Source organism: Tiliqua scincoides, chromosome 7, assembly GCF_035046505.1.
Source record: "Tiliqua scincoides isolate rTilSci1 chromosome 7, rTilSci1.hap2, whole genome shotgun sequence".
Classification (NCBI taxonomy): domain Eukaryota; kingdom Metazoa; phylum Chordata; class Lepidosauria; order Squamata; family Scincidae; genus Tiliqua; species Tiliqua scincoides.
Window position 1 is genome coordinate 65885731 of NC_089827.1, and position 72089 is coordinate 65957819.

Here is a 72089-nt window from a genome sequence, read left to right on the forward strand (position 1 = left end):
TATTTTTTGACCTAACTTCAGACTTAAAGTCCTTGAATTTAGTGACAATGCTTCCGGCAAGTGGAAAAGCCTCAGGATTCAACAACAGCAATACCAGGCTCAACTTTTGATGAGAGCGCAGCTTACATGGAGCATAGCTTACAACGCTTCCTTCTATATTCCTCGGTACTCTTCTTGAATCCTTGCGCATCAGGGTGGAGTGCAGCATCAATGGCCCAATTTTATGGGCTGGTTGCACTGAAATAATGCCAGGTACACGCATCTAATGAGAGCCTTGCTTTTGGGATAGGTCATCCGCTGGTGGCTGTGCAGTAGTCACTAGTACAGCAGCTGTAAAGCTGACCCTGGCAGGGGCAGAGATTGGGATAGGATGAGGACAGGGAAGGACAGGGGCAGTCGCAGTTGAACATCTGCCTGATCCCAAACCCCCATCCAGGTTGGACATGCCTGCAACAGCCTCCGCAGAGCTATGTCAGGAAAAGAGTTGGTGTAGATTTGAGGAGTCTGGTTAGAGAGAATGCAGTAGCTGAGAAGGTATTTCTCCTCATAAGAACATAAGAACAGCCCCACTGGATCAGGCCTTAGGCCCATCTAGTCCAGCTTCCTGTATCTCACAGCGGCCCACCAAATGCCCCAGGGAGCACACCAGACAACAAGAAGACCTGCAAGGCCTCCTGGGAATTGTAGTTTAAGAACATAAGAACATTCCCACTGGATCAGGCCATAGGCCCATCTCGTCCAGCTTCCTGTATCTCACAGCGGCCCACCAAATGCCCCAGGGAGCACACCAGATAACAAGACCCTCTTACCCCTCTTGACTGGCCTCATCCCCAGATGGAATATAGAATTCAGTAGATGCTACACAGACAGTACGGTACCCTTCGCACCACCGCCAGATAGGGTTGGGCCATATGTAGAGTACAACAATTATTATTTATTATTAACTGAAATCACATCAAAATAGATAGAATTGAAGATTTTCTCTTGTTTTGTGACTTTCACAAGTTGGGTTCTCATTAATATGCACTGAATGAAGCTTTCAAACATACTAGATGGCAAAAGTAAAATAATCACCAAATGGACCCCAAGTAATGACATACACAGCAACAATGGGTGATCATTGCAATGCAATTTTTAATTGACTATTTCCATGACATCATCAGCTGATATGATGCCTTGATACAATTCACAGACTGATCAAATCAATGAGAAGTTGTTTGTACGATCAAAATGCCCTCCAAAGTGTCAGGCTGTTCCAGTGGTGTGGACTTGAACATGGTTGAACTGAAACGAGTCATGGAGTAATTGGATTTCTAATATCATAGGGCGCAATCCTAACCCCTTATGTCAGTGCTTTCCAGCACTGACATAAGAGCAATGCAGCTCTGAGGTAAGGGAACAAATATTCCCTTACTTTGAGGAGGCCTCCGTGAGTGACACCCAACTGCAGGGTGCAGCACATGTCCCATTGGCGCCGCTATGCCAGTGCTGGAAAGCACTGGCGTAAGGGGTTAGGATTGCACCCTTAGGTGTGTAAATATGTAGAATGGGTTTAATGATCTCAAAGAGAAATACCACAACTGGATTTCATATCACACATGCATACGCAGAGACACAAAATGTTCAGTGTTAGCCACAAAAATATACTTCTGCTCCTATTTGTGAATTATAACTGTACAAGACATCTCTGTTCCAAGTGGTAAGGGGACAATGAACTGAAGGAGTTCATTTATGATTGTGTGAATTTATGAGTGAATTTATGATAGAGGCTTCCTTCTCTGGTTCATCAAGAAATATGGTTGAACATCACCTTGGAAACTGTACAGCATAGAGCAGCGGTCTCCAAACCCCGGACCAGGGGCCAGATGTGGCCCACAGCGAGCTTCTATCCGGCCCGTGGCCAACCTCTTGTCCTCTGAAAGCCTCTGGCCCACTTGGCCAAACATGACTGGAACTATGCTCTGGTTGTGTCTGGAGGCTGTTCTAAGGGTCAGAAAGGTTGAATGACCATTCATTCATTTATTCACTCATCTAAGTTTCATCCCTAATTTATTTATTTAAATTTTATATTTAAATTTTTTTTTTTCCGGCGCCCAACACCATGCCAGATATTTGATGCAGCCCTCTGGCCAAAAAGTTTGGAGACCCCTGGCATAGAGGACAGGAGAAAGTGGCACTCTTTCCATTTTGAACTCCTTTCTTATTCATCCATGACATTGTTCCTCCACCTACTGGCAGGAAGCCATAACTCCTCCCTCCCAGTGACACACCCTAAGAGTTTTCATTTTTCCCACCTCAGTTCCCCAAGGATGATGAGGGTTAGTAGAAATTGGAGGAATTTGGAATACGTGTTACATCCTCATTTTTTTCTGGGGGAAAAAAAAGTTCCCATGAAGTAATGTAACTTTCACACACAACATAGTTATCTTCACTATTTGTGCAAGAAGTTTACTCTCGGATGTGAAAAGTCTGAACCAAAACTGGTAATGGAGGAGGTTCACACTGACCCCACTGCTTGACCCCTTTCTCCATCCAAATTCTCACTTCAAACATTTTCTAAACTGCTGACATAACAAGTGACCTGGATCCAAGTACCTGAAATTGCTAAGCAGCTATCACGGTGTCATTGAACCTAACAGTGATACCTCTGCATGGGATTAGAGAACCAGCAATCATGTGCAGACCATAAATACCTCATCTGGAAGCACTGCCTGGCATTGTTCTGAAAAGGTAGTACAAAGGGAGCTCCCTGTGGCTTGTAAGTTTGTACTAAATGGGAAAATGATTCTCATTAGGCTCTTGAAAGATTACTGTAAATGACAGACTTTCTTTTACACAATCCCCTTGATTACAACCCGATGTTGAATTGTTCTTCAGTCCTTCCTTTGAGGGAGAATGGGAAGGAATCTAATTCCTTTCAAGTTCTCTTGTGTTTGAATCGGGAAAATGAACTGGTGACCCTTCAAACATCAGTACTGATGAATCTCCCTATTTACACCTCTCCTAGAAAGTATTTGAGTTGCATTCGCACCTGGCTGAAGCCCGAGGGAAGAGAGAATGGTACAAGTTTAAACACAGTCACAAACCTACACATTTTGTACAGGAAAGGTAAGAGCAGAGGGAAGTTACAGGGGCTCAGATGGCAGCTGTAGCCTGATCTAATAGAGCAGGGGTGCCCAAATCCCGGCCCTCGGGTCACTTGCGGCCCTCAAGGCCTCTCAATGCGGCCCTCAGAGAGCTCCCAGTCTCCAAGGAGGCTCTGGCCCTCTGGTGATTTGTTGGAGCCCACACTGGCCGGATGCAACTGCTCTCAGTGTGAGGGCAACTGTTTGACCTCTCACGTGAGCTGTGGGATGAGGGCTCCCTCCACTGCTTGCTGTTTCACATCTGTGATGCAGTAGCGGCAGCAAAGGAAAGGCCAGCCTTGCTTTGTGCAAGATCTTTTATAGGCCTTGAGCTATTGCAAGACCTTCATTCATTCATATAAGTTCATCTTTAATATATTCATTTATGTAAACATATGTAAATTTATTCAAATTTGAAATATAAATGAATTCTTTCTCCCCCCCCCCCCGGCCCCTGACACAGTGTCAGAGAGATGATGTGGCCCTCCTGCCAAAAACTTTGGACACCCCTGTAATAGAGGTTTGCTCAAAATCGCACTGAGTTGATTGGACCTTACCCCAAAGTATGCATGTGCCTGTAGATGACTTAGCCAGAAATTATGTGTACTGATTCTATATTGTTTGCAAAATAATATTTATAGTATATAAAATTATGGACCACAAAAAGAGGAAAATGGGATATTATGTATGGGACCATTATATTTAACACTGGTCTGTTGTGTTAAAAAAATCCATTGCTTATCAAATACTGTAGTTCACAGGTTCTCAAACATTTAGCACCAAGAGGGACTCACTTTTTAGAATGAGAATCTGTCAGGACCCACAAGAAGTGATGTCATGACCGGAAGTGACATCATCAAATAGGAACATTTTAAACAATCCTAGGCTGCAATCCTATCCACACTTATCCAAGAGTAAGTTCCATTGACAATCATTGTTAAAAGCATATATAGTTTGTTAAAAGTACACCTCTGTAACTTTTTCCCCAATGCAGTCACATGCCATGGTAGCATCAAGTCTAATATATTAAAAATAAACTATTGAAATTAATGGGGACCCACCTGAAATTGGCTCGCGACTCACCTAGTGGGTCCTGACCCACAGTTTGAGAAACACTGCATATTCATTTCAGTTCTACCACTTCCACGTCCTTTTAAAACTGTCAGCATGACACATTTCAGAGCGGACCTTGAGCTCACCCAACAATGATACCAGACAGTGCTAAAGACTTCTCTGCTTCTTCAAAGTAGAAATGTCATGAATTATATACGTATGGAAAAGCTGATCCTTCGTTTAATTTATTCCTCCTATAGAGACAAGAGCTTTTGCAGAAAAGTCTGGCCCTAAGACCACTTGTTGTGAATTCTACTGCAAATCTGGATTTTTTTTTTATTAACTTGGAGAGATCACTTTGCTTCCATTTCCCTGGGTTTCATATATATATATATATTGCAAGGAATATATATATATATTGCAAGGAAAAAAAAAACTCCCGAGGCATTTTTCCCTCCCCCCCCCTTTTACTAAAGAAAGGAGTCAGAGCTGGAAAATCTCTTCTGACTAAATATGTGATTTCTGAAGAAATGATGGCAATAAAAAAATAATATGACATCAAGCAGCTGTGCTGTTCTGTGAAAGTGCTCAGGATCTTGAACACATGAGAAAGAAATAAGGCAAAAAGGGGAAAAAAGGGGGCTGATAAAGTTTCTGGCTACAATACAGGAGACATATCATTACCATATGATCGACTGTGGGTGTCAGCCTGGATTCTGTTCATTGAGGAAATCGTACTTTTTTAACCGGGCTATGGAACAGAAGCAGCAGGAGAGCCGTTCACCAAGTGACAGTCACTGAGTGGCAACCTACCCCTCCTCCTTTCCCACACCTGCACGGTCTTCTGCCTGGGTTGAAGATTTGACTTTAATTGCATCTCCACTCTGAGGGTGCCTGTCGCAAATCCCTGGATTAAAAGGTATGGCTTTCTATAATTACCCTGAACTCTGCAGCGGTACAGTGAGACTTCGGTAAAAACTAGAGGGAACAAGGAGTTGGAGAGAGAAGTCTTTAGCAAAAAGTTGCATCTGTATTCTTTGAGCATATTCTTGAGCACTGCGGACATCTCTCTTTACATTTGGAGCTGTTTGTTTTAGAAGCACTGGTACGTTCCTTGAGAGATTTCTCAGCTCTTTCTTGTAGTAAAAGTTGGGAGTATAAGATCTTGTAAGAGGAAACCTTGTAGGACCCTCACGTTTTAAGCTTTGTTGTTTGGAAATAGTTTTGGTTTTGCTTGTCAGGTTAAAAGGCAACATGACTCAATCGGCAGACGTACTTCTGAACATTGTGGAAGAGTACGTTACAGATGTAGACAGCGATTATATATTTAAGAAAGAGGCTTCTTGACTGGAAGAGCAGGCACAGCTCTAGTGTTGTAAAAGACTACTAATCACATAAGCAGACTTCCATGCGGTTTTAAAGTCTGAGCAAATGCACTTCCAAAACCTTGAAGGTGCCCTCCAACTCATCGGTTCTTCTTGATGCTTTAGAAGAGAGATTTTCCAGAAAAATAAATGCAAGCTATTCGTTGCTGCTGAAGTTTTTTAAAGGTGATTTGGAAATGAGATGGAGTCAGGTCTTTGTGGTCGTTCCCTGTCTCTCCTTTTCATTCTCTCCGTTTTCTTCAGGCAATATGAATCCTTGTACTCCACAAGCCAGTTCACCCAAACATTTACTGCAAGGATTCTGGCTCAACTGGTGTGTGGATCAGGCTGTTTGAAAATGTAATCTCCTGGATAGAAATACCATAATGTAAATTCAGTATGAAATTACACCTCCCTTTCCCTTACACTAAATGTAGTGTGAATGCAACCACCTCAACATTCAATGATTTTCTCCAGGTAGTTTAGAAGTTTTCCCCAGGTAGTTTAAGTGCTTTTCTTCTGGCTATCCTTTGTCAATGTACACACTTTTTCCTATTCTATGTGAGCCAATATGCCCTCCCCTCCCCCCAAAAGTCAATATAACTGCCCAACCTTTCTTGTTGTTACCCAGAAAAGCTCTGCTCAAACGAATCTAGGGCAGTTACTGCAAGATGTTGCAAGTCCTAAATGATACTGCAGTTCATGAAAGATAAGGCCCATTTATAGCTGGCAGTCACAGAGAGCTTTGCATTTAATAGGATGTCATCCACAGCACACACCTACCTGAAGTTCCTCTTAAATCAGTCACAGATGCCATTGTTCCCCAGGGTTTTATAACAGCACTTTTATAAATTCTGGGGACTAAGAAACATCAGTAACAACATTTTGATTAAAAATCAACTTGAACAGTTCAATCCTGGGCATCTCTACTTAGAAGTAAGTTTCACTGAATTCCATGGGCTTTACTCCCAGGTAAGCATGCACAAGATTGCAGCCTAAAACTTTTGACTACAAAAACAGTTTATATTATCCTACTCTTTATTGTGGGAACGGAAATCCTCTGTGGTAGACATCCTTTCACCAATGATGTTTCACAGGAGCCAGTTTTTCACAGGCAAAGTTAGGAACCTGATAGAGGTGTTTGAAAATTGGGCGATTTATTTATTTTATTGTACTCAGAAGTAAGCCCATTGTGTTCAGTAAGATGGAGAGCCCAATCCTATCCAACTTCCCCAGACTGATGCAGCTGTGCCAATGGGGCATGGGCTGCATCCTGTGGGAGGGGGAGAGAGGCAATCATAGAGGCCTCCTCAAGGTTACCTAGGGGCTGCATTGCAGCTGCATTGGTGCTGGAAAGTTGGATAGAATTGGGCCCTGAGGTTGTAGTCCTTTCTTACTCACTGGAAACAGACACTTTTATGGCTCCAGATGACAACTTATAGACAAGTTTTACATGTTTTATAAAATAAAATAAAAAATTCTACTTTGCACAGAACTCGGAACATAGCATCATAGCATTTTAAAAATACAGGGGAATAAAAGATCATAAAAACCATCCTTATACCATGAATTACTGACTTAATTGTCAGAAGAAATAATAAACAATGCAATCTGGGGTTTCAGTTTTCGATTCCCTGGAAGGCTTACTGATACAAATATCTGTCTGGATTAAAATATGTATGATCACCCATCATTTATTATTCCTAAAAGCATGTTACAGGCTCCGAGACATGTGAGGCCAATATCCAATGTGATGCAGTGGTGGACTTCAACCAAGGAGACCCTGGTTTCTAGCCCTTGCTCAGTGATGAAACTCGCTGGATGACCTTCAGTCTGTTACTCTCTCTAAGCCTTACCTTTGGTTATGAAGCAGATAGCGGAGAGAGTTTTATATATCCCCCAGAGCTTCTTGGAGGAAGCGTAGGATAAAGTAAAACAGTGCAATTGACGTTAAAGAGGAAGAGACCACTGCATTTACTTGGCCACAGTTTAGACTAGAGAAGTTAAATTAGAGAAGTGGATTTGTTTGTTTGTACGCGTCTGCTTTCCTCTCCCCCTGTTCAAGGCAAGTTGTACAGTAATATAGTATAGACCTGTACAATAGCTCATTATTCTGTTGGCAACCTTCAGTCTCGAAAGACTATGGTATCGCGCTCTGAATGGTGGTTCTGGAACAGCGTCTAGTGTGGCTGAAAAGGCCGATTCGGGAGTGACAATCCCTTCCACACTGGGAGCAAGTGCAGTCTGTCCCTGGTCTGTCTCCCTGGCTATGGGCGTCCCTTCTTTGCCTCTTTGCCTCAGTCTATTGGCCAAGTGTCTCTTCAAACTGGGAAAGGCCATGCTGCACAGCCTGCCTCCAAGCGGGCCGCTCAGAGGTCAAGGTTTCCCACCTGTTGAGGTCCACTCCTAAGGCCTTCAGATCCCTCTTGCAGATGTCCTTGTATCGCAGCTGTGGTCTACCTGTAGGGCGCTTTTTAAATAGCTCATTAGTGGTTTTGTCATCATAATGCTGATTTTCAAAGGTTCTGACATGCAGTGGCATCACTAGGGGGATGCAGGGGTGCGGGTTGCACTGAGTGATGTGCACAGGAGGGGTGAAAACCACTACTGGCCAAAAATTTTTAAAATCTTGGTATTTTCAAATAATACCATCATGTTATATATCAAACGATGTGTGATTTCATGCAGAACGCAATGAAACAAACCACGTTGAAATACCTCTATTCTATCAAAAGTTACAGCCAAAAAATCAGCAGAGATGGGGCAGTGGTACATGCCCATTGCGCAGGGCATTGCCCCACCCACTGCATAGAAGGAGGTCCATCGTAGAGATGATGCACTGGCCTCCCATGATGGATGACTCAAACCCTGGTGACATCACTGCTGACATGCTACATTCTGGGAAATACAGTAGCTAAACAATTATGCTGTATGGGAGGAGACTGAATGCAATATGCCAACATTTTTGAGACTTGCACACACAGTCCTTATAACGCTTTGCTTCCTGTAGAGTTGCAATAGTCTTCCAAGCGACACCTTACAATAGAGGCCTGCTGGGCTGATTCATACATTACCATTCAAAGTTGACGGCTGCTTCCATGTAACATACCGCAAATAGCATTTCTAAACACAAACCAACCGGACAATGTGGCTTTGTGCCATCCCAGTGCCACCCTGGCACAGCTAGCGTGGGAAAAAAAAATCCATGTCATCCATTCATACTGTTTAGTTTCCCTTGACAAATGTCACTGATGTAGGATGGGATCCAAACTTGAAGAAACAGCATCAGCACCACAGGGGTCACATTGAATTGACCCTAAGCGTACCAATATCGAGAAGTGAACACGTAAACATCTGTGAAGCCAGACGGTTGACTATAAGAAAGATACATTACAGTCAAAGAGGAATAATGGGTTTAAGGTTGAACTGTACCCATTTATAAAATAGCAGAGTTAGCCAAGTCTTTTTGTTAGCTAGTGCAAGTTAAGAAGCAGCATCACAGGAGTTTAATAGTTCTCAACCCGTGATTCAAGAGACAGGGCCTGGTGATGTCATAAGGCAGGGCCTAATGATGTCATATAGTTGCCTTCCATTGAATGATCAAAGAATCTGGTCATTCCTTTCCCCTCCCAAAGGAATGGAAAATAGAGAAAACGGCCGGAGGGATCTTGATTTCAGGGGAGAAATTTTTTTCAGTCGAAAAACTTTCGGTATTTTAAAGTTCAAACAGAACCAGGATGGTGTAGTGCAGTGGTACTCAAACTTTTCCAGCCAGTGGCTCCTTTGACCCCCGTGGCTGTTGGCCATGACTCCCCATCATGTTCCTGAGGGTTGGAAGTGACATCATTAAACAGGAAGTGGTCAGAAATATTAACTATATTAATATTAATTATATTAATCATATCATTAATTAAATGCAGATCTTAAAAATATATTATTCATACACAGCAATATACATGCTTTATAAATGATCAGCTGCTGATCACTGTTGGAGACAGGATGCCGGAGTAGGTAGATTTTGTCTGGTCCACGAAGACTCATTTTTTTAACTTTGTAAGCATACCAATAGAATTGTTTTATCAAATGAACTTTGTGAACAACTAGTCTGACCAACATTACACACACACACACCTCTGTGGGCCCCAATCCAACTAGTCATTTCTCCCATTCTCCTTGGATAGGATTGAACCCTTTATTAATTTAATGAAATTAAATTTTTCCAGCAGCTGGTGGGGAAAACAAAAATAGACCATGAAAATATATCAGAGCTGATAAGGGTTTGGTTAGGAAGCTGATTTGTCTCCTATACTAGGAGATGCACAGCCCAATCCTACGCATGCCTACTCAGAAGTAAGTCCCATTAGAGTCAATGGGGCTTACTGCCAGGAAAGTGTGGATAGGATTGGGCTGGCAATCACTTCAGCAATGGCTGATAAGTATTCCCTTCAAATAGCAAGATTCATCACTTTAAAAATACAGCCTTTCCTCTTCAGTCAAACAACAAGATTAATAAATCACTTTAAAAACAGTCCCCTTTTTCTGCTCCTGGCCAAGTAAAGTGTGTGCTTGTCTCTCTCCTCCCCCTTTGCCAACTGCATGGCAGCAACTTTAAGAGCCCTGGTGACTGGTAAAATAGGAAGCGCTTTATTTGGGGAGGGGGAGGAAAGCGGGAAGGTTTGGAGATCAAAAGGGGGGAGTGGAAGAGGGAGGGGTTGAAAAGAGAGATTTCACTTTGATGAGAAATGATCCCAGGCTGGGAACTAGGAACCAACGAGACAAGGATCAGCGAGGGTTAAGGACTGCAAGTTGAGAATGCTCGGTACTTGCCAAATGGGGGTTGGAGTCGAAGAGCTTTGGAAACAACATACAGCGAACACAGAAGGCGGCAGCCTCGGAGTGGAGGGAGAAGAGGGCGGGGCAGCAGCAGCCACTCTCGCAGCTGAGCAACTCCCGTTTCTTCTGCTTTAAAAAAAGTGCAGACGACGGGCAGAAGACGAGCTCGTATTCTGCCCAGGGGTGTGACTGTATTGCTGCAAGAGGACATCCCGCGCCTCCCCTTTGAGTTCCTGGCGCCTCCCTAAAGAGCCGCGCCGCACAGTTTGAATAACACTGGTGTAGTGGTTTGGGAGACGGATTTAGACCTGGAAGATCTGGGTTCAAATCCCTGCCCAGCCATGAAGCAACCTGTGTGACCTTGGGCCAGTCACTATCTCTCAGCCTCACCTACCTCACAGGGTTGTTGTGAGGAGGAAAGGATCTATGTACATTGTTCTTAGCTCGTTGGAGCAAAGGCGCTATATAAGCATGAAAAATAATAATAAAATAATTTTTTTTGTAATGAATTAATTTTCAGGGCAAAGTAGTAGTAGTAGTAACTTTATTGTCATTGTGCTACAGCACAACAAAATGTATGCACCTTTGAGATACAAGCATAAATATGTACTACAGTTCCAACAATCACACTCTACACACTCACCCACATATTCTATACAACATGCATCATAATATAAAAAAAGGATAACAGACCATGATGCCCAGGAGCATGGTAACAACTATATCACCTTATTCAACGTAATTATGGCTGTGGGATAACAACTATTCAGGAATCGTGTGGTGCTGCTCTAATAGTTCTGTATCATCTGTCCAAAGGTAACAGTTCAAAGAACTTATGAGCCTGATGGAAGGGTTCTCTCAGAATTCTATGTGACTTCTGCAGACAGCGAGATGTATAGATGCCCTCCAAAGCTGGTAGATGAAGGTTGATGATGTGCTGCACAATCTTAATAATTCTCTGCAGAGCTTTTTTGTCCCCTGCAGAGCAATTTCCGTACCACACCAAGATATCATAGGTTAGGACACTCTCAATGGTGCAACGATAGTAAGGCACAAGCAGCTGCTGTGGCAAATTTAACCTCCCAAGCTTCCTCAGAAAATATAACCGCTTTTGTGCCTTTTTTTATCAACATGCTGGTGTTAATAGTCCATGAGAGGTCCTCTGTGATGTAAATACAAAGTTTTAAAAGAACATTATTGCAACCAGTTAGACAGCTGTGAAACTCCTGCTGCCACATGCTCGACTTCCTTCTCATCTCTGTCCAGGCATGCACCAGCAGTGTACACAGTTTGGAATGAAAAGGGAAGAAGGAAGCAGTAGAGGTGGCCTCTAAAATCTGAACCTCTGGTTGTAGATCTGAGATCTGGCAACCCTACAGTGACTTGTACCCCAAGATCCACTTCCATCAATGGGTGGCACTTCTGTTCACACAAGGAGGAGTAATTTTCACAGATCTCCTCTTAACTTGCAGCTGTCTGCTCCCCATAGAGTTCTGTTGCAGGGGTCTCCCTGATCCCCTGGAGTGGATTTTCTGTGATTGCAGAAGCTGCTGTGTTAAGAAAGAGGCAGGGAGGTTCACCTCCTTGTGCTTTCTTCAGTGCGCTCTTTTGAGAATGCACCATGTGTAATTAATTAATTAGCAGTATTTATATACCGCTTTTCAACTAAAAGTTCACAAAGCGGTTTACAGAGAAAAATCAAATAACAACTCTTTGAAGAGTGTAGCAACTCTTCAGGCTGCTCCGATGTCACTTCCTGCTTCACCATAACCCTGGAGAGATCTAAAACTTCAGGTCAGTGTCAGATGTCTAATGTCTAATTCAGGGGTGTCAAACGTGTTCCATATGGCGGGCTGATTCATGGTACCTGCCAAGGGCCAGACGTGACATCATTAAGCAGGAGATGACATCATTAAGAAGGAAGTGACATCATTAAGTAGATGATGGTCAAAAATAAGCACTTTGTTCTCACATAGAAACTCATTAGCTGCAAATGACAGAAGAGAAAATGTGCAAATCTTGTTCATATTTTCAAGATATGGGAGAGCCCAATTATCAAGCTGGGGAAACCCAATTATAACAGGAGCTGAATAAATTGCTTCTGGGGGCTGCATTTGGCCTTCAGGCCTTATGTTTGACATCCCTGTTTAAAGGTCTAGAGCAGTGGTTCTCACACATTTAGCACAGGGACCCACTTTTTAGAATGAGAATCTGTCAGGGCCCACTGGATGTGATGTCATGACCGGAAGTGACATCATCAAGCAGGAACATTTTTAACAATCCTAGGCTGCAATCCTACCCACACTTAGCCAGGAGTAAGTCCCATTTACTATCATTGTTAAAAGCATAAACATAGCAGCTTGTTAAGAATACAGGTCTGTAACATTTCCCCAAATGCAATCACATCCCATGGTAGCATCAAGTCTAATATATTACAAATAAAATATTGAAATGAATGGTGACCCACCTGAAATTGGCTCGCGACCCACCTAGTGGGTCCTGACCCACAGTTTGAGAAACACTGGTCTAGAGAGTAAACTCTCAAGGCAACCAAGAATAACCACCCTGAAATGCAACATGTTTCTTTAAAATCTTTTATTACGTTTGCTTTAAGCAACTCAAATTTCCTTTTACTCAACTTTGCCAGCCTGGCAGTTTAGGAAAGAGGCCAGAATAAAAAGAAAATGGGGGGGGGGGGAGCCAAAACATCGCTGTCCTGAGTTTTAGAACCTCAGTTTAACTACCATAATGAAAAAATGTGCAAAGAGAATTCAGTCTAATTACTATGCTAAGAACTGCCAAATAAGAAATGCATTTGCTTCCCTGCTATGCAACATCCCCAACAGCTGCCTGTTATTAATAAATGCAAGTACAATCAAAATATCCAAGCAGATGTGCTTTCTCAGTTGTCTCCGTGTTCCTTCTTTTGGACGCCCTATGTGGCAATCCTTACTGGTCTTCTGAATACATGGGATGAGTGCAGTGCTTTTAGCTGTACATCATTCCCTCAACACCAGAGTGCTGAACCACTGGGAATGTCTTACTGTGCAAGAGATGTGAGCCCCAACACAATATAACCCATTTGCAAATCTTTTGACTTCCAGATTTACTGCTGCTCCCCCGAATAGATGAACTGAACCATGAAGGTGACCGTCTTCTTCCTTCTCCTCCTGCCACTTTGCTTGGCCAAACCATTCCACCAAAAAGGCTTGTTTGACTTTATGCTTGAAGATGAACCCGGTTCTGGGGACGAAGTCTTTCCCGATATTCCTATCGGCCCCATATGTCCATTCCGCTGTCAGTGCTATCTTCGGGTTGTTCAGTGTTCTGATTTAGGTAAGATGATAAAATGTTCCATCCTATAACATCTACTTATGCTGGTTTACAGTGAAAAACTGAGTTATTTTGGGGCATTAACATCGACATAACTACTATCCGCTGTCAAACTATAATTTCGTTGTTGCTGAGTATCACAGCGCCTGTATAATAATCATCCGAAACTTTTTGTTGACAAGAGAGAATTATACATGGGTCAAAAATAGGGCCTTTGTGGTGGTAGACCATGAAGGAAACAGTGACCATTTACCTCCATTTTATCCTGCCTTTCATTCACGACCACAGATGTTTCTCTTTTAGGAAAAGTCCGTTTCAGTGTTCTGTCAAGTTTATACAAACATGAACTGACTCTGGTGGAGATACACAGTCAGTTGGGTACTGAAAACCCCAGAGAAGTACTATAACAGGGGAATCAAACTCATTTCATACAGCTAGCCAAATAGCATTCATGGTGTCTGCTGAGGGCCAGAAGTGATGTCATTAGGCAGGAAGTGATGTCTTTATGCTACTCTGTGATGTATGATGCAACAACTTCCAGTTTGGTGAGGGAACTATGTTAGAAGAGTGTACTGTTATAGATATCTTGCTATTGCACATGTCTGAAGATGGTCCTTGAAGTTTTGTAAATTCAGCGTCTTACAGTCCAATCTTATGCATATCTGCTCAGAATTAATTCCCACTGTGTGGGAATTAATTCAATGAGATTTACTCCCAGGAAAGTGTAGCTCGGATTGCAGCCTTAATCTGGACTATTAAATTATGGTGTGGCCACAATATTTGTTCATATTTATTTTTTTAAAAGCTGTCTTTATATTCTTAAAAAAAAAAATAAGCAAGGTTCCTCAAGATCTTTGTTTCTGAAGTTTTGTGAGACCTCAAAAGAGCATTAGAGGCCTCTAAACCTTGGCCTTGCAGATCTCAGCATCTACATCATGAAGAGCTTTTGGGAGCTGGATACAGGCCACAGGCCTTAAGTTGCCACACCCTTGCTCTAAAATCTAAATACCAAATTCTGCTACTTGTGGGCTGCAATCCCATGTATCCTTTCCTGGGAGGAAGCCCTACGTTTGAGTAGAAATGCATAGGATTAGACTGATAATTACATCAAGTACTTGAGTAGCACATCATGGTGTTTCCTATCAATAGGTTGTATGAATCTTGTGGATTGGATGCTAAGTGTTTGTTGATACAGAGGGCATATGAGAGCTGCCATTTGCTGGCATTTGTTTTCATACTGACCTATTAGCACTGTGGTTAATGTTGACAATTTTTGGTTTGATTAAAATGTTGACAGTTTATTCTTCAGTGACAAACAAAAATATATCCGTTGCATAGTTGATCATTTTGAGATGTGAATATGAAGCAGGGCAAGGGGGAGACTTCTAGAAGATGTGGATTCCCAGTGAAGAAGATAAACTGTAGGAAAAAAGTCAAAAAATGGTTTATCATTGATGATTCAGAGATACACCAGGATCAAATGAGCTCTGCTAGTGGAGCTCGGCAGTGGCAGTCCTGGCCCCTGTGCCGCCCGAGGCCAGGACAATAAAATGCCTCCCCACTGGAGTAAATGATACCCCCACTGATCACATCTGAAGGCCTCCTAGGGCCTTAAAACGTCACTTCCTGTTTTTCCAATAAACAAGAAGTAACTTCTGGTAAGTAAGTTTGGTAAGTTTTCTGGTAAGTAAGTAAGTTTTTTGGGGGGGCCGGGAAACGAAGTGATGTTTTAAGGCCCTTCAGAAGCCTTAGAAGGTCTTATGATGGTTAGGGAGGCTATGTGTGGCCTCTCTGGCCCTCAGAAGGTCTTCAGATAGGGAGGCAGCAGGCTCAGAAGGCCCTTGCTGCCTGAGAGCACTTGCACCTGTGAACCCCCTCCCAGAACCACTGGAACTGGGTGCTGGTGCATCAGGAAGAAAGGAGGTAGGCCATCCTTGCCTGGCCTTAACTCAGGACCATTCTTTTCCTGCAAGAGGAAACAGCAGGAATGTAGAGTCAAGGGCTGGAGATGCTTGAAGCACTTTGTAATCGGCTATTCTACCCACTTCTAGATTATGATGCCAGGGTGTTCCTTGGTCCAAAAGACTGTATGTCTAAGAAACAGGACCAAGTCAGGATGCTTAGTAAACACAGCCTTGGAAACCTATTCAAGCAATGCGAATGCATTCCTTGATCAGTTAGGAATGTAGTTAGGTTTCCCAAACTGTAGGTCGTGACCCACTAATGGATTGCATGCCCACGTGCAATGGGTTGCAACCTGGGCCGTCCCACCCGCCCATGCTCAAGTTTGGCTCCAAATCAGAGCCATTTTGGAAGCCGAATTACTCACCAGGTGGTGGGGAGGCCAGTTCTGGGTCAAGCCAGGTCAGCGACCCACTCTGCTGGCCTCTGCAGGTGTCAGAACGTCCCACGGATGCCTCAGAAAGCCACTTTTAGTTTTTGAAACTTCCGGTTTGCTTCCAAAAAGTGGAAGTGGCTTTCTGAGGCTTCTGTGGCCCATTCTGAGGCTGAAGAGGGTGGCTCTGCACCCTCCTGTTCATTCCTACATCTTGACCCACCATGGAGGATGAGGTGGGTCATGGCACCGAGAAGATTGGGAACCACTGAGTTAGGACACGTGTAACCACCTTGGTTACAAGACTGAATCCTGGCTGTGGTGTAACCACAGAGGCAAGAGTGGTGGAAATGTACTCTGGTTCTTGAAAGAAAGAACCTTCTTTCAATTTGTAAAAATCCCTGCGTGGATTTAATAAGCCTGCCTATGTAAACCGCCTTGAATAAAGTCTTGAATAAAGACCAAGAAAGGCGGTATATAAATACTGTATATTATATTATTATTTTTAATTCTGAAGCCTCAGGTGCATCCAAGGAGCCAAACTTGGTCCAGGTACTCTGACAACTGGCGATTGGTCTTTTGAAATCATATAGGTAAACCAGTTTAGAAATATGAGTGTTCAGTCTAGTTTCTAAAAAGACAATGGTATTTCTTCTATAACCTAGCATCACATAACAGGAGGCTACCTGGTTAGTTAATGCATATATTCCTTTGCTCAAAATTATGCCGAAATTATCCTATCATGCCTCAGTTTTCCTACTGTATGGTATGTCTCTACAATTATACAGCCATGCTATATTTTCTGAGGAACAACCAGCCCAAACTAAAGGAAAAGCTGCTATGAATTTTCAGCTGAATGCATTGCAAATTTAGCACAATTTTAAGCTGTCAGAAAGCCACAACTTGCACATTTTAAAAGCATTTCTATTTGATAATACTCATTGTTATAAGGGCTGGAGGATCGTGGGGCCATATGTTATAGAGATCATTGGAGAACACAATGTTCTTTGAACATAGTGACACATTCCAGCCCACTGGGTGGAGGCCAGGCCACTGAGTGTTAAGGAAAGAGAATGCTTTACTTCACCCTATCAGTATGTTTAACAGCCCAATCCAGCACTCAAACGGGGAGGCCAGTTGGTCTGCCCCATATCCAATGTGAGGTTGGGGCTACCTGCAGCTCCCCCAAAGTGGCTACTTGAAAATCTGCGCCACCTCAGGAGGTGATGCAAATTCGAACAGCCTGGAGCTGCTCCGGGCTGACTAGGACTGGGGTTAAGATACGGCACAAGTGCCGGATCCTGGCCCTACCCCCTGGTCACCCGTGGCCCTTCCATGGGCCCGTCTGCTGCCTGCCCTCCCCCCCCACCCTGGAACAGCTCCTTTCTGCCTTCCCCAAGTTCCCATGCTGGCCTGCCTGCCTCAGCTGGCGTGGCCTTACCAGTCCTGCCGGTGCCACAATCCTGCCAGTGTCTCTGGAGGCCTGCACGCATCCCTGTGCCAGCCTCCTGCCTCACACGGTGATACAAAAGTGCCTTATGGCACTTTCGTGACACCTCTGGGCCAGTGTAAGGGACTGTGGCAGTCCATTCCCATTTTAGGGTTGTGCCCTAAGTGTAGTTCTTCCCTTTTTCTGCATAGTAATGTATTTTTTTTTTACTGTATTTATTTATTTTCACTTTTTTAAATACCACCCTTCTTCCAAGGAGCTAAGGGTGGTGTACAAGGTTCCTTCCCTCCATGTGGCTTAAAAACAACCCTGTGATGTAGGTGAGGCTGTGAGGTGATATTGTAGTAGGTGAGGCTGATAGTATCTCACCCAAGGTCACCCAGGAAGCTTCTTGGCTGAGTGGAGATTTGAACCCAGATCTTCTAGGTCTAACTCCCAAACCATTCCCCCACAGTTCCACAGAGTACAGATTTTGTAGCTGCTGTGACCCACATAACAATCAACAAGATCCACTGAAAGCCTGTCCCACCATTCAACTGAAATTAATAGCCTGTCTCTCTCTCATGGCCTGACTTCAGATGTAATGTCCGAAACAAGCTTTGTGACATAAACTTCTCTGGCATTTGTAAGTGCATCTTGAGGCCAATTCATACGTGATGGAGATGAAGATCAAATTTAGTCATTCCTTGAAGTTGATAGTCTCTCCAGTGTACTGCTGAATATCACAATGGCATGTTTTAACATTAACATCTGAACTCTGGTAAATGCTATATTTAATTGGTTAAAAGGGAGGTTGAAATCTGCACCTTTACAGGACATAGATGCTTGGCCCTGAGATGTGCCAGTAAATGTCAGGATTCCCCCCCCCCCCCCACACACACACATTTCTTGGTGGATCCTAACATCTTAGGAATGATCTGTGATCAGAATTCACTGATTTTTTAATCTATATGTCTTCTACATAAGCATTCTGGTTTGGCGCACAACATACTGTATGCAGACATGATAATCTCTGTGATAGTATCTGGATTAGACACACCCACAAGATAGTTTTCCTCGCAAAAATCAAAATATTTTAAAATATGCAGTGTGTTCCTGTTACTCCATTTGGACAAACTTTATGAAAACCAAATGATTGAAAACACAATAGACTAGTGGTTCTCAATCCTTTTACCGCTGTGACCTACTTTATCGGTTGTGGCAGCCACATCACATCCCAGAATGCCTTGCAGCTTCTGGGTAGTGCCAGCACGTGACTGACCAAAAATTGGGTTGTGACCTACTGAATGGTCATGACCCACACCTTGAGAACCGCTGCAATAGATCATTTCCCTCTTTTGAGTAAAGAGGCAGCTAGAAAATGACAGATGTCACATCTTTTTGTAATGCAGAAGGGGCAGGAGCATGAATGAAGACCAAATCTAGCTAAGCTCCCAAGACTTTCTCAAAACTCTACATATTTTGTACTCATCACATTACACAAATTATTGCTAGCTGCTGGAATGATGGATGAATGAACTCTGCTGCGTTATGACAACTTTTGTTGATTCTTATCCAGCCACCCTCTTCCCTTAGGTGCAAGGGTGGAACAAGATAACATTACTATATCCTTGCAACAAGCTTATTACTGCTTATATTTATGTTGAAACTGTCCCTGAATGGAATGATCAAATAATCTTGGTTCATTTGTTTGGCTGAGAATGAGTGCCTATGTTAACAGAGTAACTGCTTAAAAGCTTGTTACTCTGGGTGGATTTGGGTGGAGACTATTTTTCATTGTTGGGTTTTATAGCTGGATAATTGTTTCCACAAATTGTTCTTGCCCTGAAGTCACTTTTTATAATGTACACAACGCCAATTCCATCCACTAAAGAGCAAAATATCTCAAGCTACACTTTGGTATGCCCTGCTTATGAGTTTTGAGTCAAAAGTTCTGAACTGTAAGAACCAAGTCCTCATTTACTCAAGGTCACAATCATACAAACGTTGGTGTTGATTTGGCTTGAGGCAGGTCTGAAGAACAGCTCTAGGGTCAAGTAATGGGAATTTAAAAACACATCGCAAAATCAAACTCATCTAATTTTTTGTATAAAGGAAACTTTGTGCTACTTTACCAAATAGTTTACAACTCTCTCTTTCTCTCTCATTAATTGATCCAATAATGACCCTTGTCATTGGCCTTTAGATGAATATTTTCTTTTGATTAACTCTGTTCCAAGTTTATTTAGCTGAAGAACAGCTTTTAGGCACACTTTCTACCCTTTTGTCTTTGTGGATATCTCCTAGAACAGGGATGTCAAACTTCTTTCATACGGAGGGCCAAAGTTAGCATTCATGTTGCCTGTTAAGGGCCAGAAGTGATGTCATTAAGCAGAAAGTGACATCATTAAGCAGATGATAACCAGAAGCAAGCACTTGGATCTCATCAGCTGCAAATGACAGGAGAGAAAATGTGCAAATTTTGTTCTATTTATAAGAATTTTGTTCTCTTATAAGATATGAGAGCCCAAATATCCAGCTGGGAGATTCCAATTGTAACAGGGGGAGGGGATAAATTGCTTCTGGGGGCCTTATGTTTGACACCCCGGACCTAGAAAGATAATGCACCTAGAAAGATGATGCACATATGCACTAGAAAGATTTTGCTCTATTTCAATTTATTAGGAACATTATGTTCCTTTGTATCATTTGAAAGCTTCAGTTTAATGAACTCCCGGGGCAACTCACAGTTATAAATAAATAAATGAAAGGATTTATTTATATTACTTATAAAAATATTTCAAGGAACTATTTAAAAGAGGACCTAAAATATTTCTCTCCTGGACATTAAATGCCTCACATGAAATCTGGGAATATATTATTTTTTGCCCCCAACCAGTGTGGACAGGATTGCAACATTATTCTCTGTTTCATTTTCTCACAATGCAATGCACACTTGCTTGGGAGTGAGCCCCATTGAACGCAGTGAGGCTTACTTCTGAGTAAACCCGCATCGAGTTGCCTCGTCAGTCTGCGAAAAAGAATAAAGGGATGGTTCCATCAGAATTTAGAAAGCTTTCTAAGAACACAATAATAAATCCTTTGTTCAAATGTTTGAATTAAAAGCAAATGGTCGCGTTTACTTAATTTGCCTTGCCATGTTTCATGCCAACTTGGTGCTAACCAACCATAAGTTTCTGGCCACTCCCAATAGCTGAAATATTTGATTTGGTTTCAAGCGCTCCAGTTCCACTGACTTAGCAATATGCATTTTCTTTTTTGGACGCTGGAGCTTTGTTCCACGTACATCTGTTTTCAGAGGTTATAAACTCTATCTGGAGCAGGGCCTTTTTTCCATTGGTACAATTTCCTTTTGGCCTGTTCCCCCCAGAGAGTTTCACCAGACTAGTTCTCCTGAAGTTTTCAGGAAGTGATGTGTGAATGCCCTTTAGCTTGCCTCCAAATCTATTCTTTTATTAAAGCTTTCCGGGGAATATACTTGAAGAAAGGTTTGTGTTTTTTCCAAGAAAGCTCACAAAACCAAATGGGGAGAATCCTATTCTTTCTCCTCTTTCAGTCCTTCATCTATTCCCAAACACCCCACTCCCTTACTTTGGAAAGGAGAGAGGGCCAACTAGCAGGAATGAGCAACTCAAGTCCACATGTTTCCCAGACTCCTAAGTTTTGAAACCGGAAGTGACTCAGGGGATTCTCTCAGGAACAAGTGGTTTGTAAGGAACCGATCGCCATTTTCTGCCTTCTGCACTCACTGAAGAACAGCAGAGCTTTTATTTACAGATGGGATTGGGACATCAGGGTTTCTGATGTCATTAAATGTGAGGGTTCATAAAATGAGAACTCACACACACAGGCACACACTGCCACCAGCTTTGTTTTTTCTGCCGAGTCGCACCGGGCTCATTTATCAAAAAAATTCAGACTCAAGTCAAAGAGTCTCAAAAAGTCTTCATCAAACCAAGTCAGTGACTTCAGACTAGAAGTGGCCAAACTGTGGCCTGGGAGTCTTCCTTGGTTCTTGAGCATTTCAAGTATGTTTTCTCAGCGGTTCAAGAGATATTTCAAGACTAAGACTTGCAGTCCCTTTAACCTCACCTCTTTGCCCCATTTGGCTCAGAAGATAGATGGAAGAAATGCAAGGTAGAGCAGAAATGGATTCATTGAGGAGGATGCCAAAAACTGTCTGCTGAATAGGGGTGTTAGGGCCCAATCCTATGGTCTGCACCACGCCTCCGCAGAGCGGACCATAGTTGCAAATGTGCCATAAGGCACGTTTGCAGGGCTTATCGCCAGGCTCCCACCGGAGGTGGCTCAGCTCTGGCCGACGCTGAGCCACCACCCAATGGGCACCCGCCGGGCTGCGGAACCGTAAACGGGGCGGGGATGGGGGCGTTCCGGGGAGGGGGGAGGCCAGCTTGACGTGGGGAGGGGGCAGGGAGGCCAGCATGATGCGGGGAGGGGAGATGTGCTTGGGGGTGGGCGGGAGGAGGACCTTTGGAGCTCTTCTCCACAGGATCCTCGGCGCTCGTGGAGGCTGCATGACTTACACGAGCGCCTTTACTTTAGTGGCGCCCAAAGGGCACCGCTAAAGGGAGTAGACCCATTGCGGGGCTGTCTCCCTTACCCAGGGGAAGGGGACGAACATCCCCTACTCCCGAGGTGCCTCCCGCAGTAGCATGGGAGGTGCTGGATGCGGCGGATTGAGTTCAGGATTGAGCTGCCCATTAGGATTGAGCTGCCCAGGATCTGTAATGTTGGGGGCTCTGGTTCTTGGCCATATAAACATTGATTCTTTGGTTATGTGTAGTATTGCTTTATAAATTATCACTTTCTGTATCCAGAATGTTGATAAGAGTACAGCTGTGCCCCCCGTATCTGCAAGGGGTTTCATTCTGGAACCCCTGTGGATATATCAATCCGTGGATATAGGGGACATCCCACCCTCCGGAGACGAGGGGAGCTATGTGGCAGCGTGCGTCTGCCCATGGTCTCTGCCGGGCTCAGAATGACTTAAAATAGCCAAAAAAAAAAAAAATCTTCCAGTTTTTCTGTGGAAACTGGACTTTTTAATGCTTTTTAGTGACTTTTTAATGTCTTATAAGGCATAGGGTGGCCCAGGGAAGCCCTAGAGGCGTTAAAAAGTCAGTTCTGGTTTCCATGAAATAATTTTTGGGGGGGGGGCTATTTTAAGTCATTCTGAGCATGGCAGCGGCCGTAGGTGGATGCATGTGGACTCTACCAGGCTCAGAAGGCCCTCCAGAAGCAAGGGAGCTTGCCTCCAGAGGGTGGGGGTGGAGCATAAGGAGGGCCCCACCTACATCCACCGATAAGTGAATCTGTGGATACAGATCTGTGGGCATAGGCCCTCTGTACATCACCATGTATGCCCTGGGCGTAGGAAGCACCTTTGCCCAGGCTTCCAGGGAGGAAGGCCTGAGGTTGAGGAAGGAGCTATGTAAGCGTGGCTTCATTACCAGCTGGGGAGAATGGATGGATGGATGGATGACAGCCTGTTTCAAAGTACTCTTTTGCCAAGCGCAGGGCAAAGCAGTAATCCACCTACCTGCCCATCATCTAAACATAGAGGACTAGCCAGTCACCTTCTAAAGGTGCCAACCAGGAATTTTGTTTTCCCTGCTAGATTAGTTCTTGGTTTGAATTGTTTCCATATTAGGTCAACCTGGATGTTAGCCTAAATGCATAAAATGACTCTGAGGGTATATTTTTGCAGCTAGTGTGTGGTATAGGCTGAACATAAGAAAGAGCCCCGCTGGCTCAGGCCACAGGCCCATCTAGTCTAGCTTCCTGTATCTCACAGCGGCCCACCAAATGCCCCAGGGAGCACACAAGGCAACAAGAGACCTGCAAGGCTTCCTGGGAATTGTAGTTAAGAACATAAGAGCAGCCCCGCTGGATCAGGCCATAGGCCCATCTAGTCCAGCTTCCTGTATCTCACAGTGGCCCACCAAATGCCCCAGGGAGCACACAAGACGACAAGAGACCTGCATCCTGATGATCTCCCTCGCATTTGGCATTCTGACATAGCCCATTTCTAAAATCAGGAGGTTGCACATACACATCATGGCTTGTGTGATGAATCTTTCCTCCATAAATTTGTCCAATCCCCTTTTAAAGGCATCTAGGCCACATGCCATCACCACATGCTGTGGCAAGGAGTTCCGCAGACCAGCCACACATTGAGTAAAGTAATATTTTCTTTTGTCTGTCCTAACTCTCCTAACACTCAACTTTAGTGGCTGTCCCCTGGTTCTGGTGTTGTGTGAGAGGGTAAAGAGCATCGCTGTATCCACTCTGTCCTTCCCCGTGCATAATTTTGTATGTCTCAATCATGTCACCCCTCAGGCGCCTCTTTTCTAGTCTGAAGAGCTCCGAACGCTGTAGCCTTTTGTCATACCAAAGGTGCCCCTGCCCAGTAATCATTTTAGTCACTCTTTTTTGCACTTTGGACCCCTTTGGACACACCGGAAGTGATGTCATGACTGGAAGTGACATCATCAACCAGGAAAATTTTTACCAATCCTAGGCTACAATCCTACCCACACTTACCCAGGAGTACGTCCCATTGACTATCATTGTTAAAAGTATATACATAGTAGCCTGTTAAAAGTACCAGTCTGTAACATTTCCCCAAATGTATTCACATAACCATAAGAGTATCAAGACTAATATATAAAAAAATACAATATTGTAATGAATGGGGACCCATCTGAGATTGGCTCGCGACCCACCTAGTGTGTTCCAACCTGCAGTTTGAGAAACACTGCTATAAGCTGTTCTATGGACAGAGACCATATTTTCTCTGAAGCCTCCAGCTGTTTACACTGGAGGAAAGCCTGTGTTCTGACCAAGGACCTATAGCATTGCAAAATAGTGCTAGCAATGTGGTCACTCTGTGCTACCCGAATGTTCAGAGTCACCAAAACATGGAGATTATATTTTTTTACAGGGTTTCATGTGAGGCAAGGAGAGAATGACATTTTCCAGTCCTCTGGAAAAGCAGATTTACAAATTAATGAGTCCGTGCTTATTTTACTGTTGAACACCATTTCCTGAGTTGTGGAAATGATGATAAGAAAAATTGAGCTCTGATTGTACTGCATTTTAAGGGTAAACTGCATTCTAGAGTGTATTCTGCAAAAGTTAAAAGCAACAAAGCAGTTCAGGAAGTTTATAGCATCCATGGCTCAGACCGAGTCATGTTTGCAAGCAATGAATGGAGACACCTTCCAGAATATCAGTCTCTGCCTTATGGCTTCCTGTTGCTGGATCCGTTATGTACGATTCATTTTGCTAAAAATCTATTGGGTTTTTGTCACCACTGCGTCTTTGCAGCAAGTTCTAGGTGCAAAATGGGAATGTGACAAACCTGTAATGATAAGGAGTTTTCTCTAAAAGCTAAGTACAGTAAGAAAACAAACAAGCATGGGCTTAACTATAAACCAGTCATGTAGCAGGCAATCTATTGTCTGTTGCTAATTGCAGCCCACGATTGCAATCGCTTTGAAGGTAAGGTATTTGTGCTGGTTTCAGGAAGGGAAATGGATCCCATGTGGGGATTTAAGGAAATCACATTGTTTAAATGACCAGAGAGAGTAGGTATCTCTGTAGCATTGTTCTGCTGCAGTGAAAAGTCATGGTTGGTTGGCAACCTTCAGTCTCGAAAGACTATGGTATAAGCCTACAGCACCCAGTATTCCCAGGTGGTCTCCCATCCAAGTACTAACCAGTACTAAAAACCTTCTTCCATGACTGCAGGGTCAGGCCTGGTTAGTAAACCAGGCCTGACCCTGCAGTCATGGAAGAAGGTTTTTGTAAAAAAAACAGAAGATACCCAGAGCTGGAACCAGAGTATTCAGCAATGAGGTTAATAGAGCATGGATCACCAGGTGATATCTAAAACACTGGTCATACCAGTGAGGTTCTACCAAACTGTGGTCCGTGAGACGCTGAGAAGTGGGCTGTGAGGTCTCAGGAAAAACAAAGGATTTCCTTCTATCACTTCCTTCTATCACTTGCCAAGACAGCAGTCACCCACAGACCACTAGAGAGGGCGGAGAATGGACATTTCCACTGCTGGCACGGAAATGTTGGCTGCAGTTTGGGAGGTCCATCCTCCAACTTCTCTGGTGGTCTGTGAAGAAGCACTCGCTTGGGAGATGCTTCCCCATGGATCACCAGAGAAGGCGGAGAACAGACAGCCTGCATCCAGCACTTCTAGCATCTCGCCAAGCAAGCACTCCCCCCGGGACCAGCAGAGAGGGTGGAGAACGGACCGGCCACAGACGGTACTGAAGAGCACACAAGTCTTTTCTACAAATAAACCTTTAATAAATCTTCTCTAATTACAAAGTTAATTGTATTTTGTGTGTGTGTGTGCAAGAGGCTGGGGGGGGGGGTTGTGTGTGGTCCATAATGATTCCAATTTTATTATTTTATTTTATTTTATTGTGTGTGTGTTCTGAATGTTTAATGTTTGGTTGTTGTTTCGTATTTCCATTATCTATGCCAATAAAGGTCTTATGTATGTATGTATTCCAATTTTTTGTCTCAGTGGTCCATGGGCTTCTAAAGGTTGGGAAAACCAACTGCTATCAATGATTGGTCAAACTACTCTCTCCAAGCTACAAGACTTGCAAACTCTCATCAATTCTACTTCATCTGAACTCGTTGGCTCATGTGTGCCCGGTTCCTAATTGTGGCCGGACAGTGTCAGGAGCTGAGACAAGGCCGTGTTCCAAAGGTGTCCGAGAGACAGATAGGAGGTTGTAGTGCAAAACCACACATTCCACCTCAAGTGCATGCCTTCAAAGTTCATGCTGTTAGCACATCACCCCAAATCTTTACATAAGCTCATGCATGGCCTCATTGAGAGAGAGAGAGAGAGAGAGAGAGAGAGAGAGAGAGAGAGAGAGAGAGAGAGAGAGAGAGAGAGAGCAAAATGAAGTCCTGCAGTATCACACAAAGGAGTCACCACATAGATGATGAGCAATCACTTAGGGCACCCTTCACTGCTGCTAGGATTAGCTGACCACTACTATTCCTTCTAGGCCAATTTTTCCTCAACCAGTGGTACGGGTACCACCAGTGGTACTTGAGGTGGTGTCTGGTGGAACTCATGGGACCCTTGTGCACCTGCTGCCTGGCAGTGAGACCAGGAATGAGACACAAAGAACTGTAGGAGTCTCCAAAGCATGCTTTTCAGTGCTTGAAAAAGCCCTCCCATCCACCCTGAGCATCCACCCGCCCACTCACTTGGTTGCATCGCATCGGGCCTCCCAACACAAAAGTAACTGGCAGTGATGTCAGCACCAGTTCCTTTTGGTGGTACTTCGAACAGGTGAACCATGTGAAGTGGTACAGCAGAGGACAAATGAGATACACTGTACATTAAAAATTAGCTATTCTGTTCTGGATTCAAGACCAATGGCGTGACTGTTGTCCTGCTGGGTAGTGTGCATGTTTGCATGTGCTAAATCCCATTTCCTGGTCACGCTTGATTGTGACGAAATACAAGAGAATGTCTCTTTTAGAGCGAGAGGAGATAGACTAAACACAGGGAAAATATACGTTCTTACCACTATAGAAGAGTTGACTTCCAGCCGAATGGTATAAAAAATTCAGTGCACATGTACATTTTTGCGATTAATTACATACTCTCTTTCAAAACAGGATAGATTATAATGAGGAAAGAATATGCATGGCCAGGACGCAAAGCTATTTCAGTTAGACTGAGTTATAGCACCAAAAGCAAATATGGGTGAAGCGGGATGACGTTAATGCTATACTAAATCATTTTAATCATTTTAATTCCATTGCTTCATCGGAGCTGCATATCAGCTATCACAAATAGTCTCACAAATGTTTTTAATTTGAATTGCCTGATGATTAGGTAATGGAAGATCTGGGTGTTTTCTTTTCTTTCAAAAAAACTGGCTATAGTTTCAAGAAGAAAAGAGAGAGAATTTGGATCAGTAATGCCATTAGAAATGTTATCCATTTTTGCAAATCCAATAATCTGAATATGAGCACATAGATGTGGAAGAAAATCAGCTTTTTTAAAATTGTCCTCGACAATTTCGTTAATTATACCATGCTGTTTTCCTCATTACAATCAATGATAATTTTGCTGTTTACTTGAGGGGAAGTCGATTCAATTCAAACGAGGCCTCTTTTGGGTCTGACTACACTGATTATATACAATTTGCTCTCTTCTGCTGTATGACAAGAAACTGAATCCAAACATGACCTTTCTTTGGGCATTTCTTGTTTTTTGAAGTCAGGAGAACTTCAGGTTTGGACAGCTTCCAAGAAATGGTCATTCAGAATTACAGTTTAAGAGCTCACTGACCGTAATTAGAATACAGAGGATTTCAAATCTGAACGGATACATTTAAGGCTTGCTGTGACATTGTATAAATTGAATAGGCAAATAACTCATAGCCCAATCCTAACTAAATCCACGTGTGGCAGGAGCGATATCTGCACAGACTATGCTTGATCCCATAGGGAAATTTTGGCTGCTGGAAGTCTCCTTGGGGCAAGGGGACATTTGTCAATGTGGACCTGTGGCAGTGATTTCTTTGGCGCAAGTCCAGGTTGTTCCATTCAGGCAGATCAGGCCCAGGAAGGGGGTTAGGATATAGCATGCACCAACAGTGTCAGTCCTACCCCTTCTGAGCCTGTTCCACCCACCCCCTGCCTCATCTCCTCCCCATTCCACCCTCCCCTCCCCTGTCTTATCCATGCCCCTGCCCTGGACTTACTTGGTCCAGTGGGCATCGTTTACTCTGCCAGCATGCGTGGGAAGGCTCAGAGCTCTCCTGGACAAGGATAAAAGTGGCAGCTGAGTATGGGGAATGGAAGAAATGGCTACTCTTCATATGTATTTTGAGTCTTTCCACCGACAACACGTGCACAGTAGGCAGTCATGAGCTCCAAAAAATCTTCATGTATTTCCGCCTTGTATAGTGATCCAAGAAGCGGCTCTTCCTTCCTGAGCATGCCTTCAGGTGACTCGGGGCAACCCCGAATAGATGTGGCCTTTGTTCGGTGGGTAGCCTCTGGGGGATTGCTAAGGCTCTTGGCCAGATATAAAAGTTGGTGATGAAGGAAGGGGAGAGGCTGACAGTTCTGAACTCTTTCTTCAAGTTGAGTTGTAGCAGGTCTTAGTGGGGTCCTGACACATTGTCATCCCTAAAAAGGGGGTACCGGTGTTTAAAAGATTGGGAACCACTGAATTAAATTAAAATAAATGCTCCATTTTCCCTTGCACAAACACTTAGCTTACCTGTTTACCTTGATGCAGTGGCATAACAAAGAGGGAAAGGGGGGACATTGCCCTGGGCACCACGCCTTGAAGGGGTTCTTAGAGGTCTCTGAAAGGCACTTCTCGTTTTCACCAAAAATCAGAAGTTCCTTTCGAAGGCCTCTAAGGGTGCAATCCTAATCCCTTATGTCAGTGCTTCCCAGCACTGGCATAGCGGTCGGTGCCAATGGGAAGTGTGCTGCATCCTACAGTTGGGTGTCACTCACGGAGGCCTCCTCAAAGTCAAGGAATGCCTGTTCCCTTACCTCAGAGGTGCATTGCCCTTATGTCAGTGATGGAAAGCACTGATATAAGGGGTTAGGATTGCACCCTAAGACACTCCCTGAGGCCTCTGTTGTATGGGGGGTGTTGATAATTTGGAAGGGGGTGTTATGGGATATGGGGGTATTAAACAATTGTGCCCAAGGTGCCAGGTGCCTTTGCAACACCACTGCCTTGATTCTTTGTCAGTGAGCTGCTTCATCCCTGGAGCAGCCTCATGGTTGTAGAGCTCAAACACAGGATACTGAGCTCAATGAACCCCTTGTTCCCTTGCCAGGACATATGTTTTAACAGATCTTCATAAAGTTTAGTTTACGACTCGACTCATCGGAAGTCTTTGCTCTGCTGAAAGAATACAAAACCTGGATAATTCCTGACCATAATAATTCAACCTGGATAATTCAAGCATATTTATTCTTATGGAAGGCATAGCTTATATTTCTGTTTGTATCACAGGTTTGGAACAAGTGCCAAAGGATCTTCCCCCAGATACTACCCTGCTGGACTTACAGAACAATAACATAAAAGAAATAAAAGATGGAGATTTCAAGAACTTGAAGGATCTTCATGTAAGTTACCATGAAACAAAGGTTCTATCTCAATTCCCATCTATGCATGTCAGTGTTGATCAGTCTTGTATTTGAAACTTTGCTCTTAGTTTGATGTTCCAAGGTTGAAATTCTATACACCCTTACCTGGCAGGTAAGGTCCCATTGAAGATAGTGGGACTGATTTCTGAATAAGCATGTTTCTAATTGTGCTGTAAATTATTAATTTTTTTGTGTCTTCTCTTTGTATAGATTCTGTTTTGACTTGGTATGGTTCTGATGCTTTAAAGATGTTGTCAGCTGCCCCAGTGGTCCTTTTGATGGAATGTTTTAAGTCAAAAAATAAAGTAAAATAAAAAGTGTCACACAAGGAGTGTCCTACACATCAAGGAGACTCACAGCCCTATCATAGCATTGAGTTGAAAGGTACCCACAAGGCCATCTAGTCCAACCCCCCTGCCTATAGCAGAAAATCTTCAGGAGAGCTAGGCCCCTCTTGACCAGTTACCTCAGGGTGCACATCAATCCTTATTCTTGATCCCTGCACCATGCTATTCCTGCCCACTGTTACCGACCTGGCTAAACACCATACCCTGTCAAACAATCTGACACAGCTTGGAGCTCAACTTTTCCAGAACTCCAGTGACAAATGTAGGCAGCAGCTGTTACCCTGCACATGCCCAATCTCGTCTGATCTCAGAAGCTAAGCAGGGTCAGGCCTGGTTAGTATTTAGATTGGAGACAGCCTGGAAATACCGGGTGCTGTAGGCTTATGCCATAGTCCAGAGATTATACCAAATGTCCAGAGATGCCACTTTGCAACCACAAAAGGGGTCCATGCCTCAGACCCCTTAGAGCAGACATTCCCAAAAGTGTGCATCGCAATGCACACTTCACAGGGGTGCCATAGGAGTTCCCCAGTCTCCCCTTCTACCTATTCCTCTGGGTGCCACCATCTTGGATCTCACAAATTCTTGTGAGATTTGTGAACTGCCATATTGGATCTCATGAGATTTTGCGAGATTCAAGATGGCAGTACTGGGATGAACTGGGAAGAAGAGGCTGAGGGTGTCTCAGGTAAATTTGGGAACCACTGCCTTAGAGGGAACACTGGTCTCTATCTCCTTCAACCCCATCCTCTAATGATGTTGAATCCATTAGCCACCTTGTCTCATGTGAACCCCCACTACTGTCAGTTCCTTAAAGGACTAGCAGCATTATCCATATACAAATGGTGCATTTATAATGGTCACATATATAAACGATGCATTTTTTTCTATAGTAGATTAGAGGAGATCACGTGCATTTTCAGATGTTTGTGTTGTTGAGATTGTTTGTGTGTTCAGATATTGTTGACTATTACCATGGAGCTATGTCTGCATACCTTTCATATTTTTACTTCTGACAGGAAATAGTTCCCACCTGAAGGGACATTTCCTGGCTCTGTGGAAAAACCTGTTCCTAGTTATTATTTCAGATGTTTGAAAGGGAGAAGTGCATAACAACCTATTGCTCATGATGACTAGAGGTCAAGGAAACTGGTGTTTCTTTAGGAACGCTCCAAAGACAGCTTGATGGATAGGTAGTGGTCTTGGGTGAGAGCCTAAGCATCCATTTAGACAGCCAGATGAATTACAACTTCACTATACCCTCAGATATATAGCTGAGGTTTGATCATATATTTTCTGAGTTCCTCTACTGCCAATTAAAAGAATGATATATAGTGAAGTGCTAAATGTTACAGTTGCCTTGAAAAATGAATGAATGAATGAATTTGTGTACATACATCTTGTGTACACACCCATGTACATATGTCTGGGAAATCTTATTAGCTCAGGTTTCCCAGATGTGTGCAAACATATTTTTAAAGCTATACAGAAATTTACATCCACACCATATGCATCTGAGCACCATTGTTTTTGTATCACAGTTGCCTCTGTGGTTTGTACAAAGCGATGCCATGAAAAGGCAACATGCTGTAGGTATGGCCATCAGCTTCTGCATTACTGCAGGAGGTCTGGTCTAGAGGGTAGAGCCTCCATTAGCCGGAAGATAACCATTAGAAGGTCGCCAGTTCGAGGACACCGGCAGTTCCCTGAATTGCTGAGAATGGCGAGACCTTGAAGCAGCTGACAAGCCCAGCTGAGTGATTCCACCTGCTCTTGGTGTGAGCAAGAAGCGCCTTGGCTGCCCTCCATGTGAGAGATGGAGCTGCTTGTCAGCCTGCGTGGGAGAACTGGAGGCCAGAAGTTAGACCAAACCAAGAAATTCCATTCTGAAATGTTGTTGGTTCTTGAAAGAGAGAACCTCTATGATTGTAAAAATCCCCTTGAGGGATTTAGAAACGCCTACCTATGTAAACCACCTTGAAGAAAGTCAGAGGAGTAATCCGATGACCAGAAAGTCGGTATATGAATACCTAGTTGTTGTTGTTGTTGTTGTTGTTGTTGTTGTAATTACTTGTATACTGCATTTCCGAAGACCCCTCCCCCCCAGGGAAGTCATCTGAAATCAACCATAATTCTCCATATGGTTGGGTATGTAGGAATTAAAACTGGACCAGTGCCCAGTGTACCATTGGTTGTGCCATGGGGGACGAGCTCTGGCTCGAGATCTTTAACAACCCAGTGTTGGTACTTTGGACTGACCGATAATAATAATAATAATAATAATAATAATAATAATAATAATAATAATAATAATAATAATAATAATAATAAACAACTACTTTATTTTTACCCCACCTTTCTCCCCGAAGGGACTCAAGGCAGCTTACAACAGGTTAAAAACAGATTAAACAACATAATTAAAAAACAGATTAACAACATAGTTTAAAAACAGATAAAAGCATATTAACACATACCATAAAAACAGTAGTCAGATAACAAGTAGTAAAAAGGTAAAAAGAGCATAGAGCAGCAAGTCATAAAAGAATCAGGCCTGTAAAAAATTAAAAGATGTTGAAAAGATGTTAAAAAGGCCGAGAACTCAGAAGGCTTGTTTAAACAGAAGGGTCTTCAGGCCTCGCCGAAAAGTCTCAAGACTGATGATCATCATTTGATCACACTGTTCCAAAAGGGTCTCCACAGAGCAGTGGTGTAGCAGTGGGGGGATGCAGTCTGCCTCAGGTACAAGCCTTATGCAGTTGCTAAGTGGATGACAGCATCACTCCTGCCCTGACTGCGCCAGCCTCAGATGTGCTGTAGCCTGGCCCACAGGAGGCTCAGTTGTCATCAAAGAGCAGCAGGTATGCTTACCATTGCGGGAACCAAAGGTTCATGGGCCATTAGGGCCATGTATGACTTGGCCAACTCCTGATATTAGCCCTGTTAGTCGTGATTAACTTTCTTTGGATACAACCCACTGTGTCTTAGTGGCTGAGAAACCAAACAAAATAGAAGACTGTAGAAGTAAAAAATGCTAGTGGTACTTATCATACCTTCCCAGGTCAATATTGTGTCCTAAAGACCACCATGTATAGCACCATAACTTTGATCTTATTTAATTTTTCTATTTAAAAGGAAAACTATAGTCCTCTTTCCCTACATTTTTTAACACAAAGCGGCTTACGACAGCCTAAAAACTTGCAACAAGGTCTTTTTTAAAAAAAACTGGTAAGACAATGAAACTCAACTTAATGGAAAAAGGCTGCAAAATATTGTTAGGACTATTGTATGTTACAAGTTAATTATCCTCAGGGAAGCAACAGATCCAAACTCAATGTAATGTCTGCCCACATTTGGCATACAAGACAGAATTCAAGATAACTCGGCTGCATGGATTCCACCAAGCCTGTTAGCAAGAGTTTAGAGGAAGAACATTTATGCTAGGAGAATTACTGAACATTGGGGGTGAAATCATGGCAGCCTAATTCAAGGTCTCAGAGAGAGAACTCTCTAATTGTCTTGGCTGCCATAGAAATTCTGCAGTGCAAAAATATCCTAGTGAATGATGCACTGGAAGAATGTACCAGAAGGTTAATCTTTTCAAGAACTGTAAGAAATTCTCTTAGCTTAACATAATATCCAGCCCCTGCAGTGAAAGATTCAGTTGCAATGTTCAAGTTGTCCCATCATGGGGAGTCTATCCTCTTGAAGACCACTACTGTTCCCGAGGGAGGCCGCCCCCGCCTACCCTGTTTCTCCCTATGTCTTGTATCTTCACAACAACCTTGGCAGATGGCAGCCTGAGCAGAGTCAACCTTAGGAGCTGTGGGGCAAGACAGTGAGAAGAGGCTGTGCAGGTTTCTATCAAGAACCCAGTTTTAATAAGGTAGTACTTTGGCTTTGGAAGATGAGAGGTCAGTAATTAAGTGACTCACTTCTGAACCCATCATGGCACCAGTGCATGCTAGCTGTGACTGTGTGGGGCTTGAGGGTCTGACCAGGTGAATGCTGAGATTACTGGATTGGATCCAAGCCTCTTTTGGATAGGCTTTGAAAGGTTGCCTTAGCTTCGTAGTACCAGAGAGGAGAAAATGAAGGGTGAGCAAGAGCGCATGCATGGGTAGCCAGCCTTCAAGTAAGTAGGCAGCATTGGATGGGCTTTGCTAACCAGTCTAGTGGCTGACCACTGCCCTGGCATTCACATGGTTTGGAAAAGTGGCACGAAACAATGTGGGTTCGTGTGTGGGTGGTGGGGATGTTTGGCAGCCTTTGCTTGTGGATGCAAAAGATATATATGCGCACGCACGCACGCACGCACGCATGCACACACGCACACACACACACACACACACACGATATCTGTGGGGGATCTGCTTCTACCAAGAATACTCGAAACCACAGATAGCTGAGAACACTACGTATTTACGGTTGCGCTAAGGTGGACAACAAAGGAAGATTTATGGAAAAGGAAGCAGAGAGTGAGAACGCTAGACTTGTAGCCGCTAGAGCAGGGATTTTCAACCCTTTTCATCTCAAGGCACACTGACAAGATGCTAAAATTGTCAAGGCACACCATCAGTTTTTTGACCATTGACAAGGCGCGCCATGCTGCTGGTAGGGGGCTCAAATCCCCAAATTGCCCTACTAATAAATGACACTCCCCAAACTCCCGCGGCACACCTGTGGACCATCTGCAGCACACCAGTGTGCCACGGCACAGTGGTTGAAAATGGCTGCACTCGAGGAACACTAGGGGAGGCAACTCAGAGAACACTAACAGGAAGCTGAGTCCAGTATTCTTGCTTTCGGTCTGCTTTCTCTGCTGTCCACTTCCTGTTCTCATTCTTGCTGTTTGCTTCCTTTTCCAAAAAGTTTCCTCTGCTGTCCATTTCCTGGTATGTCCATTTCCAGTCATTGTCACAGATGACAGTGGACCGATCAGTAGTCTGTTGATGGCAGATCTTAAGGGTCTGATTTGGGAGCGTGGAATCTGTGCCCCCAGTTCATACGAACCGCAATTGCTTTTGAAAGAGGCTTCTTCCTAGCGCTGTTGAACTGTGAGTGACCTCCTCCTCCTCAAATCTGGTCACTGCTGGCTAGTGTGCAAAACTTAAACCATACACATCTATTGTATACACAGTGGAGCCATCTGCAAAGCATTCCTCTTGCTTTACTGACGATGAACAGGAAATCAAATACGCTGGGGAGAAAACAGGCAAAAAAATATTCACTGTCCAAAAGGATTGTTCATCCATATTTTTCCTTCTGCTTCCTCTACACACGTTCTCTCTCCGCAGATGTTTGTATACTTTCCGATCTTCTTGAACATTCAATTTTTGCTCATCCCAGTTTTAAAGATAGCTGGCGTGCATTTAATTAGGAAAGGATTTGGAGTTGCTTGATACCAAAACAGAGAGTTGAGCCATCTGTCTTTTTCCATTCTTGCAAGCACAATGATGCATTCGGTGACCAAAAATCCTCTACAGCTGTGCTCTATTGATCGTTACAAGAAATAAGAGAACTTTACTCTTGAATAAAATATTGTTTTCCAAACATCTTGAAGCACTTTTCAAAAAAAAAAAATTATTTAATCTCATAATATTTTGTGAGTTTGATGAAGAAACAGATAGATAGAAATAAAGGAATAAGGTTTTCATAATACAGAAGGTTCACATAACAGCTATTGAGGTCTAGTGGTCAGGGACCTGACCCGGTTTCATCTCCCTAGGTGGCAATGAGGAACTCAACATCTTTTGTTCTTCAGGGCCCAGCTGGACTTGGCATTAAAAGCATCAGCATCTACTTTGGGAGGATTGTAAATCTTAAAGTAGCAGCCACAGCAATAGCACCCTTGGGGTAAGGCATTGTCAGTGATAAAACTGCACAGATATAAAGGACGAAGGGCTCAATCCTGAAGAATACGCACAGGCGGGACTGTAAGCTACAGCCCAGCACCGAAGCTGGCCCTGCGTGTACTGCCGCCCAGTGCTCCATGGGAGCGTCAAGCAGTGGAGAGTGTGTGGGGGGAGGCGTTCTGGAGCAGGGGAAGGGTGGGGAGAAGGTGTGGCAAGGAGGGAGCAGGGTGGGAGGGGGATGGGACTGGCGGAGCTCAGCTCTGATGGATCCATAGGCCTCCTCATGGTCCATCACAAGGCATCTTTGCTTGCTGGCTAAATAGCTGATGCAGAATCAAGTAGCCCCATTGTGGAGCCACTTACCTTACTCAGGAGAAGGGGACGAATGCAAGGATGCTTCGGGAGCCACTGCTGGCTGCCCGGTGCGCTAAGGATGCGCTAAGGATGCTAAGGATGCGCTAAGCGGCGTTTGTCGCCGCTGCAGCCCTGGGTGCCTCTGAGCTCAGCATTGGGCTAAAAAAACTCTCTTTTTCTGCACTATGATCCCATTCTGGATCAGGCCTCAGTGATGCTCTACTTTAACCCATTTTTGTCCAGCACACAGGTATGCACATTTGATCCGTGTTGCATATATGCAACATTGGGCAAAAATAGTTTAAATGTAAACTGGAACTGGAGATCTAACTTCCCCATCTCAGTAGAGCTGCTTCCTCTCCAAAGCTATGTAATTGATGACATTTCTAAGCTGCCCTTCAGTAGAACTATCCATGAGAAAAATGTAATAAAACAATAAAATATAGAAAATCACAGTTAAGGCAGATATGGAATAAATAATGAAAAAGTCGTAAAAATTCAACAGAGGGAGTAAAGCAGTGTTAAAAACTAGCTTCCTCTATGTTCCAGAATGCCTGGGTGAATAAAAATGTCTTCACCTGCTATCGCAGCAATTTTCAACCAATCTGCTGGGGCACATTGGTGTTCCTCAAAAGGTCCGCAGGTGTACCACTGGAGTTTGGAGCACAGCGGCGGAAAATCACTGAAAAACTCTACCAGGTTTTGTGACTCTGTTTCTAGGGCAACTGTCTGTAGTAACAAATTGTCCCTCTTCCTCCACTGTCTCTGACAGCCAATTTGTTACTACAGACAGTTGCTCTAGAAACAGCCACAGAACCCAGAAGAATCTCTCGGAAGTTGGAAGTGACACCACAAGAGCTGAGGACCATAGAGAGGACCATAGATGTCAGTGTGCCATGAGAAGAAAAATGTTGAAAATCGCTGTGCTATCTGAATTGCATCATGGGGCCAGAAAGGCCTTCCTGGAGAAGGCATTCCACAACTGAGATACAGTGACTGAGAAGGTCCTCTCCTTGTTTACCACTCATCTAATCCGTGGGTTCACTAGGGTTTGCGTCACCTGGGGCAGGAGGGCAGCGTGTCACCCCCATGATGGACCTCCTCCCATGCAGTGGGCAGGGCAACACCCTGGCTGGTGGGCATGATGATGCACCATTACTCCTCTCCTACTGGTTTTTGGCTATAACTTTTGCTAGAATAGAGGTATTTCAATGTGGATTGTTTCATTGCATTCTGCATGAAATTATGCATCAAATGATATATAACATGATGTAATTATTTGAAAATACCAAGATTTAAAAAATTTAAAAAAATTTTGTGTCACCCCTCATGAGCGTCACCCGGTGTGGCCCGCACCCTCTGCACCCTCATAGCAATGCCACTACATCTAATTTCAGGTGTTTGTTGGGGGAACCCAGAGGAAGGGCCTTCAGTGACAGGTACCCTGTCTGGGCAGGCTCATGAGGACAGTCTTTGCCACCAACCTCCCTCCTTACCCCAGTGAGTAGGAATAGAGAACAGGCCCCCAAAGTGCCTGCTGAGTACTCCAGCCCTTTATCAGGAGTGTTTATTTTGGCAAGAACTCAGCTGCTTTCTGATGTTGGAAAAAAGCAAGGTCAGGGTAGAATCTGGAGCAGATTTCTTTTGTGGAGGGACAGAAGAGAGAGAAAGAGAGCTCTTTGTGTTGAGCCTTTGTATGAATACAGTTTAGTCCTGGTACAAATTAAGCCTGTATGAGGCCAAAGCATTGCAGGACGTTAAACATGTTTCACATAGCAGGCCAAATAGCATTCACGGTGCCAGCTGAAGTTTGGAAGCGGTGTCATTAAGCAGGCGATGACATCATTAAGCAGGTGATGACCAGATATAAGCACTTTCTTGTCATTTGGGAACTCAGTAGCTGCAAATGACTTGATCATACTTTCAAGATGTGGGAAAGCTCAATTATCATGCAGGCCACTCTTTCAGCAGTGACACTTCTGCCAAAGCATCACATCACAGCTCAGCGGCTGAGAGTGGCTGATGATGGTGCTGGGAGAGCCCACTTATCACAAGGGGAGGATGAAAACCTTCCAGGGGGTGTTTCTGGCCTGCAGGCCTTATGTTTGTCACCCCTGAATTAGAGCTTGCCTGAGACTGAGAGTTGAGGAAACAGGGTTACTAGAAAGTGGGATTTGGACGGGTGAGACCAAGAATAGATTTTTGTGGAGGACAATAGTCAATCAATCAATCAATCAACAATCAATCAACAGTATTTATATACCGCTTTTCAACTAAAAGTTCACAAAGCGGTTTACAGAGAAAAATCAAATAACTAATGGCTCCTTGTCCCAAAAGGGCTCACAATCTAAAAAAATGCAAATGAATACCAGCAGACAGCCACTAGAACAGACAGTGCTGGGGTGAGGTGGGCCAGTTACTCTCCCCCTGCTAAACAGAGGAGCACCCACTTGAAAAAGTGCCTCTTACCCAATTAGCAGGGGTTGCTTGGTACCCAATAGTGTGTTGCTCGGTACCAGGGATGTGCTGGAGTCACTGTGCCTGAGTCACTAGTCAAGTTGCCAACCCCTGACTTGACTTGCAAGACATGACGGGCGGCCATGACCTGAGCTGCTTATACATTCATTTTGATTTAAGTTGTGAATCATTACGTGAAACAAGTCGAGGTACAAGTTAGCTGCAACTCCACGGAAAAAAGATCGCTAGTCAGGTGCGTGCGTCTGAGTTCCCATTTAATACTCCCCTCTGTTCGCATCCCATCTGCCATCAGCAATGTGTTGAAATCCTTTTCATTTTATTTATGTCAACAAAAGCTGCAATGTTATTTGAGTGAGTGTAGCAGTGCAGAAAAACAATTGGTTCCATATAAACCCCAGCGGACACCCTCCCCCCATTCACATCACGACTCTCAATTCCATCTTCAGAAGGAGCACCAAGCAGCTCGCCACGTTCCAACAGTCTTACCTGTTCTGGCAGGTCCAGAGAGATCTTCCAACCTCCCTGATTTGCAGATTGAGTGAAAATGACCATTTGAGAATACCATCCATAACAGCAAAATCCTGCAAACATGTACTAAGAAGTAAGCCCCATTCAGTTCAAAGGAGCTTAATTCCAGGTAAGTGTGTAAAGTACTGCAGCCTGAGTACTTCCAAACAGTGTTATATGTGGGTAAGTGTTCTTGACCATGACCTTGGCATGCACTCACAGGACTGATTCAAACATGATGACAAGCAGGCAACCCCTTATCAACATGCATTATAACTCATGCTTAGTTTCACATTGAAACTGTGCCCTTAGCATTATTAGGAGGTGTGGGGGGGACTATGGGCTGCACCGGGTGACATGCACAGGGGGGTGACACCACTATTGATCAAATTTTTTAAAATCTTGGTACTTTCAAATAATACCATCATGTTATATATTGTTTGATGTGTAATTTCATGCAGGACACAATGAAACAAACCATACTGAAATATCTCTATTCTCTCAAAGGTATAGCAAAAAACCCCAGCAGGGATGGGTTGATGGTGCATCACCATGCCTTCACCCACTGCATGGGACAAGGTTCATCATGGGGTTGAGGTGCTAGCATCCTGCACTGGATGATGCAAACCCTAAGGATGCCATTGCTGGATGCTGGAATGGATCCTAAGGATGCCATTGCCATTAGCTGCTAATTATATAACATTAGCATACCAGTATAATGCTTGCCCAGGAGTCAGATAACCTGCTACGTGAATGTGGGAAAGGCAACCTGTTTAAACACAATGGCAGGCTTGTAGAATGCCACACGGTTCCAATTCATCTATGGGCACAATCCTAACCCCTTATGTCAGTGCTTTCCAGCACTGACATAAGGTCAATGCAGCTCTGAGGTCAGGGAACAAACATTCCATTACTTTGAGGAGGCCTCCATGAGTGACACCCAACTGCAGGATGCAGCACACGTCCCATTGGCACCAGTATGCCAGTGCTGGAAAACACTGACATAAGGGGTTAGGATTGCACCCATAGTTCGTTGGTGGTGAGGGAAATGCACAGAAATCCCTGCACATGTTCAGAAGCACTTTTCTTCACATCTATTAGAGCTCAGACCTGATCTTGTAAACATATTCCAGAATTCCGCCTGAGCATACAAGAAGCCCTGGGCATGAAATCTGCATGTTCTCTGAGGTTTGCAATGAGTTTTTTATTTGTTCTGCATGAAAAAAAAAATGTGGGTGGTATACACGTTTTGTGGTTTTCAATATGGCACAGGCACAATATTTTAAAGTTCTGAATTCAAAGCATGTGCCATCTGGTTTGGGATCATTGTGTGTGACTTCAACATTTTTTTTAATGTGCTGAAAAACCAGATGGGACATTTCTTTTCTTGCCTGAACGTTTCAGCACATTTCAGTATAAGAGGAAAATGCTTATGTGGTCACAGACAAAACATAGCAAAGGTGTGTATTTTTTATGAGCGTTCTCTGGCTCAATTTAAATGTGACATGGGCATGCACAAAGAACCGTGTGGCATTCTACAAGCCTGCCATTGTGTTTAAACAGGTTGCCTTTCCCACATTCACGTAGCAAGTTATCTGTCTCCTGGGCAGGCATTATACTGTTATGCTAATGTTATATGCTTAGCAGCTAATGGCAATGGCATCCTTAGGGTTTGCATCATCCAGTGCAGGATGCTAGCACCTCAACCCCATGATGAACCTTGTCCCATGCAGTGGGTGAAGGCATGGTGATGCACCATCAACCCATCCCTGCTGGGGTTTTTTGCTATACCTTTGAGAGAATAGAGATATTTCAGTATGGTTTGTTTCATTGTGTCCTGCATGAAATTACACATCAAACAATATATAACATGATGGTATTATTTGAAAGTACCAAGATTTTAAAAAATTTGATCAATAGTGGTGTCACCCCCCTGTGCATGTCACCCGGTGCAGCCCACAGTCCCCCCCCACACCTCCTAATAATGCTAAGGGCACAGTTTCAATGTGAAACTAAGCATGAGTTATAATGCATGTTGATAAGGGGTTGCCTGCTTGTCATCATGTTTGAATCAGTCCTGTGAGTGCATGCCAAGGTCATGGTCAAGAACACTTATCCACATATAGCACTGTTTGGAAGTACTCAGGCTGCAGTACTTTACACACTTACCTGGAATTAAGCTCCTTTGAACTGAATGGGGCTTACTTCTTAGTACATGTTTGCAGGATTTTGCTGTTATGGATGGTATTCTCAAATGGTCATTTTCACTCAATCTGCAAATCAGGGAGGTTGGAAGATCTCTCTGGACCTGCCAGAACAGGTAAGACTGTGATAGGGAGAGGAGGGGGCAAAAAAGGGAAGGGGATGAATTGTGTGGGGAGGCTAAGGGGGTGGATCTGGTGGTGATGGTGTGCACCAGATCCTATTCTTGTTTTGGTAGCCTCCCCACCCACTTCTTGGACTTGTGCCAGCTAAAGAGTTGGTGCGAGTCCCATTGCAGAGCAGGAAGCTTACAGAGGAATAAGGAGATTTAAATCCCTTTGGATGCCACAAAGAGAATGCATGCGTGTAACAGGTGTCTGTCTCCTGGGCAGGCATTATATTGGCATGCTAATGTTATATGCAGCCAAGGCACAGTTTCAATGTGAACGTAGCATGAGTAATGTCATATTGGCATGGCATTGAGTGAAAGGAAGAGTCTTGGCATGACCAGGAAGAGGCTGCAGGCAGCTTGGAAGACTTCCTGCAGCCCTGAAAATGCAATGGTTTAGCTGGGTTTATGTAAACTAAGCTGTTTTTAGTGTTCTCCTTCACTTTCCCTATCTTTTTAAAGGGCATCCCTGGTATCCACAGAACCGCGGATAACTGAAACTGCTGATACCTAATCCACGGATACCAGAGTACGCCTGTATTAGCTCTGATGATGATGATAAAGAATATTTCTGTATCACTTTTCAACGAAAAAGTTCACAAAGTGGTTTACAGACACAATCAAATAACTAAATCGTTGCTTGTGTCAAAAGGGCTCACAATAAAAAAAGATGCAGATGAGCACCAGCAAACCGCCACTAGAAAAGACACTGTCTTTTGGTGAAGAGGGACAGTTATTCTCCTCCTGCTAAAAATATAAGAGGAGTTCCACTTGAAAAAGCAGCTCTTTACCCAGTTTGCGGGGGTAACTGTATTATGTATGATCCATGGAAATGAGAGCTGACTCATCCTAATACTTTATTTGTTCCATGCTGTATCATAGCAACACCTCATTTGCTCTCAGAACAATCAGTCTCATTGGTCAGTTTTGAGTCAAAGAAGTCTACTTTTTGTTACATGATGCAGTTGTGTTTTCCTTTTCTGCATCTTTGGCTATACTGCTTGCTAGAATACACATAATTCAACATGGTTTGTTTCATTGCATTCTGCATTAAATTACCTGCGCCATGATATATAACAGGATGTTGTTATTCATAAATACCAAGATTTCCACAATTCTGACCACTAGTGTCAAGCTAGCTTGACACCCACTCAAGGCTTGGTACCTAGGGCAAAATACCCCCCTTGCCTCTCCTTAGCTACGCTGCTGCTCCAGGCCAGGCTCAGCTACCCCAATCTGGCCCTGATGGTTTTACCACATGTAAGGCAAAATGCAGATTTTGCCACAAAGCAGGGAAGAACTAGGGTTCTAGTGCAGGGGTTCTCGAGGACCCCCAATCTGGCCCGCAGGGAGTCTCAGTCTCCAATGAGGCTCTGATCCATCAGAGACTGTTGGACCCCACATTGGCCCACAACTGCCAGTCATGACCATCAGAAGTGAGCTGTGGGCCGAGTTAGAGCAAGGCCCATTATAGCCTCCATGTGTTTTCTGCTTTTCCCTGGACATTATTTTAACCCACCCACCCCCAACTGTCTCTCAACAACTTATATCTCCATGTGTTTCTGGCTTGGTCTGAATGTTTTCACTGTGTAGGAGGACAGTGTGGCAAACTGTTCATAGTTCTCATGTGGTTCTACATGCCTGTTATTATAGTTCAGGGCAGGAGGTCTGGTCTAGAGGGTAGAGCCTCCATTTGCCTGAAGATTAACATCCACAAGGTCGCCAGTTCGAGGCCACCGGCACCGTGCGACCTTGGAGCAGCTGACAAGCTGAAGCCAAGCAATTCCATCTGCTCTGAGCGTGGGAGGATGGAGGCCAGAATGTTAAACCAGATCGGAGTGTAACACCTTGAATGTGGTGGTTCTTGAAAGAGAGAACCTTCTTTCAATTTGTAAAAATCCCTGCGTGGATTTAATAAGCCTGCCTGTGTAAACCGCCTTGAATAAAGTCTTGAATAAAGACCAAGAAAGGCGGTATATAAATACTGTATATTATATTATTATATTAGTTCTCAAGTGTATTATAAATAAATTCAGTGAAATTCCGTAAAATGCATTCATTTATATAAAAGTTCCATCTCGAATGTATTCATATTTGTAAACTGATTCAAATTTGAAATGTGAATTAATTCTTTTTCCCCCCTGCCCCTGACATAGTGTCAGAGAGATGATGTGTGCCCCCTGCCAAAATGTTTGCCCACTCCTTTTCTAGTAAATGTATATGTCTTCCTGGTAATAGAATGCCCTTGTGCAATTAACGAGATCTTCTCTTTTGCTACTTTGTTCTACAGGCATTGATCCTCGTTAACAACAAAATCAGCAAGATCAGCCCTGGAGCCTTTGCTCCTCTGAAGAAACTAGAGAGACTTTATCTTTCCAAGAACAGCTTGAAGGAACTTCCCGAGAACATGCCCAAAAGCTTGCAGGAACTGCGGGCTCATGAGAACGATATCACCAAATTAAGGAAAGCTGTCTTCAGCGGGCTGAATAATATGATTGTCGTAGGTATGCATCACTGCTGATGTACGAGTGGGTCAGAACATAAGACGTCAACGTTTAAAATGTCTGTGGAATTTGGCAGAAAAAAGCTAGGCGAAAGCATCATAATCACAATGTTGATTCTTGCCACACTCAGTGGCAAGACCTGGGATGGGGCCAGGGGGGACAAAAACCCCAAGTGCCATGCTTGCTATGCGCTCGCCGTGTCCCTGCCACCTTCACCTGCCATGCCACCCTGCCTGTCCAACCGAGCTGTTCTGCTGGCAAGAGAGGCACAGCCGGGCACTCAGCAGTAGGCAAGAAGCCATCTGAGGCTTCTCCCGCTGCTTTAAGCAATAATTCCAGTTTCATTCATGTAAGGGATTTTCAAGGTAATTTTGAGTATACCTGGTTTTAGCATTATGCGCAGACTCTGGAACATCACCCTTGTGTAAGATAATGGACCGACTTTCCAGGGCTATCAAAAAACGAATGGCATGAACTGGTTCTCTTTAGCATAATGCTGAAAATCTATGGCTCATTCAACTGAGCACAATTAGAGCAGTGGGGAGCAGTGGCACCCCTAGGGTTTGCCTCGCCCAGTGCAGGAGGCCAGTGCGTCACACCCATGATGGATCTATGCAGTGGGCGGGACAATGCCCCAGACAGTGGGCATGGCGATGCTTCATTGCCCCGCCCACCTGCTTTTTGGCTAAAACTTTTGATAGAACAGAGATATTTCAGCGCCGTTTGTTTCACTGCATTCTGCACGGAATTCCACATTGAATGATATATAACATGATGGTATTATGTGAAAACACCAAGGTTTAAAAATTTTTTGGCCAGTAGTGGTGTCACTCCCCTGTGCGCATCGCTCAGCAAGACCCTTACCCTCTACACCCCCCAGCGATGCCACTGTTGGGGAGAAATCTTAATTTGTTGTTTAATGATTGCTGATATGGCCATATGGATGACGGCTGGATCCCAAAGGATCTCCTCTATGGAGAACTCGTGCAAGGAAAGCGCCCTACAGGTGGACCACAGCTGCGATACAAGGACATCTGCAAGAGGGATCTGAAGGCCTTAGGAGTGGACCTCAACAGATGGGAAACCCTGGCCTCTGAGCAGCCCGCTTGGAGGCAGGCTGCGCAGCATGGCCTTTCCCAGTTTGAAGAGACACTTGGCCAACAGACCGAGGCAAAGAGGCAAAGAAGGAAGGCCCATAGCCAGGGAGACAGACCAGGGACAGACTGCACTTGTTCCCGGTGTGGAAGGGATTGTCACTCCCGAATTGGCCTTTTCAACCCCACTAGACGCTGTTCCAGAACCACCATTCAGAGCGCGATACCAGAGTCTTTCGAGACTGAAGGTTGCCAACAGAAGATTGCTGATATTATGAACAATACAACTCATGTATATTTTTTTTTCCTTTTGTGTAGAACTGGGCACCAATCCACTAAAAAGCTCAGGTATTGAAAATGGAGCCTTTCAGGGAATGAAGAGACTCTCCTATATCCGTATCTCAGATACCAATATAACTAGCATCCCTAAAGGTAAGAGCACTATTTGGGAGACCATGAGGATAGACTAAGTGTTTTGAACTTTTGTACAGCCAGTTATCACTTTACTTTTAGAACTTGACAAGGGTGGGGAGGTGAGACGCAATGGTATTTCAATGTATTTGTATTTAAAAATGTATTGAAATGGTAAATACCTGTGTGGTGTTAATTGTGAATATTACATACGCATTTGAAGGCACTGGATTTTCTCACAAAGAAATAATGCACAAAGAATAATTAAAGCACTTATGGCCCAATCCTATTGCTTTGTTATGGCGCCAGAATGAGCGTTCCAGTGGCGTCATGTGCTTTCTGGCTGTCGCAAACACAACTTGCTGGAGCACACAGCCTGTCCGCTGTCACAAGTGGCAAATGGCCAGCTTCAAGCACCAGTGAAACAGAGATGCCTGCTGGCGCCAGTAAAAGAGCACAGGGGTGGGAGGGAGGTGGGGAGGGGTGGAACGGGACTGGAAAGGGTGGAATGGGATGGCAATGGAGGCAGGGAGGAGAGAGGATCAGAACCACAAAGGGAATTGGTTTGGTAGCAGTGGCATCTGCCAAATTGTACCCCCTTCCCAGGCTTGATCTGGCTTCATGGGTCCATTTGGACTTGTGCCAGCTATATAGATGGCACAAGCCTAAGTAGACCTACTGGGTTGGCAGAGGCCTTCCCTGGGGCAAGGAAACAAATGTTTCCATGCGTCAAGAAGGCTTTCAGAAGCCAAAACTCCCCCACCACATTCAGTGGATGCCACATGAGTGTTGCTTTATTGCTGAGCAGAAAGTTAGGACTGGGCTGCCTGGCTGCCATCCTATACATCAGTGGTTCTCAGACTTTGAGGGGCATGGGCAAGGAAGTGATCCCCAGAATTGTGTCCCTAAGGGGGCAAAGGGGGGGTGCTTGGACTCAGTGAGGGCTGCTGGAGGCTGCAGAAGATGCGGGAAGCCCAGCACACTTCTCCCCAGGGCTTGGAATCTTGAAATGGAGCAATCTCAGAGCATTTCCTGTTTGCAGAAGGTGCTCTGTGATGTCTCCATTTGAACATTACAATCCTTGGGGAACCCTGCACCTCCTGCTGCCTCCAGCAGCTCTCACTGAGTCCAAGTAAGTGCAAGCACCCCCTTTTCGCTTCCCTTAGGGATGCCATCCTGGGGATCGCTTCCCTGTCTCTCCTCTTCCCCTGCCCCTTAAAGGGATGGGCAAAGTGTTTCATGAACTGGTGGGTCACAATCCACCAGGCTGAGAACCAGCGCCATACACACATTCCAAGTTGGAAGTTCCATTGAATTTAATGTGACTTACTTCTGAGTAGACGTGCTGCTTATCTCGCTCTTCCAAGTGCAATTTTCCCATAAGTTCTCAATGGAAAAAAGGTCATTGGGTTTGAATTCCATCTGACTTGCTGTATTGCAAGAAGATTAGAAAGAAGGCATTACAGATTTCTACCCATTAGCACGGTGAAGGGTGACCCAGTGGTAACACCACACCAGACTGTGTTGCAGTAGCAAAATGTGTGTTACTCCAGAGTAGACGCACCCTGACCTAAACAGCACAGAGATCACAGGTCAGTTGTGAATTGCTCAGGTATAGCTAACCTCATGAATTGTGCCCGTGTAAGCATGCCTTGAACCTGACAAATGACCATCCTGTCCTATTATTTGCTATGAAAAGTTTTATTGGGTTCATCTTCTCGTTGCAGGTCTTCCCACTTCTCTCACAGAGCTTCATCTTGACGGCAACAAAATCACGAAAGTTGATGCGGATAGTCTAGGTGGACTCGCCAATTTGGCTAAGTAATGACGGTTTGATATACCTTCCCAGTGTTATGCAAAACTGGTAGCCACCTTCCTCAGTAGCCAAAATGTCATTCTGTTCATAGATAATTTCAAGTGCTTTGGGGCTAGATCAGGCTAGCTGTATTGAAGAGCAACAGTACTGCATTTTTCTGCCCCACGTTGCATATACGCAACAGGGATCGAAGGTGTACATCTGTGGGCTGGACAGAAATGGGTTAATTGAAGAAAACTGATATCTAACCACTTCAATGACTTCTCTAGCTTTGAATTGTTCCCTTAAGGCAATGGTTCTCAAACTCTCAGGGAACGTTTGAGAGCCTTTAAGTCCTTGCGGGGGTGAGGCAGCGACGGATCCCCAGGATTGCGTCGCTAAGGGGGCTGCAGGGGCTTAGATGGACTTACCAGAGCCTCCTGCAGCCTCCTGGGGGTGCAGGGAGCCCTGCGTGGCCATCTGCAGGGCTCCCCAGCCTTCCAAAAGTGAAAGTGGAGCAATTGTGCCCCACTCCGCAAAACTGGAAGTGGAGCACAATCGCTCCACTTTCACTTTTAGAAGCCCAGGGAGCCCTGCAGATGCTCACAGGAGGCTGCAGGAGGCTCTGGTAAGTCCAGCCAAGCCCCTGCAGTCCCCTTAGCGATGCGATCCTGGGTTTCGTGTCACTGCCTCTTCCCTGCCTCCTTGTTGCCCCCTGCCCCTTAAGGGGGCAGAGGCCAGGGCCTTCATGCTGGGGCACTGCGACACCAAAGTTTGAAAACCACTGCCTTAAGGGCTCAATCCTATCTGAATTTCCAGCACTGATGCAGCCACAGTGCAACCCCAAGGTAAGGGAACAAACATTCTCTTACCTTGAGGAGGCCTCCATGATTGCCCTTCCACAACAGGATGCAACACACACCCCATTGACACGGCTGCATCAATGCTAGAAAGTTGGATAGAATTGGGCCCCAAGGCTTCTCCAAGCATAGCTTAGAGCCCAATCCTATGCATGTATACTCAGAAGTAAGTCCAATTATATTCAGTGGGGCTTACTCCCAGGTAAGTGCGGATAGAATTGCAGCCTTAATAGAACACTTCCCAGGCTGCATAGCATATCTTCTAACTGAGCATATTATTGTATCTATCAATTAAAATTTCTCTGAATTTTATTGCAACATAAACTTGCACTCAAGCGTTTGCTCAACCAGATTCTCAGTTGAGGCTGGAATGTATATTTGTTGTAATTGTATAAAATGACTGTACAAAAGCAAAGCAGAATCAGTCATCTTAAATTTAATTGCCCTTGCTTGTTCTTCCAAATGTGCACAAATAGGTATATTCTAAGCTGCTCTACACAAAGCAAAAACACACAGACACACCCTCTGTCCTACATATTGGTATTCTGGTTGAACAGGTCCCCCTAGCTGCAGCATAATATACAGAGATCTTCAAACTGATCTGATGCTAACATTTAATTTTAACCGCAACCTGGTACCAAATGGATTAAATCATCCAAATGTTCACAGCCTGGCCATTCATTCATTACGTTAGCTTCCGAAAATGAAATGAACCAAACCTGTAGGATGGTGGCAAATGATAATGCTTTTATGTTCTTATTTTGATGGAGACAGCTTGTTTGCTTTCATTACATTTGTTTCAATTTCTGAAATGTATCTGAAGTAGTATAGTGATGACAGAGGACCAAAAAATGCTAGAGGCTAATGGGAGTCTATTTGACAGGGATGAAATTTAAATCACTGAGAGAGTAGGAATAGCTGAGTCGTTTGAAATGGGGATAGATCAATGCTTCGTTCTTATAATCAGCTTTGGAAAAGTGTGCAAACTGAGGTCTGCAGGATGCTCAATTGGCATCCTCCTTTTCTGCCTATTTACTTTTTACTGCACCACACAAAAGCAGCACACGGTGTTGGAATGCTAATTGGATTCTTGATTTTAAAAAAAAAGTATGACTCAGATCAGGATTTGGTGGATACCACTGCTGCCAAAATGGCCCCCTTCCTGGTCTCAATCCACCCTCCTCCCTGCCCCATCACTGTCCTGTTCTCTCCCCCATGGCCCCCTCCTGCCCCTACACGCACTTATCTATGGTGGGAGGCGTCCAGAGGTTGCTGCTGTAAGGAGATGACTGCCTGCTGCTATGTCATGCCCTCTGGCACGTCACCTTTTGCAACACCCAGAAAGCATCATATCCCGCCACAACGCTTGTTCCAGCAGTATATGGGGCCAATAGGATTGGGTCATAACTGTGCCATCCTGTACACAGTTTCCTGGGAGTAAGCTTTAAACTGTACACAGTTTCTTTGTCATATAGCTAAAGAATATATATAAAATAGAAAAAAAAGAAACTTAGAGCCCAAGCCTACTCATGTCTACTCAGAAGTAAATCCCATTGTGTTCAGTGGGGCTTACTCCCAGGAAAGTGTGCATAGCGTTGCAGCCTTAGTTTAGACATTCAATTTTTGTTTACAATGTAAAGATGTCCAAGTACAAAACGAGCTCAATTATGAGAAAGAAATGTGTGTTTTTCCTCTCCAGTGACAATGAGCGCAATTATTTAACTGCAGCTTGCAAAATATTTTCTCTTTACAGACTTGGCCTCGCTTTCAATAACATTGTGAATGTGGACAATGGTTCTTTAGCCAACGTGCCTCATTTACGAGAGCTCCATTTGAACAACAATGAACTTGGCAAAGTCCCTGGTGGGCTGGGAGAACACAAATACATACAGGTAAAGTATGTTGTATGGACTTGATCACGCCACAGTTTGAAATGTGGTTTAATGCACTACACACACGAGCGGTAATTGTAACTACACTTAACAGCAAACACAGAAAGTGGTTCGAGGCTGGGAACAAGTTGAAACCTTGATGGTGGGGTCAGTGGTGTAGCTACGAGGGTGGTACGGTAAGTAGTGCAGGCGCCACAATGCGCCATGTAAGCGGCCCCTCCCATTCACCACCAGAGCTATTCCAACCAAATTGTCATCGCTGCCCAGAATGGCTCTGACGGCAAGTGGGAGAAGCTGCTTACACATTTTGGCATCTGCAGTACTCACCACACCACCCCTCCTGTAGCTACACCACTGATGGGGGTAGAAAGCATTAGCTCTGTGATTGTGCTGCGTTCCTCCCCTGATTACCAAATGGGTTTTATCCACTGGAAACCAGCAGAGGGAAACCAGGATCAGGGTGCGACCTGCAGTGGGTCCAAGAGCTAAAGCCCCTTGCCACCTCTGTGGTTTGGTTCCATTTCAGGCTCCTCTTCCAGTGTGCTAGTGACCTAACGCAAACAAAATGCAAAGGGTTACCGTACACCTTTGTTGCCATGTTTAGTCTGACTCTAATATGGCAGTTGACTGTAGTATTTTTCCCCATTCTCAAACCACTATAGTATGCCATGCACAGCTCCAGGGAATGACATTGAACAATTGCCCTTTTCATTATGTGCAATATTGGTAGAGTGGGGAAGGCCACCAGGGCTCTGAAGGCCCACGATACAACTGACTTCCTCAAGGTAAGCAGATCTGGGTCTGAGACGGTACTGATTTCAACTGCCTCTCCAGTTTGCTCTACCATGTTCTCTCATATCTGCTGTGCACCTCCTATTTTTGTGATCTCAGGGACAGTAATTTCAGCTGTTCTTAGCAGGCTTAAGAAACTCTGTGACTTTCCTAAACTCACTGGCAGCTTCCATATTTTCCCCATATTATCCCACAAATCAATACAATGTCATGACTAGTGCTTTCCTTGTCTCTGCTGACGCACGACACAAGCTATACATAAGAACATAAGGAAAGTCCTACTGGATCTGGCCAAAGGTCCATCTAATTCTGCATCCTGTTTACCATAGTGGCCCACTCAGCTGTCTGTGGGAAGCCCAAAAGCCAGAAATGATGGCATCCCAGTCTCCCTGTGTTGGAGGGGCTTTCTCTGCCCCATGATTTCTTTGTTAGAAGCTGCAGACCTTTGAAGTTTAGCGAGCATGTTCTTATTGGCTGGGCCTGAATTGGCCACAGTCCTATGGGCAAGATGGTGGGTTTTAGAAACAGAGGAAGAGATACAAGTTTGTGACAATTAAAGCAGGGCCGACCTGAGTAGATCCAGAGCCCAATGCAAAACAATTTTGTAGGGCTCTCTCCTATTCATTGGGATGATTGGCGAAGGCGGGGGCAGGGCCAAAAGCACCCTGTGCAAAGCGTAGCACCCTGAAGTATGTGGTGGTCAGGGTCCAGTCTGTTTGCTCTGCCCACTTTGTGCTTCCTCGGCAAGGGCTCAATTGGCCAAATTGTCCCAAGGCCAACCCTGATTTAAGAGTTATATAAGAAGCCTCAATGTAGGGTCAGTGAGGAGTGATAAGAAGTTGAGGGTTAGGGTTAGTACTAGCCTCTTTTCTAGTACTCCTGAAGCATCATAAACATCCATACAAGTATATAGGCGCATGCAAATATGTGTGTGGGGCAGAAGATGGCAACAAAGAGATGCAGAGAGGAGATGGCAACAAAGAGATTTCTGTGTCTACCACAAGGTCTCCCTGTGCATGCATTTGGACCAGCTGTATATAGCGTTCACTATATCCACGGTTTTGGGCATCCACTGTAGGTCTTGGAAGATATCACCTTTAGATATGGGGGGACGACGGACTACTGTACTAATTCATGACAGATGTTTCTTGCTCTTTGTAATGGTTTGATTGCCTCACTTCTCGAATGTTTGCCATTTTCCAGGTTGTCTACCTTCACAACAACAAAATTGCTGCCGTCAGCCCCAACGATTTTTGCCCCCCTGGATACAACACCAAAAAGGCTTCTTATTCAGGAGTGAGTCTGTTTAGTAACCCGGTGCAGTACTGGGAGATTCAACCCTCCACTTTCCGCTGTATCTATGAACGGTCTGCAATACAGCTTGGAAATTACAAATAGATACGTGGATGCATTCCAGCTCAAAATTCCGGTTGCCTCTTAAGATTGTTGCTAACGATTAAAGCCAAATACTGGAAACTTAACTACAGAGTGGATATCATTATATATGTAAATGACCTAACAGATCATTCCAAAACAAAATTACTGAATTTCCTTTCTTTTCACTTCATTGCCAGCATGTGGTATATTTTTTGTGGTATCTCTGAATTAGCTGATTATGATAGATTTCAGTATTCCACTGTGCATGAAATTTGGGGTAAATATTTTTCAAGCTTTTCATAATTAAAAAAAAAAAATTATATGAGGATGTTCTTTAGTTTACATCAACACAAAGAAATTCCTTAGAGGAAAAGGAGATGGGACTTTCAATATAAATATATATATATATATTTTATTCTTTGGCAAAAAAAGTAGTCAAATGACACCTTAGTCAAACCCCATAGGTCTAATAGTACCTGCTACATGTTTAAAACCTGAGTGTAGGGTCTGATGTACTTATACAGCATTAGCAATACAAAAATGTTGCTTTTCACAGTGTTTTTCATTAAAATATCATGTTAATATATACATTTTCTTTTCTATTCTTAAGTCTTCCCAGATAATTGTATACAAAATTAGGAAAACATTCTAACAATATAATTATTGGAAGTATCAGACTGTTGTACCACTGGATGCTGCCACCACAACTAACTGTTGGATTAGAGCATCTAATTTTTAGAAGAGCATGCATCTCATTCATCTTTCCTTGGTCACATGACCACTTCAGTCAATCATAATCCACCAAGCAATATTCCCTTGCAACTTCCATTCATTTCAGTAGGACCTACACAAGAAACCACTATGTGGATTGTGCCGAGTGAAACTGCAGGCATGTGTAAATTAAGCAGGAGTTAGCCTTATACAGATGGCCCCCAATATCCGCAGACTCTGGACCTGTGGATTTCAGTATCCATGGGTCCCCGAACCCTTGGGTCAGACCCACATGGGCTCTCGGAGGTGAGGAGAGCTGTGCTCCCCTCACCTCCTGAGGATTACAGGGCCCTGAAACCTGCTGATTTCATTATCCATGGGTTTTCTAATCTGCCGGGGGTCCTGGAATGGAACTCCCATGGGTAATGAGGGTGGCCCCATACATTAATTCATGCTGTTAAACACAGCAATACAGATTCATCTACTTTTTTCACTTCAGTTCAGTTTTAACAGTATTTTCAGGCACACTATGGATAAATATGCAGGTTATGTATTCTGCAGCATCCATAGACTTATATGTGAGAACCAGGAAACATCAACTTACTAGATCTCTTTGAGAAGTTATCTGAAAGCACCTATATACATCTCATAACTGGCTTTAATTATTAGTGAGCATATCAAAAGAAAGTTTCACTTTCCTCGGATCACTCTCTTCAGAGTTAAGTGTATTCCTTTCCACATGTCACATTAAAAAAAAAGAAAAGAATTGAGTACGTCTTAATTGTCCAAAATACAATCTTTTCGATGTATGTATGTGTTTTTATATTAAACAGTACTGGCAAACTCCAAAATCTTGGTGTGTGTTGTATAGACGCTGTTATCAAAAGCAGTGTCAGGATAGCTTCCAAAACTTAATACACATTATATATGTGTAATGGCTAAAATGAAGACAGTTTATCTTAATGGTCTGTATACATGCGCTGCTAATTTTAATGCAAAGTGACTGTTCACTGCATAGTTATTAGTTCAATACCAAAGTGAATGTGGAGAAGACCAAAATCACCAACATGAGAAGTGTGGAAAAAAGTGCTGGCTTATGCTTGCACAAACCCTTACATTTTTTGATCACGTGAGGCACAATCTGGTTACAAAAAGGGCTTCTGCTTTAAGAGGTAAAGCATATTTTATTTATTTTCACTTTCACTGTCATACACCTCAATTCAGTCATTCAGTACCATATAGAACAAGTGGATGCTTTGGAAAGAAATCAACACAGACCAAGAGATATTTAAAATATATCTCTGTGCTGAAGCTTCTGGTATGAAATTGGGACCATCGTTCAGTGCTTCTGGAGAAAACCCAACCTGTTGTCAATAAATGTTGTAATTTCATTTAAGATTGAACCCAAACTACTAAAAAAACAACAACAACTAGGTTCAACCCCATTACTGTTCTTCCAAACCCTAACAAATACATTCAAAAACTTTCTTCAGCCTCCCTGACTACAATGCTCTAGAAATGGACTTCCCAGTCCAATCCTCTGCCAACCTATAGCATGCAGTGTTTTTTTTTTACATATTTCCCCATAGGCTGCCTGGCCTCTAATGGGTTTCCCATCAGTTACAGACCTGGCCCCTGTGTCTCCTAGGGGCACAGGCCCACAACATGCCGGCCCCCCGTATCACACCGCTCCCTCCCCGTCGATACTCACCCAGCCATAACAGATTCTCACTCATCTTTCAGACCCATGCTGAAAGCCTTCTGCGGCTTCTGGAGCACTCTTAAACAGTACTTCTTAAAGCAGCCCATCCTGGGGCATTCTGTGTACAAATGCTTTTATGCGAATGCCCGAAGTCTCCGAGCAAAGATGGGAGAACTGGAATGTCTGGTGACAAGGGAAAACATTGACATAATGGGCAGAACGGAAACCTGGTGGAATGCAGAGAATCAGTGGGATACCGCAATCCCAGGCTTTAAACTCTACAGGAGGGACAGGCAGGGGCGTGTTGGAGGTGGGGTGGCCATATATGTTAAGGAAGGAATAGAATCCAGCAAACTAGAGATTGAAGGTGGGTCTGACTCCACCGTAGAATCTCTGTGGGTTAAATTACCAGGCTTGTGCAGCGATGTGCAGGCTTGTGCAGTGAAGAAGGCCAATTCTATGCTTGGGATCATTAGGAAAGGTATTGAGAACAAAACGGCTAACATTATAATGCCATTGTACAAATCGATGGTAAGGCCACACCTGGAGTATTGTGTCCAGTTCTGGTCGCCGCATCTCAAAAAAGACATAGTGGAAATGGAAAAGGTGCAAAAGAGAGCGACTAAGATGATTACGGGGTTGGGGCACCTTCCTTACGAGGAAAGGCTACGGTGTTTGGGCTTCTTCAGCCTAGAAAAGAGTCGCCTGAGGGGGGACATGATTGAGACATACAAAATTATGCAGGGGATGGACAGAGTGGATAGAGAGATGCTCTTTACACTCTCACATAACACCAGAACCAGGGGACATCCACTAAAATTGAGTGTTGGGAGAGTTAGAACAGACAAAATAAAATATTTCTTTACTCAGCATGTGGTTGGTCTGTGGAACTCCTTGCCACAGTATGTGGTGACGGCATCTGGCCTGGACGCCTTTAAAAGGGGATTGGACAAGTTTCTGGAGGAAAAATCCATTACGGGGTACAAGCCATGATGTGCATGCGCAACCTCCTGTTTTTAGAAATGGGCTATGTCAGAATGCGAGATGCAAGGGAGGGCACCAGGATGAGGTCTCTTGTTATCTGGTGTGCTCCCTGGGGCATTTGGTGGGCCACTGTGAGATACAGGAAGCTGGACTAGATGGGCCTATGGCCTGATCCAGTGGGGCTGTTCTTATGTTCTTATGTACTTCCAGTTTTCCAATGAAAACTGGAAGTACTGCTTAAAGATGCTCCGGAGGACTCAGAAGGCTTTCAGAGTAGGTCTGAACATTGCACAAGGCTTTGTCTGCCCACAGAACAGCCCCAGAGGGCAGGCAGAGGTGGCATAGGAGGGGGTGTGGTGGTGCTGCCCCCAGAAGGCCCAGAGTTGCAGCGCCTGGGACTTTAGTCCCCTTGCCCTCCCCCAGGCTTGCCGCTGTTTCTCATGCCAGCTATTTAGCTGACATAAGTCTGAGGAGAGTTAGGGGAGAGGATGCATTGGGTGAGGAAAAGGGGGATAGACACATGTACCTATGTTGCCAAATTCCTTCCTTGAAATGCCCCCATCCTGCCCCAGTCCCTGCCTCCAAACCACCCACCCACCAACCTTCCCAATCATTGATTGACCTGCTCCAGTGTGGGTTTGGCGGCCTATTCCTGCCAGCATGGGTCGTCCCTGACTCCACACCATTGTTAGCAACCTACCTGCTGTTGGAGCAGCTTGCAAGGTGGTGGTGGAGGTCTTATGCTACCAAAACACAGGTCTGTCAGCATAAGGCCATAATAGGATTGGGACATTAGAGAACCATGTTGGAAAGGGCAGTTTATTGGGTTGAAGAAGCAGACAAAAGAAGCAGAAGATGTCCAGGGGTTACCAGATTTATGGAATTTTGGACACCGGATGAAGATCAAGCTAAATAAGATGGCAGAGATCCATGATTGGATCGCTGGTCTCTTTTAAATTTTAATAAAAAGTAGTTGGAGGACTGAATTTGGATTTAGACCACAGGGCTGGGAGAAGAGTGATTCACCTCTTTCCTCTGCACGAATTTCTGGATCAAAATTACTCCCTTAAGTTGTTATTTGCATGTAATCCAAATCCAGTGGCATTGCTAAGGGTGTGTGGGGTGCACTGGGTGACTTGCACAGGGGGGGTGACACCACTACTGGCCAAAATGGTCCAAATCCTGATTTTTGGGAATAATTCCCTCGAGTTAAATATCATTCGATGTGTAATTTCATGCAGAATGCAATGGAAGAAACCACATTGAAATATCTCTATTCTATCAAACATTATAGCAAAAAGAAAACCAGCGAGGGGGCGGGATGATGGTGTATCACCACACCCACTGCCCAGGGCGTTTCCCCACCCACTGCATGGAAGGAAGTCCATCACGGGGGTGATGCATGGGCCTCCCGTACTGGGTGTCAGAAATCCTAGTGACACCGCTGTCCAAATCTCACCCCTACCTCCCCAGCGGCTGCTTTTTGACCTTTTAATGTAATGGCAGATCCTATTGTGGATTTCCATAACCTACAGCCCAATCCTATGCTTGTTTACTCAGAAGCAAGTTTTATTGTAGCCAATGGGGCTTACTCCCAGGAAAGCGTGCATAGGATTGCAGCCCTAGTCCATTCTGACTCGGAGCTTAGCTACTTAGACTGGAAATGATATATATGTCTGTTTGGTGGTAGAGCAGATCAGGAGACCTTGCCATTCCACAGTCACAGCAAAAAAGGTGTGGCCTTGGAGAGAAGAAGGAGTTTTCAGGATACTTTTGAGACAAGAAAGATGAAAACGGTAGATTTGAAGTGTTTATGGTGTAGCAACAAATAAGTTCTTTAGAACAGTGCTTCCCAAATGTTTTAACTCCAGGACCCACTTTTTACAACTACAATCTATCATGACCTACTAGACAAAAAAAGAGAGAGAGACAAGAAGGACATATTTTTATTTATTATTGTTAATAATAATTAATAAATTATTAATCAATAGTAATCAGGCTCCTGTGCTCCCGAGGCTGCTAGAGACTTTATGTAAAGTGTGCAGATGTTTGCTAGAAATGGAGTTCAAGGATGTTCCTCCAAATCTTTCCATTCATTCCAGAGTACTCAGAAGGCAGAAATAGGGAGCAAGATAGGTACTTCCAGGCCAGTACAAGGCTAAAACTGGCTCACTTATTATCTACAGCACACCAATTGCCAGAGAAAATGGGAAAATGTGACATTTTAATTTGGGGGTATGAAAATTCCTCATACCACAGGTTAGTATCCCAGCAAACAATTTTTTCCCCCAAAACTTTTCACAACCTTCCAAAAACTGGGTCGCAACCCACTGGTGGGTCCCAACCCACAGTTTGGGAAATACTGCTTTAGATACAAAAGTTCATGGCAGAAAGGGTTTGGAAAACGTAACAGCACCCCTAAGGAAAGGTGGAGAAGAGAGAATCTTCCATTCTCGCCAGCATCCTTAATCCAGAAGCACTAATATATGACAACATACCCATGTCAAATTAATTCATCTATGGGCACAATCCTAACCCCTTATGTCAGTGCTTTCCAGCACTGACATAAGGGCAATGCAGATCTGAGGTAAGGGAGCAAACATTCCCTTACTTTGAGGAGGCATCTGTGAGTAACACCCAACTACAGGATGCAGCACACATTCCACTGGCACCGCTATGCCAGTGCTGGAAAGCACTAAGAACATAAGAACAGCCCTGATGGATCAGGCCATAGACCCATCTAGTCCAGCTTCCTGTATCTCACAGTGGCGCACAGTAGCCTACACTGACATAAGGGGTTAGGATTGCGCCCTAAGGCAGTGATTTTCAACCAGTGTGCCATGGCACATTGATGCACCGCAAATGAACCACAGGTGTGCTACAGGAGTTTGGGGGAGGGCCTTTTATTAGTAGGGCCATTGAGATATGTGAGCCTCTACCGGTAGTGCGGTGTGCCTTGCCAATTCTAAAAAAACTGATGGTGTGTCTTGACAATTTTAGCACCTTCTCAGTATTCCATGAGATAAAAAAAAATTGAAAATTACTGATTGAAGATCTTAAAATGAAGAGGAGTCAACTAGCTTTAAAAAGAAAGAACACTGAGATTAATGTCTTATCCAGACATTATCCAGAGCCACAGGGTTCAGAGCAGTTGACCGATGTAAAAACCCTTGGCGGAAACAGAGAAGGGAGGGGGATAAATGATGCTTCACCATTAAAAGAACATACTGTTAAGTGCCCTACTAGTGAATGGCGAGCTGGGCAAGACTGCAGACTGGCGACTTGGATCTGGGGAACAGAAAAGGTTAAGAACCTGGTAGACACAGAATGCATAAGCCATTCTCAGTGGGATGGGGAAAGAATCTGAACAGTCATGAGCTGCTGGTAGTAACCTGGGAATGCTTAAAGGAAGTGAAGCCCTGGGATGCTGAGTGTGATGACACACATCCTCCCCCCCTCCCCACCATTACTTACGTGCCCCTTAACCTTCAATCCTGCAAGAAAGCCAAGAAGTTTAACTATTTACACTAAAGGTGTTGGAGTGGCCTCTAGTGGTCTGTAAGTGCCATTGCATTCACTTTTGAAAAGTCATCTGCAGCCAACACTGTTCTTGTTTAAAAAGCCCCAAATGTTTGCCATAGTCTTACTTCAAGTTGTATCTCCCTAACAGCAATGGAAAGAGCTCGGTCCATTCGAAGCCTTTGACAAACATCATTCAGGACTTTGCTTTCCCCAACTAAGCAGAGCTTCGACAGAGTGCAAATATGTGTCTTGATAATGTCCAAATTCGGGCAAAAATATTGCAATGACTGGGTGTTCTTTCCGTCTTCTCTACCTGTGTGTGTGTGTGTGTGTGTGTGTGTGTGTTTTCCATACTTATGGAAAAATAACAGCCACAGCCATCTCAACTGGGTGTTCTTTCTCTCCTGTCCTCAGATTTTTATCAGACCTAAACTGATGTGTGGAACAATAGCGTGTAGAGCACACAGTGCACCATAAAAGAAAACAGATTACTGGATGGCTGTAGTAGGGGCTGGCCCATCCATGATACCGACTGAGGTGGTCATCTTAGGCAGCACATTAGTGGGGGGGGGGGTGCCCATCTCCATCCACCCACTTGCCTCCATTGCTGTTGCTCCTCCTCCCACACCCTGGCTTCGACAAGGAAAAGGGGGACAAAGTTCAAGAGGAACTGTGAAAGAGAGAAAAGTGGTGGGCTAGAATGTCTCTGACACTCTAGCACACCACTCTTCTCTCCTCCATGGAAGGCTTTGAGTGAAGGAGCCATTCTCAACACAAAGAGGAGGGAGTTCCATAAAGCAGGTGCCACTACAGAGAAGACCTTATTTCTGGCCATCCTCCCCCTAACCTTTCTGAATGACGGCACATCCAGGTTGGCCATATACAAAGGAGAATACCTATACCTTTAACCATTGCATAGCAAAGGGCATTTCAGCAGGTGCAGTTTTTTAAACCCTTCCTTGTTGAGCTGCCCTGCCAAAATTCTCTCCTTTATACAATGGTTAAAGGTATAGGTACTTTGTCCTCCATTGTATCTGGTCACCCTGGGCACATCCAAAGGGGCCGTCTCAGATGACCGAAGACTCATAGATGACTAAGTATGGTTTAATAGAGCAAAATGCTTGATACAGTCAAAAATCACAAGATAGAGCTCTTTGTTCCAAAAGAATCACATTTGGGGGACAGTGAGTTGCCCAGTATAACCTCTCGCCCTCCAGAGCATTCTATGCATGGGGCTTAATGCTGCTAGAATCTCCAGTGGTCTTCTTCTGCTAATACATTTCCACATGTGGGGATTGAACTGGAATATCACCCACAATTTTTTTTTGTCTTGGTCACATTACAATTTTATCTAAAAATACACACACTCCTGAGGCTTACTTACTTTCTTTCTTTCTTTCTTTCTTTCTTTCTTTCTTTCTTTCTTTCTTTCTTTCTTTCTTTCTTTCTGGGGGCAAATAGAGGTCACAAAAGGATTCTGGTTTCAGAGACGCTGTGAAGCTAGACAGTAACAAGAAGTGACATGGAATGGGATGGCGTGAATTAGTTGTAGACAATTTCAAGAAAGAAACAGTGCCTTTTCTTCTCCCACCAAAAAGAAATATGCAGGGATCAGATAAATGCTCTTGTGGTCTGTTAATAGGTTGTACCAGGACTACCACTCCGTAAATCTCCAAAGCTGCCATTTCCTTTTTAGGAATCAGAAACAAGTCCTGGATTACCGCAAATTCTGTAATGCTTATATACTGTGCCCTAATACTTTCCATTTGAGATGCAAGCACAAGCGCAGTGTGGATGTCAGACCAGCAAAATGACAGATTAGGAGCAATCTCATAAAAAATAATGAATGCAGGGCACCACTGGAATTGTTTTTCATGGAATTAATTGCCTGTGAAATTGATTTAATTGATAGTGTCAAAAATTCAGAGGGTTCACAAAAAATGACCTGATTGCTACTGAGCCAATACCATCTTTTTTCTTCAGTTTCACCAAAAAAATGCATTTCTATTGATTTTTAACAGATTTTCTAAAAGTTCCAGCTACAGTTTCAAGTTTCTATATTCAAAATGCATTTATTTCAATGAGACACATCCTGTGTTCATAGAACAGCCTATGTCAGTGGTTCCCAAAGTCCTCCTTCAGAAGAGGGAACTACCTAAGCGCTTGTGGGGGTGGGGGGATTGCAGTTGCATGATCCCCAATATCCTGCTGCTGCTGGGGAAAGAGGGGGGTTTGTGGCTTACCTGAAGCCAGCGATGGGGTCCTAGGAGTGGGGGGAGCCCCGCAGACACCTCTGCAGGGTTCACCAAGTCTTGAAAGCTTTTTAAAAAATGCTTTTGGAAGTAACTTCTGGTTTCGCTACTGGAAACCAAAAGTGGCTTCCAATTGTTTTTAAATTTTCAAGACTTGGGGAGCCCTGTGTGTGTGTGTGTGCGTGCGTGCGTGCGTGCATACATGCGCATGCGCGCGCCTGCATTTATTTATTTATTTCACCCCTTTCCCCTTCCAAAGAAAGGTGCCCAAGGTAGATTAACATAGTTTAAAAATTTAAAAAGAGACAGGTGCCGTATCAATGACATCATCATTGTATCAAAAATGTATTGGGTGTGGTGGCCACTCATTCAAGCAAAACAACCTAATATCCGATCCCAGGATATTCCTTTCATTCCCTAGTGTTTTGGTGGTGACATGGAAATATGTCGTCTACACCTAAAGAAAGGACCAGCATAGTCTTCCTCTGTTTGCCAAGAAAGGCAGGGTAAAGATGCCCTTCCCCATTGACTTTCCTCTGCTCCATTGGGAACAAGATAGTGCTCAAATCACTGGAGTAGACTCTCCTTATGTTCTGTGCCAAGCCCCCTTAGATACTGTTGTCAGAAGGCTACAAGGCAGCTTGTTTTGGCTAAATTTGGGGAAAATCAGGAAGTAGGGCTTATGGATTTCCTTAAGCCCCCAGACCCTTTCCTCCCAGCAGTTAAACACTGGGGGTAAAGCAATGGAAGCCCATGAGTTATTAATGCACACTGTTATGTCTGCCTGTGAAAGACAAGAGGGACCAGAACACACAGAGGAGATCCCCTTCTATTGCCACAGCTCAACAGTGGCACCCAGCGCACCAGCTCTCACACAGTCCTTACTGTAGCTCATTACTTCATAGGCCACTGCTAAACGGAAGGCAGCCACCCACAGGGAAGCAAATAGTAGTGGTGGAAAAAAATAATCAACCTATGTGAACAATGAAAACTATTGATTAGGTTAGAAGGGGAGTCATCGATAAGCTTTCCATTATTTTGAAATGTCTTCATTTTTGGTAGAGGGACTTTTTAAAGTAAAGAACTTCCAGTTCTTCAATGCTAGACCCAGAGTTACTGATCCCAGTGCTTCCACTTTGGCATTCTTGGGCATATATAGCATGCAATTAGTTGTTGGAACTCCTTGCCACAGGATGTGGTGATGGCTTTTGGTCTAGATGCCTTTAAAAGGTGATTGGACAGATTGATGGAGAAGTTCATCACAGTTTACAAGCTGTGATGGATATGTGTGAGCTCCTGATTTTAAAAGTAGGCTATGTCAGAATGCCAGATGCAAGGGAATGGCACCAGGATGCTGGTCTCTTGATGCCCTGAGACATCTGGTGGGCCACTATGAGATACATGAAGGTGGACTAGAGGGGTCTTTGGCCTGATCTAGAAGGGCTGTACTTATAGACACAGTCTCATGCATGCTACATCTGAAAGGAATGGCTGTGGTTGTGGACATCTGTGCCTAGTTAGCTCCTGTGTGTGGCTTGCAGCAAGGAAAGCCCAAACATTTTATGTGGCCTTTGCGCTGGAACTGACATTACTAAGAGCTATGTATCTCAAAGGGACAGTGCTCTTTGTCAAGGATTCCACATGGTTTTCTCTTACTATCAGGAATTCCTGAGGTTGATCACATCGTTTGCATTGTCTTAAACCAGTAAAGCATGCTTATTTTGAAATATAATGAAAAACAGTGCATATACCCTTGAGGTCCATAGCAGTAATACTATCTGAGCACCGTCAGCTTTGTAACAGGCAAAGGACTATCTTAGGCTTGCTCCAGTTTGGTCAAGCTGGCGGAGTCTTCCCTTCAACTTCTGGTCTACTGTTTAGATGCTCATTTTTTACACAATAGCACAGTGGTTTCCAAACAGTGTGCTGAGATACCTGAGGGAGCCGCGGGGAACTCACAGGAGTGCTGTGGGATATTCCCAGCAGCCTCTTCTTCTGGCTGCCACAGGCACCACCATCTTGATCTCGCACAATCCAAGATGGCCATGCTTGGGAGTACTGGGAAAAAGAGGCCATCACAAAAAGAAGGGTGCTGGGACCATGGTAAGTTTGGGAACCTCTGTTAGTGGCTCATTAGAAAGGTATTCACTCTCACTCCTGAGGGGTAGCTATAGTATTCTGTTACAGGAAACACACACACACGGTCCTGTGATGCCTTAATGAGTAACAGATATACACTTTTCAGATGCATGAAGTGCTATCCTGAGTGAGTGGGCAGATTTTACATACGCAAACATAGACATGAACGTGTAGAGAAATGAACTGTAAGCAGTGGAGCAAAAATTCTATGACACGTAGAGACAGTTTGTAACAGTCTAAGCAAAGTTCAAGTATATACAGTGAGTGCAGGACCACACACAACAGCAGGAATGGATTTCATAGCAATCTCAGTAGCTTCACTGTGCACATTTAACACATGCCAAAGCCTTGGTAGCAATTGAGTTAGCAACTGAGTCCTAAACTAATACAATCAAACTTATTGATACATTCCAGTTTGCTGGGGTCTCTTGCTGAAGGCTTTCATAAAGTTAATCCTTTTTTCTTTTTTTTTTGAGGAGGGTTGTGTCTGGCCTTGCATGAACCCAGCTGCTTCACAATCCTTTCTCCATGCTCACCACACCTGTTTTGGCATGCCACATCAACATTACTTGTGTATAGAACAGGGGTGTCCAAACCCCGGCCCTGGAGCCACATACGGCCCTCAAGGCCTCTCAATGCGACCCTCAGGGAGCCCCTAGTCTCCAATGAGCCTCTGGTCCTCCGGAGGTTTGTTGGAGCCTGCACTGGCCCGATGCAACTGCTCTCAGCATAATGGTGACTGTTTGACCTTTTGCGTGAGCTGTGGGATGAGGGCTTCCTCCACTGCTTGCTGTTTCACGTCTGTGATGCAGTAGCAGAAGCAAAGGAAAAGCCAGCCTTGCTTTGAGCCAGGCCTTTTATAGGCCTTGAGCTATTGCAAGACCGTCATGCATTCGTATAAGTTCATCTTTAATATATTTATTTATGTAAACTTATGTCAATTTATTTAAATTTTAAATGTAAAATAATTCTTTTTTCCCCCGGCCCCCGACACAGTGTCAGAGAGATGATGTGGCCCTCCTGCCAAAAACTTTGGACACCCCTGGTACAGAAGAAAGTACAGGCGCAACTGTGAACATTTGGTTTTGTTGTGTTTCTTAAATTGAAACTCTGATCCCACAATTTATGAGATTAGTATCAGGCAGCCTAGTTCTATGGCAGACTCTGCCAGCGGGGACAAGCATGCGCACTGTGGCATAAGGTTCATTACACCAGCGCGGAGGCCTATCCTGCCAATGGAAAGGCCTGCACTGGCCTCCCACTGCCAATTGGAGTTCAGTGCCCACTTGAGCAGGCAGGCACTCCACAGTATAGCGGGATGGTGGGGGGAGGGTGGAATGGGGCAGGGGAGAGGGTGTAAAGGAGCCAGGGCAGGGTGAGGAAGTAGACAGTTCAGACCCAGGAGAGGACAGGGACTGTGGAGGAGGCACCCGCCATATCCTAGCCCCCCCCCCCGCCTGAAAGCCAAAAACAGAGCTATTCAGGCTTGCACCCATGATTTTGCTGGCACAGATCCAAGGAGATTCATAGAGGCAGTGGGGGCTTTACCTGGGGCAAGGGGACATCTTACCTCTTCTCTTATCCTGAAGGGACATCCAGCAGCCTCTATTCACACCCTGGAAACAGTGACGACTGCACCGGCCCCTCTGCTTTGCAGCACGGGAATTTGGTAAGGACTAGGCTCTGAACTTTGAAAGCTAGAACATTAACTATGAGGCAAAGCACGAACTGAAATGAAGTACAACAAAGAGCAATGGCGCAGGAAGAGAAGATGCCTTGTCTCTCATCATGCATCTGTCCTTCATTCATAAGAATAATTTCCTGCAGATTGGTTGACAGAGCAAAAATATATAATTCATTGCAAAACTCAAAATCTTAACGCATTGCAAGAATGCGGATAGTTTGCTTATAAAAATTAAAAGGTGACAAAAAGCAATTTTGCAGTTATTCGCCACATTCATTTCATGCAACTGAGGCTTCAGGCTGACTTGTCAAAGGCATGACTGCTGGAATTAGCAATACAGTGGGTCCGCTACATCTGTGGATTCGGGACCCACGGAATTCATGAGCTGTGGGTTCCTGAAACCACAGGTTGGACCCATATGGAACCCTCCGGAAGCAACGGGAGCCTTCTAAGGCCTTTCAACGCCATTTCCAGTTTTTCTGTTAAAAAAAAAAAAAAAGGAAAGGAAAGAAAAGAAAAGGCCTCCCTGAGGTCTTAGAAGGTGTTCTGAAGGCCAGGGAGGCAGCTCACAGCCTCCCTGGCCATCAGAACATCCTCCAGAGGTGACGGGAACAGTGCTTCCATTGCCTCTGGAGAATTACAACGCCTCCCAAACCTGCAGATTTCATTATCTGTGGGTTTCTTTATCCATGGGGGTTCCTGGAATAGAACCCCCACAAATAATGCAGGAGGCCCCGTGCAGCAACTTTTCCCCATTATATGTTTTGAGAGCCAAAAGTTGACTTCCAGAGGAAAAACTCAGACCTCACTTTGCTCTCAGTGATGCAGCAAGGAAAGAGTAAACGTATCTTTTGAATTTACATACAGATCCTCGTTATCCATGGTCCAGAAACTGCAGATTTGACTCAAAGTGGGTCCTGACCCACCCCAGGAGGGCCTCACTATGCCTCCCAGATGTGACCAGAAGAATTCTAGTTGCCTCTGGGAGGAGTTCTGAGGTGGCAAGGAAGCCACAAGCGAGATCAGAAATGCCTTTTTAAGGAGGTATCTTGAAGCTTAAGGCCTGGGAGGGTGTGCACAGCCTACCAGGACCTCAGAAGGACTCCTGGAGGTCTCAGAAAGGAACTTCCAGTTTTCTGTCTTGTCCAGGAGGTCCTTGAGGCCATTCCTGTGGAATCCATTATCCGTGGGTTTCGGTATCCATGGCGGATCTGGAAACAACCAACCTGTAAATGAAAATCAATGTAAAGTGATGCACATTCAAAGTAAGGTGCAATTAACCCATTTCTGCCCAGCCCACAGGTATACACATTTGATCCCTGTTACATATATGCAAAGTTGGGCAGAAATGGCCTTTATAGTAAGGCACACACTGGGCAAGCCGCACAGCACGTGGCAGCCACACACCAACCTCCATTGTCTCCAGCAGTCTCTGTTCCAGCAATCCTCAGAAGTCCATTTGCCCATCTGTCCAGTTGGTGCATTGGTTGGTCAGCAGGTCCTGTAGTCCATCAGACAGTCCATTAGTTCCTCAGTCCATTTATCCATCAGTTTAGTTCTCTCTCTTCCAAGCTCTTCTGCTCTCTCAATCTCTCCAAACTCCTTCCTTCTACCCACCCCAAACTCCCCCTTGCCATCAGAGGCTTTCCGGGCAGCAAGAGCAAAATGGAGGAGACCATTCCAGGCATACAGAATGTCATTTTCCCAGTATTAAGGCTGGGATTTGCAGAGCCATTCCAGCCCCTCGCAAGACAAGACACAATGCCAGAGCCAGGAGAGCTCACTGCCACTTCCACCCCCTTTCTTTCCCCCCTGCTCCACTCTGGGGTGCTGAAGCTGGGGAAAAGGGAGGCATTGGTGACAGCTGGCAAGTGTTCAGTAGGACCATGCACAAATCCTCAAATTATTTTGGGGTGAGCAGCGGCATGTTCATGCACCTTTGCTGCAGATTCACGCTGTACCAGTTCTCTGCCTTACTGGTACAGTTATAGACAGAGGAATAATACACTCCCCTGGTGCCCTGGTCAGTGACATCGTGATGTCACATGCATAGTGACGTCACTTCCGAGTTGTCCCTGGAGAAGGCGCTCACTGCGGTGGCTTCACACCCTCCGTTCCTTCTCCTGTGGAGGCTCCCCTTCAAGGAAGAAAGAATGAAGGGTGCGCAGCCACCAATGCGTCCTCCATAATGAGGACAGAGCCTGAGTAGCAGTCATGTGACCCCCTTGACTTAGCATCTGGGACAGGTGCTCCTCAGGCTCCGCCCTAGTTACAGCTCTGGTTATGGATCTTGTCAGATCACATGTCCCACCTTTAAACCATCATGTTCCTGATTCATGACTATGGTATAAGCCTACAGCACCCGGTATTCCCAGGTGGTCTCCCATCCAAGTACTTACCAGGCCTGACCCTGCTTAGCTTCCGAGATCATGGTATAAGCCTACAGCACCCAGTATTCCCAGGCGGTCTCCCATCCAAGTACTAACCAGGCCTGACCCTGCTTAGCTTCCGAGATCAGGCATGTGTTACAAGGAATCTTGCACATCACAATGGATTCCTTCACAAATGAAGCTCTTTGGTGGGAGTTTCATGGACACATTAGAACCAGAATGAATACTTAAAGAGTTTGGCCAGTCATTTTCCTTATTATTTGTATGACATTATTTTTGGCAATGCCTTATTTCAACAAGGTTCCCATCCAAGCTTTAGGATGCATTCTTGAACAACATCCATGAAATAAGAAACAGACAACACTGGGTTGATTGTTTCCAGATTCTGAAGGTCTCTGAATCCTAAAAGTGATAAATGTTCTTAAATTTTGGGAGCAACTGCCAAGATTTCATTTTAATCTCCAAATTACCACCTTTTGCTTCATCGCTTTTGTTACGCAAACATTTAGGTGAAGTCCGAAACGCAGATGTTCCAACCACATTATCTGAATATTCCCAACAAAACTGTTCAATCATTCCATGTGCCAGGGAATATTTTTTTTTTCAACAAATATAGTATGGTGAAGGAAAAACCTTGTGTGGTTTCACCACTAAATTTATTTTCCACTGCGGAGACTTTTATTCAGTTATTCTGTACATAACAGAGCAGAAAGAAAAATAAGGGAGAAAAAAAATGAATGAGTCACTTGGCTGAAGACTTGTGGCTACATTGAGGTTGGAGTGTTTTTGGTTAAATGTTGCTGAAGGCGAAAGAATGTCTGCTTGCAATTTGTGCATTATTCTAAATTGCTCTTTTTTTTCCTCTTTTAAATTCGATTGTTTGTCACATGGTAGACAGCCTGAGCTTCCTGAGGTTGCTTAACCGGGTTATCTGCTTCCTGTTCCACAGGGGGAAGAGATGGGTTGTCTTTTATCAGTCACAGTGTCCACCTGCATTTGATTAGGACGCTGCAGCTTAATGTACACCACCACCAGAAATACCATGATGACATAGCAGCTTCAGACAACAGCGTGACTAGGGTATTTTTTTTTCCCCAAGCCCTTGTATCACAGAGGATCTGGCAGCCAGTTAACTTCTGACACTGTTTATAGCATATATTGGTTGATCCAGTCCCTTACTGAATCGGCTGTGGGAATTAAGGCAAGCGGCGTAGAGTCAGAGAGGTAAGTGTTCCTGCATGCTTTAACTCTTAACAAATCAAGCAGTTGAATGAAGCAGGCATGCAAACACATCAGAAGAACCTTTGCCAGTTTGCAAACTGAATACAAATGGTGGCTTTGATGGCTTTGAAACTTCGCTGGTTTTGTTGTTGTTGTTGTTGCGCTTCTTTGCAGAATATGTTGGCTTGTAAGAGAAGGGTCATTCAAAATAAATGGCCAAGCCTCGGGGGAGCAAAACTAAATCCACCAAAATGTAAACTTCAATTCATCCAACTACTGATTAGTACAAGCCTGAGTCTTGAGCAGATGAATTACAATGAAATAACATGTACTACCTGATGAAGCTGATCTTATGATGCTGTTATTATTGATAAGTTGAGATTGATAACTTGAAGCTGATTAGCTGATATTCCAGTAACTGCAAAATCAAGATACTTTTTTAAAAGATCTGACTCTCTTAAGCTGCAAACCTATACACACTGAGAGTCCAAGCCTAGGCATGTCTGCTCAGAAGTAAGCTTCATTCAAGTCAATGGAGCTGACTCTTAGATAAGTGTGCATGGGATTGCAGTTTTTCTTGGGAGTGTCTCACTGAGCTCCATGGGACTTACTTCTGAGTAGACAGCCATAGGATTGCACTGGTAGTGACACTATAAATGCTTTAATGAAGGCTATCACCATACTTATACAGTACTTTTGCATGACAATAGATTAGGTAGCTTCCGATTTCCATCTAACCATACTGACATCTTCACAATAAAACTTTAAAAATTTTAAGTAGCGATCAAAAAAAGTTGCTTACCTCCCTTCTTGCTTGCAAGAAGCAAGCAAAATTTTCTATCTGAGGCAAGTGTCAAAGGACACACAAGAAAGCATTTGGCTGCAATCCTAACCACACTTTCTTGAGAGTAAGCCCCGTTGGACAAAATAGGACTTACTTCTGAGTAGACCTGGTTAGGATTGTGCCCTTTGTGTCAGAGAAGTGCTTTTAAAAAGACAATGAAAATTAACTGATGATCCAGCAAAATATTATTATATTCCTAATAATACACGTGTAAGATGAGTGCACGGGACCCCAGTGTCTAATGAGGTACTTTGCCAATCAAACTTTGAAATGAGAGACCTTGAAGGAGGCGGGTTACATATTACATGGTTTTTGTTTTATTAGAGCAGGGCTAGATAAGCTGATTGAATCAGTGTAGTTTTTCAGAAACACAATACATCTGGAGGAGATAGTGTACCAAATGTAGTACACATGTTGTAGCAGGCCAAGGTGTGCCAGTTCAAATGATGGGCATTTTTTCTACATTTTCTATGGTTTTAAAGAAATATTTATCTGATTGATTGCTTGACTTGCCTCCCCATTTAAAGAAAGCCTATACATTAACTGTGCTCCATTTCTGCTAACCAATAACAGCTGCAGCTCAAAACTGTTAGCTGGAAACTGATATTGTGTGTTCCATGTGTACATTTAATGTGCAGTTCAGTTCCACTAAAATGGGGGGGGGGTTTCAGTTGTCTGCAATGCAAGTTCAGTTACACCCAATGAATAAACAAATACCTCATCCATTTTTCTCCCACCCCCCTGGTCTTTTCCACCAATGGCCTCTAGCCTATAAGCAGCGACTGCACAAATAAATGTGTTTCATGAATGCAGTGCCAAGACCCAGTAAAAGTACTTATAACTCGGTGGTTGGAATAATTTATATGATAGCATAGTAAAATATGTGCACATCCTACACATCCTACACATATGTGCACATCCTACACATGTGCACATCCTTCACAGAGTGTGAAGACATTTTATTTTAAAACAAGCTGCTCTATAGCTAATTTAAGGTGTGTCTACACAGTATGATGTTAGTACAATATTTTCTAATTTCTCTGTGATGGTGAGTTCACAAAGTTTTGAACTAAGAAATATCCTGGGGTTAAAAATATTTAATACGGAGTTAAAAAGTCTGTGACACACAACAAATTAGAAAAAAATAATTATTATTGGAAATTTTTTTTCACTTAGAGCACTTGAACACAATGTGACCTTGCTTGTATGGAATACTTATGATTTATTTGAATAGACGTATACCACTTTTAAACAAAAAGTTCTGAAAGTGGCTTGCATACCAAAGAAATGAGACTATTCTCTATCCCAAAGGGGCTCACAATCCAATGGGAGGTTAGGTTGGAGTTACTAAATCCTCTACTGCACTGCTATTGTGATAAGCTAGGTCAGTGATACCCAAACTGGTGGGTCGCGACCCACCAGCCTGGGAAGTAGTAGTCTCTGCCCCCTTAAGGCACAGGATGGGGGGATGGCAGCAATATGATCCCCAAGATTGTACTGATGCCAGGTACTGGGGGGGGTACTTACCCCTTGTAGCACTGGCCTTTGGGAGGTGCAGGGCCCCACAGACATCTCCACAGGGCTCCCCAAGGCTCAGAATGACTAAAAATTGCAATTAGAACCCATATCCGGTTCCACAGTTGAAAATCCGTAGTGGGTTCTGAATACGATTTTTAGTCATTCTGAGCCTTGGGGAGCCTTCCGGAGGCAACCTCAGGGCTCACTGCACTCCTAGGAGTAAACCTACCTTCGGTTCCTGGCAACAGCACGATCCTGGGGATTGCGTTGCTGCCATTACCCCACCCCTGCAAACACTTACATGGTTCTCAACTTCTGCATAGAAGTTGGGGAACCACTGAGCTAGGTATATCTCCAAGGTACAGATATCAAAGAGCATTCGATTAATCACTCTAACATGAGGACACACAGTTTCATTACAGTCAGGTCAACATAAGGCAGCCATCGATGAATTAGCTTCCACGAATCCCTCCAAAAACGAACCCTGGTCACAGAAAAGAGAATGGAGTTAGGGCAGCTACCGTGCCTTTTATGGGTCTGGAAGCCCATATGTTACTACATAATTTTTCCAAAAGTGGGTCAACTTCACTGGTCAAACTTGTCATGGCCACTGGTTGGGGTGGTACCAAGAGAAGGTCAGGTGAGCCATGTACTGAGGGACAACACCCATCAGAGGCCCCATCTGGCCAGGCAGATCTTTGAAACTACCTTAGTGGTGGTAATAGCACCCAAAGCACAATAATGGGACAGACAGAGGGCACCATGGGAGACCCAATGGAGGGCTTTGCTCAAGAGCCTGG

The 72089-nt window shown here is 44.2% G+C and overlaps 2 protein-coding genes across 2 annotated transcripts in view; both read left to right on the forward strand.

The window, feature by feature from the left end:
- Positions 1–4809: 4809 nt before the first annotated feature.
- On the forward strand, positions 4810–53884 carry DCN (decorin). The gene is made up of 8 exons (XM_066633228.1): positions 4810–5097; positions 13480–13711; positions 29555–29667; positions 43888–44101; positions 45514–45627; positions 47334–47427; positions 50015–50153; positions 52149–53884. The coding sequence occupies exons 2-8, from the start codon at positions 13516–13518 to the stop codon at positions 52341–52343; spliced, it is 1065 nt and encodes a 354-aa protein (XP_066489325.1). The 5' UTR covers positions 4810–5097; positions 13480–13515; the 3' UTR covers positions 52344–53884.
- Positions 53885–68703: 14819 nt separating this feature from the next.
- The window catches only part of LUM (lumican), an 11229-nt gene continuing 7843 nt past the window's right edge, over positions 68704–72089 (forward strand). The window contains exon 1 of the mRNA XM_066634001.1: positions 68704–68930. The gene's annotated coding sequence lies outside the window, so the exon portion shown is untranslated. The remainder of the gene's footprint in view (positions 68931–72089) is intronic.

Coding starts and splice junctions, on each gene's coding strand:
- DCN (XM_066633228.1), top strand. CDS start 13,516: ATGAAGGTGACCGTCTTCTTCCTTCTCCTCCTGCCACTTTGCTTGGCC. Junction 45,628..47,333: donor TATAACTAGCATCCCTAAAG/GTAAGAGCACTA, acceptor TTCTCGTTGCAG/GTCTTCCCACTTCTCTCACA. Junction 50,154..52,148: donor GAGAACACAAATACATACAG/GTAAAGTATGTT, acceptor GCCATTTTCCAG/GTTGTCTACCTTCACAACAA.